This window comes from Amphiprion ocellaris, chromosome 11 (genome assembly GCF_022539595.1).
Source record: "Amphiprion ocellaris isolate individual 3 ecotype Okinawa chromosome 11, ASM2253959v1, whole genome shotgun sequence".
Lineage (NCBI taxonomy): Eukaryota > Metazoa > Chordata > Actinopteri > Pomacentridae > Amphiprion > Amphiprion ocellaris.
In genome coordinates, this window is record NC_072776.1 from 5,197,702 (window position 1) to 5,269,790 (window position 72,089).

The 72,089-nt window shown below is 39.9% G+C and overlaps 2 protein-coding genes across 2 annotated transcripts; one reads left to right on the forward strand and one right to left on the reverse strand.

Annotated features, from left to right (window-relative positions):
- The first annotated feature begins 616 nt into the window (after positions 1-616).
- Positions 617-23,375, forward strand: ints6 (integrator complex subunit 6). Its single transcript, XM_023265458.3, has 18 exons — positions 617-1,063; positions 1,148-1,225; positions 2,447-2,596; positions 9,292-9,381; positions 10,859-11,042; positions 13,342-13,467; positions 13,749-13,900; positions 14,618-14,770; positions 15,503-15,635; positions 16,628-16,722; positions 16,799-16,909; positions 17,514-17,723; positions 17,811-17,937; positions 18,031-18,173; positions 18,265-18,451; positions 19,726-20,070; positions 21,115-21,208; positions 21,835-23,375. The coding sequence occupies exons 1-18, from the start codon at positions 953-955 to the stop codon at positions 21,926-21,928; spliced, it is 2,583 nt and encodes an 860-aa protein (XP_023121226.2). The 5' UTR covers positions 617-952; the 3' UTR covers positions 21,929-23,375.
- A 77-nt stretch (positions 23,376-23,452) lies between these two features.
- serpine3 (serpin peptidase inhibitor, clade E (nexin, plasminogen activator inhibitor type 1), member 3) lies at positions 23,453-32,448 on the reverse strand. The gene is made up of 9 exons (XM_023265463.3): positions 31,997-32,448; positions 31,236-31,646; positions 29,942-30,169; positions 28,952-29,194; positions 25,950-26,148; positions 25,751-25,851; positions 25,576-25,662; positions 24,841-24,924; positions 23,453-23,655 (listed from the first exon to the last, which is right to left on the reverse strand). The coding sequence occupies exons 2-9, from the start codon at positions 31,498-31,500 to the stop codon at positions 23,603-23,605; spliced, it is 1,260 nt and encodes a 419-aa protein (XP_023121231.2). The 5' UTR covers positions 31,501-31,646; positions 31,997-32,448; the 3' UTR covers positions 23,453-23,602.
- Between the last annotated feature and the right edge of the window lie 39,641 nt (positions 32,449-72,089).

The window sequence follows — 72,089 nt, forward strand, 5'->3', positions numbered from 1 at the left end:
AGGGTGTATGTGAGTGCGTGTGCGCGCATGTCAATCCCTTGCAGCCACTATGGAGCTAAACCTGTTTTCCTTCACATGGTTTCGCAGAAAGCCTGTCTTTATTTGGTCATCACATGAAAAGCTCCGTGCCAGAGCAGCTCCTGTGTACCTGGGTGCATTCCTGGGTTCATAACTCACTGCTTGTTTTTATTTTCGTGCATGTGATATTGTCTATGCTCTCTCTATAGTCTTCAGGGCTTGTCTTTTACAGTAGCCCACGCCCGTGCATAGGATGAAGTTGATTATGTAATCAGCTCTCAGGGCAGTTACACACACTCGGGGCCAATTCCTGAATGATCTCACTTGAAATAAACGCCTCGACGCTCCTAAAACACGGCGCATCGCCACATATGATGTGTTCTTTAACACTATTCGACGTACAGAATAATTTCTTGCATTCCTTCCTCTCGGGCGAGCGGGCATGCGCAGGAGACGCTCAGCTTTGGCCTTATTTGGATATGGTAATGAGCGATTTGGAATGGCCAAACAGGGGCGAGGGTTTGGGCATGTGACCGTGAAAGAGCGCTTGGGGGGCGGGTTCAGGCGCGCAGCTTAGTATAAAAGCGCCGGACAGACAGAGCGCAGTCAGTGTAGGAGAAGCAGGGACACTGTGAGGGGAACTTTGGTACGATGAAACTTAGGAATATTTACTAAATAGTGTAAAAATTAACAAAATCCCTCGTGAATCCATAAACTGCCCCTAGGGTTTGAGGATTTTAGTCTAGTTCGCCCGGAAAGGGCTTCTACACTCACTATTCTGACACTTTTTTGAAAGAATGTGTGAGACAGACAGTTAGCAGCTAGCTAGCTAGCTGAGGGGGGAGAGAGGCGGCAGGAGAACAAAAGACTTTTTTTGCGTTTTGGTCGGTTGTACTGACACCAAGTCCATGCAGAACGTGTCATTACCATCACAATGCCCGTTTTACTTTTTCTGATAGACACGTCCGCTTCCATGAACCAGCGCACCCATCTGGGCACTACCTATCTGGACGTAGCTAAAGGCGCTGTAGAGACCTTTATGAAGGTACTGTAACCCGGACCCGGTCTGCTGGGTGAACCCGGACCCAGAGCCTCTCCAAATAATAATGATTCTCTGCTATCTCCACAGCTCAGAGGGAGAGACCCGGCCAGCCGAGGGGACCGGTACATGTTGGTAAATTATGAAGACGTTCCGTTCGGGATCAAGGTAGAGTTTGTTTTGTCCGGATTTACAGATTGACTGTCCTCCTCCGCCGCTGCCACCGGGCTGTGATCTACATCAGATCATTAGAGAGGAGAGGAGAAAAAAATACATCAGATCAGTACATGTAGAGGAGAAAAAACCTTCAGGAGGAGCTTCATACCCCTTTTAAAACATGGCCGACATTTTGTTTCAGTGTGAGCAGCAAGGAACTCTGGGAGTTATTTATCCAGCGAGGAGGTATCTGGAGGGGGGAGAGGAGAGGAGAGGAGGAGGTGGAGAGGAGGTGATATCTGGGGGTAGGAGGAGAGGAGGAGGTGGGGGACAGACTAGACTACTAGATAGATAGATAGATAGATAGATAGATAGATAGATAGATAGATAGATAGATAGATAGATAGATAGATAGATAGATAGATAGATAGATAGATAGATAGATAGATAGATAGATAGATAGATTATTCATCCTGAAGGAAATTCAAATATTCAGCAGCTTACATACAACATAAATAACAAAAAGACAAAACAGGCAGATTAGTAATCAGATTAACATTAAAGTTTAATACATACTCTGAAAAACTTGCTGTACAATACTATAAAAAACAAATTTTAAAATCTATAGCGTACTAAATGTAATTAAAATTCAATATACAGTATTTGCACATTTCAAGGCACCGTGATTTAAAGTGACTTTGACAGATAGGAGGACAACAGTTGTATTAAACTACCTAAGATGCATTGACATTTTACACTCACATTAGTTCTACTGTGATTATAACAGACCAAATTACCACTTTGGCTCACTTTGTTTCTGGTCCCTGAAGCCGGTTTCTGTAGCTGGAGAACCAGATCCAGGTCTGATCTGTCACATTATCCATGTGTTCAGTTTATCAGAATCAGCTTTCATGGACAACTGCGTGTCACCCAAGGAATATGGAAATAGAATAATACAAATAAAGAAACTATAGAAAGAAGAACAGGGAAAAAACAGTAGTAATAAAAATAAATACAATACAATATATACAGATATCTACAAACTAGAAAGGAATATATAAGCACAGTAGTAGAAAATGATTATTGCTTTTTAAATATTTTTTATTTATAGAGAGGAAACGACCTGTTTGGAAACTATCAGCTCAGATAAAAACACTTATTGATTCATTATTTTTTGTTCATGTTCTTAACCACATGTTTCTTTTTTATTTCCTTATTTTTTTACTCCACAAGGCCGGATGGAAGGAGAGCCACGCCACCTTCATGACAGAGCTGAGGAACCTCCAGGCCACAGGACTCACCACTATCGGCCAGTCCCTGAGGACCGCTTTTGATTTACTCAATCTGAATAGATTAGTGACTGGGATAGACAACTATGGACAGGTATGTAGCGCTGGAGAAGGACAGATAGTCAGGTTCATGATGAAGGTGCGCTATGCCCTCCTCCCCTCCTCCTACCAGAGATCTCCCCCTTCACCTCACCCTGCTCCCCTTCCCCCTATCCCCAGTCTGACAAGCATCAACCACCTGCATACTGTGAACCCACACATCCTCAGTCATACGACACAAACATGAGTGGAAAAAGAACAGGAACAGCTTAGTTTATTTACAGCTCGGTAACCGTTGTCCATTTCACCACTGATCCGGTCTCTTAAGCTGCTTTCATGCTAATATTTTTTAATTCTACACAGATAAAAACTGCAAGTTAGCTTCTAAACAAAACTCCAACAGTGTATGATGGATTTGCAATATGAGGTTTTATTAGATAAATCAATGCAGGCTAATATAACAGGTCTGCATTAAATTAAATATTTAATAGGGATTGTAATGTTTAAATTGTTGAAACTTTTCATGAAGCTTTTCATGACAATATTTTTGATTCTATACAACTAAAAGCTGCAGGTTAGCTTTTAAACAGAACTCCAAGAGTGTATGACGTATTAACAATATGAGGTTTTATTAGATAAACTAGTGCAATCTGACACAACAGGTCTGCATTAAATTAAATATTTAATAAGAATTATAAGGTTTAGATTGTTGAAACTTTCATGCTAATATTTTCAGTTCTATATAGACAAAAGCTGCAAGTTAGCTTCTGCACAAAACAACAGTGCATTATGTATTTACAAGACGAGAACAGCTGTTTTATAAGATAAACTAGTCCAGTCTGATCCAACAGGTCTGCATTAAATTAAAATTTTTTTATAGCGGTTATAATGTTTTGTTGAAACTTTTCATGCTCATATTTTTTATTCTACACAGATAAAAGCTGTAAGATAGCTTCCAAACAAAACTCCAAAAGTGCACGATGTATTTAAAATGTCCGTTTTTATTGTATAAATCTGCCTTTAACTAGTGCAACAGGTCTGCACTAAATCCATATTTTTAATAAGGGTTGTAATGTTAAGTTTTATTGAAACTTTAAATGCTAATTTTTATATATATATATATATATATATATATATATATATATATATATATATATATATATATATATATATATATATTATATACATATAATGGCTCCAAAATTAGCTTCTACACCAAACTACCAGTGCATGATGCCCTTCCAGTGTGAGGTTTTATTAGATAAACCTGAAATGACTGCAGTCTAATACAATAATTCCGCATTAAATCCCCATTTTTTATGATGTTTGTAATGTTTAATTTCATCTAAACAGTTTCAGAGTGATGTCGTTGCAGCTTAACAGTCAGTTTAGAGGCGCTGCTGGATTTTATTGCATTATCCTGAGAGGTAATTCTAATATTAGATCACCGTCGTTGACATAAATAGGTTGGACAAAACATTCAGAACACCTTTTAGTACACGCACAGCTTTTAAAATGGCTCTAAATGCTTCCTTAATATAATTTATACCTAATTTTAATGAAGGCAACATTTATTTTAAGGCAGATTATTTAACTTTTTTAGTTTTAACCAGACAGACTGAATAAATTGGCACTTTGTGTGGTGTATAGGCAGGCGGAGGGCTTTTACATGTAGATTTAGGTTTACATTCTGTGTCTTTATGAACATTTTTTATTTTTTTGCATTTTACCTAAACATCTGTCGTTTTACTGCTTCAGAGATTTAAACGGTGGAGTTGATGATTGCTTTATTCTTTTCAAGTCGGCAACAAGCAGAGTGATTCGTCTCACAAGAGCGTTCTTAAATTATTAAAACCTTCTGTTCACAAGATCGTGAATGTTGCAATATTCAAGGAAAAGGGAGAAATGCAAGGAGATTAGAAGAGATCTTGGTTTTATCGTGCAGCTCTGTCCCAATATGTGAATTTGAAGCGAGTCTCTGGGCCCGATTCACAGCTGTAAGATCATTGCAAACAAATATTCAGTGAAGACCACAAAGTCTGGAGCTAATACGTTGTCGTGGTGCCGCCTGATGACTTCACCTATTTAAGTCTGTTTTCAGTCACCGGGAGTGAAGCCATATGAGAGGAGGGATAATAAATAGAAGGATTGTTTACAGCGTTAGAATGCTGCTGTTATGTCCTGGCTAATAACTGATCAAAGTCTTGATTTAAAGTTAGCAGAAAAAGAGGAAAACAGAAAGCAGCTTACAGGAAATGCATCACCTCAGATTATAAGACTTTATTAGTCTGTATTCAGGCAGCAGGACAGGTTTTAATGTTTTAATGTCCAGGCTGTACTTGGTCTGCGGTTGTTTCAGGATCTTGATGGCTGTTTTCCAGCGTGGTGGTAAGTGGGGAGGATGGAGCAGTAATGAATGTTGAAGCAGCATTTCCTGGTTAATAACTGGAGGATCCTACCAGCTGGGGTAATGCATACATACAGCATACATAATGCATGTCAGACGCTCTGGGAGTTTAGATGTCAAACAGCAGCGACGCCGTCAGAGCGGCTCATCGGGAAACAAACAGCGGAGATCAAGGTTACTGTGTCCCTCACTGCTGACCTCTAATGACAGGTTGATCTGACAATAATTATAATTTAATGACCACTTCTCTCTGCTCTGACCTTTCACAACTAGAACAGGTCAGTTTCTGAACAGATGGCGCACTCCCATTGCAATTACTGGTAACCATTCCCTTTCATAAAAGAAGTGCTACAGCAGCCATTTATAGAGGGCTTTTAAAATCTACTACCTTTCAAAATGTGCTTTTAGTCTTTAAAACTTATTTAAAATATAAGAAAATGTGCATCAGGCTCCTATAGCACAACATAGCTGCTCTAAATAGCCTGTTTAGTTTAATTGGAACCCAAAAATACTCAATTTCCAGCCATGAAACTGAAAAAAATAACATTTCAGAGGCTGGTAGCTTTAATTGTTGGCATTTTTTCTTGATGAATCAATCAATACTTTGAGTTTCTTAACTAAACAGTTGATTGTGAGCTGTTTTCTACTGTTGTCTTCAGTTTAATTTCTTTTTCCTTTCATTAAAGATTAACCTTAAATTAGTTTCAAGAGTAAAATAGGTGCACTTCCACGTAAAAGCTATTTAAATAGCAGAGTCAGATGGAAATCCCGTGTTGCCTTTTATCAGTACCAATAACTGTTTGATTTGAACCAGATTTAGGGTGCAGATAATGGCGATAAACCTCATTTCCTCTGCATATGTCTGTATATTTTAACACAGACAAGATGAATGGCTTTTCTTTGAGCAGCCAGGTTTCATCAAACCTTCTGTCGTGTTTTTTCAGTCTCTCTTCAGCTGCAGATCAGATCCGAACCTAAACATCATGGTGGCTCATGTGTTTCGCCGGCTTCGTATTCAGAAACCTCGCTGTCATAACTCCGCGCCGCTCGCTTTTCTTTCCAGTTTAACTCACAGGAAGAGTCCACTTTGATTTGTCGTCCCGAGTGCTGAAGGTGTGCGACGTTCAGTGGGGTAGAGAGGCAGTAGTGAGCCTGTGGAGGAGTTAATGTTGCCCTGGAGGGCTTCTGTCAACAGGAACAGAGAGCCCTCCAGGTTGCCAGGCATCTGAGGCGACTCTCCCTGAGTGATGGAGGTGGAGGGGGGTAATCCTGACACTGATCACAGTTTCATTAAGAGAGCAAAGACAGCAGGAGTAAGGGAGGACAGGAAAGAAACATGATCTGACTGGTGATGTTTGAGTTCACGGTGATGAATCTCCATCATCATGGATGGATCTGACTGCATAGAAATAACTATTATATGTTTATCTTCATTAACCAGCTCATCTTCTAGTCTTCAGCATGTCACAAAATAGAGACGGACTTTCCTAAAGCACCCAGAGATGTGATTAGACGGCTTGCTGAGTCCATTAAATGACTCCGAATCTAAAGTTATTCGGTTTAGTGTCCCATTAGGAAGAGATGGGAGGCAGGGAACCACGTCTGAGAAGCTGGAACCAGAAACTGGCTTTGGTTAAAATGTGGTTGATTATAAGAATATTCTGGTTTCCTAGACTGTTACCTGTAGCCAGCTGTTCTGTATTAATGACCAAAAATCTAATTATATGAGCAAAACATAAATTGATGTGACACAGATCAATTATCTCATAGTTTGTCCATGAAGTGACCTTAAATCTAAAGGTATTTAATTTACTGTCTCATAGGAAAGACATAAAAATCACATTTTAGAAGATCTGACCTGCAAAAAAAAAAAAAAAAATTATACCTGATTATTGATCAGAATCTTTATCAGTTATACTGGTAGCTTCCTGTTCTGTATCATAAAGACCAAAAATCTAATTTTCTAAAATTCTTTTTTTTTTTTTAAAGCTTTGTCATCATCAGAACAAACTGCAGAGCAACAGTAGAAGCTAATAGGGCTGATGTGACACAGACAAATTAATCGCTCACATTTTGTTAAATCTAAAGTTATTCAGTTTACTGTATGAAAAGGAAGAAAGGAGAGGCACATCTGGGAAGTCTGAACCAGTCCAAGTTTTTGCTCAGAGTGATTAAATGTGATTATTAGAGTATTTAGCTGCTTGTTTTATGTCATCCATCTCTTATAATGACCCAAAATGTAATTATTAATAGAGACTTAGAGGGAAATTCTGTTATTACAGCAGCTTTATATTCAACAAGGGGGAAAGCAATAAGACAACAGAGAATATTAGGGTCAGGTATAAAGTGAAGGTAACATAAAATAAAGTAAGAATATAGAAAATCTATAATAATATAATAGCTGTGATTGGCTTTTTTTAAGGGAGCTGATATGACAACAATAAAATCATTACTTAGGTTGTTTGTCTGTCAGATGTTCAGTCTGCTGTTGTTCAAATCGTTTCATGATAAAATGTGATTACTGATCATGAGAATACTTGCCGATCGTGCTGCTAGCTTCCTGTCTTGTATCATCCATCTCTTGTGATGCCTAAAATCTAATTATTATCATCTGCTTTTGGCTTTTTATAGCTCCATCATGACCAGAACATAATGCCACAGAAACGGTAAAGGGAGCCGATGTGACAACAATAAAACTATAACTTACTTTGTTTTTGTCTGTAAAATGGCTGTAAAGTTATTTAATTTAATGTCTCATAAGGAAAAGATAAGAAGCATTTAAGGAGCTGGAGGCAGAATCTGCTTAATGTGATTATTGATTAGGAGAATAGTTGGCCTGCAGTTTTGCTTCATCCTTCTCTTGTGATGACCCAGAATCTAATTTTAATCGCCGTGTTTGGCTTCTTTTAGGTGTAATTATGACCATAACGACACAGCAACAGTAGAAGCTAAGGGAGATGGAATTATCACTCCAGTTATCTTGATCACCATTTCATTAGCATGCTGAGCAAGGGCCCAGAATCATAAAGGGATTTTGGGAAAGGAGTAAAAAAGGCCAGGTTGTCATGGATACCTTCAGCAGTATCCTGCTCTGTTTATTCTGGACTGTTTGTGTAACTTGACAGATCCATTATTCAGCAGAAAGCCTCCAGGTAGAGCTCTGTTAGTAACCAGAACAGAACTACAGGTAGACCCCTGTTAGTAACCTGAACAGGACTACAGGTAGAACCCTGTTAGTAACCAGAACAGGACTACAGGTAGAGCTTCGTTAGTAACCAGAACAGGACTACAGGTAGAGCTTCGTTAAGAACCAGAACAGAACTACAAGTAGAGCTTCGTTAAGAACCTGAACAGGACTACAGGTAGAGCTTCATTAGTAACCAGAACAGGACTACAGGTAGAGCTTCGTTAAGCACCTGAACAGGACTACAGGTAGAGCTCCGTTAAGCACCTGAACAGGACTACAGGTAGAGCTTCATTAAGCACCTGAACAGGACTACAGGTAGAGCTTCGTTAAGCACCTGAACAGGACTACAGGTAGAGCTTCATTAGTAACCAGAACAGGACTACAGGTAGAGCTTCGTTAAGCACCTGAACAGGACTACAGGTAGAGCTCCGTTAAGCACCTGAACAGGACTACAGGTAGAGCTTCGTTAGTAACCAGAACAGGACTACAGGTAGAGCTTCGTTAAGCACCTGAACAGGACGGTCTTTAGGAAGTCTCTGCAGTCGGCTCCGGCCTGCTGACTGTTTGGTGACAGGACTGTCGAGTTGCGTTGAGGGTTTTACGTTCACCCGGTTATTCGGTGGAGATCCCACACAGGCTGAAGTGATAAATGCAGCTCCAGTTTGGTTTTATCAGCTGATGTCATGAAATATTATGGGGTGTAGCAGAAAAGGGGTCTCCTGTAGCTCCTGAGGTAACATTCTCTGCAGAGTGGAGGATAGAGTGGACATCTACTGCAGAGTTATAGATGCTAAAGACCTTTACTGCTTCTATTTATTATCCGCCTGAGTTTCTGCTTCTCACACCCACTCCCTGAAATAGGCCCCCTGTAGGTTCTCTGTTAATGATGCATTGTCTGCTTCTATTTATGCCCAGTACCATAAATAATCACCTGCTAAACACCAGGATTCATTTCACCCTGTCACTGTTTTAACTTGAAGTTAACTGATGCTATTTGTTCACTTTTAATTTTGGATAGCTTCATTTTTCTGTCTGTGTAAAGCGTCCCTTCATTGAGTCACCAGAAAGGAGCTTAAATTAATGTGACACGTTACTTCCATCGTTTTGTTTTAAATCTAATCATGAATGTGTCTTTCTTTTGTGCCTCTCTCTGCAGGGAAGGAATCCTTTTTTCCTTGAGCCAGCCATCATCATCGCAATCACCGACGGCAACAAGCTGACCAGCGGGGGAGGAGTCCAAGACGAGGTCAGCCCACACTTCCTCAAAGACGACCAATCAGGAGGACTTCCTGCTTGGTTGGACGACAGTTCAAAATGTTCACGATAACACAAGCACACATTACTTTATGAAACCCTTTCTGAAGAGTTTGAACTCTCTCTGCTGTGAAGGCTGTTTAGTAGTGAAGATTAGAATCATCCCATAATGAAAAAGGTAAAGCAGTCCTGTCCATTTCCAGGCTCACATTTAACCCACATTAAACTACCACTAACTTATAAATCATTGTCTTAGAAGGTGGAAACAAATGCTATTTTTGTCATTATTTTTTTTTGTAATTTTACTCAGTTGTTCCGTAAACTACCAGAAAATCCTCATGAAAACTCCTCACAACTCCCCAAAGCCTGAGCAGATGAATTAATGCATTTAAATGTAAACAACAGCAGAAACATCACAAAAATCTAAAAATCCCAGTGAATAATCACTCTTGAGAGGCTGCAAACAGTGAATTTTTAGCAATAAAAATGCAAAACATTCACTGGTTCTTTTTCTAATGAATTGCTTTGCCTATTTTAACCTAATTTATTAATAATCTTAATTATTAATTAAACCCATAGTCTTTAAAATGTTAGATAATCTTATAAAAGGTCCCTTAAGTTCTCAGGATGAAGTCTGGAAGCAGCTGGTTTTTTTAGATTGACTGAAGATAGCAAGTTTAACTGTGATATACATTCAAGAAATTCAGCAGCTATCACATTTGAGAAGGCAGACCCAGTAAAAATAGTATATTTCTTATTGATAAATGTTGTTTTCAACCTTTTTGTTTTCATATGTAAAGAATAATTTTACTGAGATCATTTTAGCTCTAATGATGCCGGTAATCATGAGAAGATTCCTCAGTAACTTTCATCTCGAACTGGTCATTTCTGTCTCTAACTCTATAATATAATATTCTACATGGCCCCTTTTTAAATAAACTGATTAATAATAATAAGTTGTTATCTCTAAATCTGGGGGATTTTTTAAAATAAAACTTTAAAGCGAAACTTTTCAGGAATTATTGGAATTTTCTTCCTGAAGGTTTTGCAAATTTTCAGAAAATTCAGGAATTTTTTTGCTGAACTTTTGGATTTTTTTCAGACAAGGAAACAATATTTTTTGGTGCCGGTAAATGAGGACAACAGGAGGGTTAAGAATCATCTGGAGAGAAAACTGATGACAGAATGGAGTCCTCAGACGCTGAACTTACATCTGCAGGTTGTGTAATGTTTAAAACACAACCCGGTCTCACAGCTTAGATCATTTTTATCATAATAAAAGCATTTTTTCTGCACTTTAAACTGGGAAACATGCAGGAAATTGGTGTGAAAACCAAATGTGATCCCTGTTCTGATAAATGAAGGTTCAGTCTTTTGTAGTCCAGAACAACCAGTAATGCTACAGAGAAGCTCTCTGGGTTTAAACAGGGAAGGAAACATCTCATCCTCTGGTATTTCTATCTGTGCAGCTCCATCTGCCTCTGACCACCCCTCTGCCGGGCAGCGAGCTGACCAAGGAGCCCTTCCGTTGGGACCAGCGTCTGTTCGCTCTGGTGCTGAGAATCCCCGGAAACACCTCGGTGGAGCCTGAACCCCTCGGTGGCGTCCCGCCCGACGACTCCCCCATCACCCCCATGTGTGAGGTCACTGGAGGTAGGGTTTGGTTCACGTGTGATGTGTGTTTCACGTAAGGATCAACGTTTCTCTGCCGGTTTAGCGTCTTCTGCGGCTTTAGAGGAGCTTTAGTTTGAGCTCTGAGAAAGCATCTGGAGATCAGCTCTGGACTTTAACAGAATGTAAAAGAAAGAGCTGCTTCATGAACTGTGGACATGGAGTCTGAAAGATGAGGGAGGTTTCTGTGAATGATGCTGCTGAGGTGCATTATGGGAACTGTAGGCTCCAGTCTGACAGACAGCCTCCCCCTCAGTCCCACCACATCTCTTCTCCAGACTTTATGAAAGCATTTCTTCCAAGTTCACTGCTTGAAGTCATGCTTTATTTTAGTTTGCTGCGTATAAAACAGTGATGATAAATGTGTTTTGTTTATTATTGTATCATACATGCAGATATTCCCAGCTCACATTGGATTACAGAGCACAACAAATAGCATTTAGCATGCTGCAGAGTATTTTAAACAGCCCTAAAGTTAATAAAACCTCCTCAGTTTCTCATTCATCATGTAAAATTATAACCTGAAGGAGATAAAAATTAAGTTTTTAATTTTCCTTCTTATCCAACATTTCAGACAGTTTGTTTGAACTTAAACTGTTATTTCATCAGCTGTACACCCAGATCTTGAAGTTACTCGTTATTGTTGTCAAATTACCATTATTGTTTTAGTGGTTAGCAGATGAATGTGATTATAGCGTTAGTTTGGAAAGTCATCCTAGTTCCTCCACCCTAAAAGCTGCAGCAGTGCCTGGAACATGCTGGGACAAGCAAGGAGTATTTATAACTCCACATCAGAATAGATGTTTGTTAAATGATTCTGGACCATGAATCATCTCAGGACAGAGGAAGGGAAGAGGAATGAGTTTGCTGTTTGGGGGTTTTCTTTCTCTATTCTTGGGTTGGGACACTGATAGAGACGGCTGGTTTTCAGCCTGGAGCTCTGGTCTCAGCAGCGTCTTCCTCAGCGTTGTGTTTACTTGTTTCCAGTACAAACACAGTGAGCTCCTGTATGAGCCGCTGAGCAGCGCTGCTGGAGTTGTCCCAGGAGGGCAAGAAGGCTTTATTCAGGTGGACTTAGGTAGTAATTGTTAATTTAAGGTTAGAAAGACCAGATTTTCCCTCCTGGTCTGGGATTGGGACTACTATTGTCTTGCTTTAAGGACTGTCAGGACACTTTCTGGACAGAGATGTAGATCTGTAGTCCCCCCTGATGTAGCATAAGCCTAACCCTGCCAGGTTAAAGGAAGCAGCAGACTGTTCTCCTCCTGTCTCCTGGATGTGGAGGAACACACTAGAACGATGCTGATGGCAGGTTAAGATTAACTCAGAGAGCAGTCGGTGGAGCTGAATGCAGAACAGGACACAGCTCCATTGTCAGACGGTCTACAGAACATTACTGCTGATGGCAGACGGCCTTTTGAAATGATCGGTGAATGGGTGCATGAGAGGACACTGGAGGTGAAGTTGGAGGCAGTAAATGGACAGAAGGCTGAATCAGACCCATCAGTAAGAATAAATGTGTCTAAAATGATCTTTACACAATGAGCTGAAGCAGATTCAGAGTTTTTAGAGGCACATTTCCATCCAGCATAAAGGACTGAAGCTGCTCCATATATAGGAGAACAACTTTAACCTTTTAAAGGGACTCATTGAAATACTTTGAAATTCAGAGTTTTAACCCTAGAGTGTTATTGGAGGACAGAAGACTTTTACTTTTGTGACATTTTTCTAAATTTTTAATTTTCATGTTGAAATTCAAGGTCAGTGAAGTTACTATATATGGTTCCTGCCTGTTAATGGTAAAAAAAAAAAAACCCAAAACATTCATATAAATGTATTTATCATTACTTAGCACAACTACTCAACCAAAAAATGTGTGAGTTTGGTTGACTAATCCTGGTTAGTTTGGATGTTTAGACCGTAAATATGGAAGAAGACCGAGTCACAAGTCCGTCTTTTTCCAACTTCAGAGAAAAGAGAAAGTTTGATCTGTTCCAGGCCTCTGCCTAAAGTTAAAGACAGAGGAACATCTACAGCCAGATGTTCTGCTCAGTTTTTGAGATGTTTCTGCAGTTTTAATTGATGTAAACACCTGGCAGAAGGCATGAGTGTGTTTCTGTGACCCAAAAGCCAGTTAATGCTGCTTTAAAACGGCTTCAAACACATTGAATAGGATCCAGGTTCAACAAATGTGTAGATTTCCAGTTCAGTGATACTGAGTTGAGTTTATTGGTGTTTTTTTGTGGGTTTAAAGTTGTATTTCTGTGTCTGTCTGTTGCAGGACGTTCCTACAGCGTGTTTTCTCAGCGGATGTTGAATCAGTGTCTGGAGTCTCTGGTTCAGAAGATCCAGAGTGGAGTGGTGATAAACTTTGAGAAGACGGGGCCGGATCCTCCTCCACTGGAGGGTAAGAAGCACCTCAGATTATCCTAAACTTGTTCATGACCTTATCTCCTAAAAGACCTTCTGACATCTGCAGTCTGTTAGATTAGTAGTGGAGCCGTTTGTTTTAATAATCCTCTCTCAGCTTTTCTTTGCTGTAGTTCATAAATAGCTGCTGGATGCTGTTAACCCTAACCTCACTTCATGCTGCTGACACATTTATCAGAACCGTTTAGTTTGGTGTTCTAGCTCATAAACGCCCTCTGGTTGTTGTTTCTCCTGTGAAATCATCTTCTTCCTGCTCAGATGCTCCAGCTGAAGCGTTGAAGTCCGGTCTGCAGCCGTGGCACTGCTGTCACAAGCTGATTTATGTCCGACCCAACCCTAAAACCGGCGTCCCCATCGGCCACTGGCCCATCCCCGAGGCCTTCTGGCCCGACCAGAACTCCCCGACTCTGGTGAGACGCTTTACTTGCTTCATCAGCACATAAAAGAGAACATTTCTGGTTTTATTATTAAGTTTGTCTGGTTTTCTGCGTCACATAAGGCCTCTGTGTAATTTCTGGCGTTCGTATTTTGGACATTTAGTTGATAGTTTAGAGTTTACTCAGAGCAACAGCAGAATAATCCTAAAATTCTGCAAAATTTTACAACTTTATTTCAATTTATTCACAAATTACAGAGGCAGGACTTATTTGTGACTGTATAATGGAGCACCTTCTTAGCTTTGCTTCTTTAAACTAAAAGAACTTCCTGTGAAATGAGGGTTAAATAAATATAACACGGATGTTCCAATAAACATACAAACATGATAGAGATTTAATAAGGAAATAGACTGGGGCATAAAAGCTGCTTGTTTACGCAGACACTCAACAGAAAAAGTTCCTATAATAATAATAATAAATGTAGTAAAAAGGATGTAGTAAAAGACTATTTAAAAATATTTACAAAGTCCAAACTCTTGTCCTGTGCCAAAACAAACTCCTGTGAAAATAAATGAGTAGAAAAGTGAATTCTAAACTTAAATAAATGCTAACTATGTCTGGAAACACAAAATGAAGTCTGTCCTTATTACAGTCAAGCAGTTTTGCTGTCAGATATTGAATATTTAGTTTTACATTTCTGCAGTTAAATTATTAATATAATTAATGTATTTACTGTTCCTGTCCCCCCAGCCTCCCCGCTCAGCCCACCCCCACGTACGCTTCTCCTGTCTGGATGCTGAGCCTATGGTCATAGACAAGGTGCCCTTCGATAAGTACGAGCTGGAGCCTTCGCCGCTAACGCAGTACATCCTGGAGAGGAAATCCCCACACACCTGCTGGCAGGTACACCCTCATCACACAGGAAAGCCTTGTTGTATCTGAGAACGCATTCAATGAGGCATCACAATAAAATTCATCATGATGTGTTAATTCCACCACAGGAGATATGTGATGTTACCTAAAATTAGTGAATTAGCCCACATGTATCGGCTGATATCAGAATCGGAAATGGAGAGTTGGACAATATCAGACATCTCTACTCATTTTCATGGAAGAAACCTCTAAATATTTGACTTTGATACACAGACTAGTTTTTAGGGGTTTAATAAATGGAAAGAGAGGGAGATTAACTCTTAAAATATAAGTTACGATTACTAACAAAAGGCATGTTAAGATGATAGAAGGATAAACGTTCCCTTCAGAGCAACAGAGATTCAACCTTTAGATTTAGGTCAGACTGTCTCTCCTCTAACCAGCCTCAGGTTCAGTTTTACTGTCCTGCTACTGGAAGAAAAACCTCAGTAATTTCTTTGTTGTTCATCCATCCTGTGAGGCTGTAGAATCTTATACTGACCTGTGTGTGTCTATATAGGAAATTACAGTAAATAAAAAGATGGAAATGATGATAGACTTGGTTCTGTGTAGCTGTATCGACTGCGGGTTTGGGCTTCTTTTACCCTCTGGTGGTAAAAACAGTTCTGACCCAGTGAACCTTCAGATTGACAAACAGAAGCTGATGGAGGCAGTTTCATTTCAGGTTAACCTCTCAGTTATCTCATCTTCTCCGTCTTCCAGGTGTTTGTGTGCAACAGTGCCAAGTACAGCGACCTGGGGCAACCCTTCGGCTACCTGAAGGCCAGCACCGCTCTGAACTGTGTCAACCTGTTTGTAATGCCCTACAACTACCCCGTTCTGCTGCCCCTTCTGGGTAAGACGTCTGGATCTATCCTCCATCATGTTTACTGTCGCTGTGCTGCTGTTAGATCACTTCCTAAACAAACGTGGAGTTAAAAGTCTGCAGATGAGAGATTACCATCTTCAGCTCAGTCATTTAGTCTATTAAAATATTATTTTGGACTTTTTATTTATTCCACATATAAAACAGATGAAGATGTACAGAAATCACCACAGTTTTAAACCAGTCAGTCCATATCCGGATACCTTCAGTCAAAAATACAGATAATTCCTCCTTTCAGTCAAAAAACAGAAACCAACAACTATCCTGAATCCTGACTTTTCTCTAATATTCACTGACACAGATCAGTAAGCAAAAAACAGCACATGGAAATAAAATAAATACATTTAAAACAAATAAAAGAGGTATTTAGAGCTCTGGTATCATCGGTTTCCATCTTCTCTCAGATGTTTCTAGTTTCAGTTGTAGTTTTGCTGTAGTTTTCTCAACAATGAAACCTTTTTTACTGTCTGTCCATTCATGATGTTGGGGGATGATTTTGATCTTTTTCTTTGCTAATAAAAGCAGCAACAGGTAGCTACTATCTGTCTATCAGATCGTCAGGTGATATCCCAGGTATCTACAGGGTTGGGTCAGGAAGGAGATCAACTCAACCCAGAGTTCTTTTTATTTCTGTTTTCACTCCTCTAAAAGTCTGTGATCTTCGTTCAATCCCATAATATCTGAGTGAAGTCACCGTGCCACAGTTCCTCCAACAGATCTGATGTTTTCCTGTATTCTGGGATGACAGACGGGGTGTTAAAGAAACGCAGCTTCACCTTCCAGTCCAGCTCCCTCCATGTTGGACTGTTGGTTAATTTATGATCTGAGTCTGTTAAAGTTTGAAGCAGGCTGAGAACAAAATGTGGAATTTCTCTGCTGAGTAACATGAATATCCAGGAGGTTTTATGTTGTAGATGAACGTCTCATCTCCAGTCTGTACTCACTGGTTTTTCCTCTTGCAGACGACTTGATCAAAGTGCACAAGTTCAAGCCCACCATCAAATGGCGTCAGTCCTTTGAGAACTACCTGAAGACCATGCCTCCGTATTACATCGGGGTCAGTAGACGGCAGCGCTCTTCAGCACGCAGAGGGCACAAATGTTCTGTTCTTATGCCTGTTTTTATGCCCACAGTCCCTGAGGAAGGCCCTGAGGATCATGGGAGCACCAAACCTGCTGGCTGACAACATGGAGTACGGTCTGAGCTACAGCGTGGTTTCCTACCTGAAGAAGCTCAGCCAGCAGGTCGGTCCAGGTTTATTCCTGATCACATGTTTCTGGATTGTCTAGATTGCTAATTTGATTCTTTTTTTTGTTTGTTTTATTAAATCAGTTCAATTAAGAAATGGAACTTTAGTCTCTACGGCAGATTTATCTTATCTGTATACATGGAAAAGAGTTGTTTTGGAGTATACATGTAAAGAATCTAGTGTTGTGTTTCCACCTATGCAGCATTTATAAATCTATCTGTCTGTCTGTCTGTCTATGTAAATGCTTAATAATTAGTTTATGATCCAACATATTGTTGTCACAGACTATAAAGACTGTTAATCTTTAATTAATGTTAGCTTGTGAGTAATTAGAACTTGTTCTATAGACATATTCTATATTATTACATGCTCTGTTTATTCCCACTGGAGATGTTGATACATTAATAAATGCTCAGATTAGATTATTTTTCCAGCTACATTATAGTGTGTTATAAAGCTGTGGTTCAGTTCTGTACATTGCTCATAAATGGTAAAGTGTTTCAACTATTTTCTTCTGCATTAAGAACAACAGTGATTGTAGCTCAAGGTCATTTGCTATAATTCTAGTGTTAGCATTTAATCTGCTCCTTTTCTTCCAGTCTAAAATTGAGTACGACCGCCTCATTGCTTTGATCGGTAAGAAACCTCCATCGGAAGCCGGCATCAAGGTGCGCTGGCGGGGCGGAGGGATATCTCTGGCTCAGCGGAGGGATTTCATCCAGCAGCTGCAGAGTCTGACTGGAGATGTTCCGACTCTGGAGCTCAACCCCAAAGAGTTCCAGGGCTTCCACCTGGCTCTGCTCAACAAGGTACATCATTTCATTTCTACCAGTCACACATTAACATTTAATTTCCATATCTACTGTATTAACTCCTCTGTCGTCTGTCCTCCTCAGGGCTTGAAGCCTCAGAGCTTCAGGAATCCCTACGACATCCCTCGCAGCCACCTGCTGGACCAGCTCAGCAGAATGAGGAGGAACCTGCTGAACACCAGCGTCTGTACGCTGCGAGGACAGGACTCAGGTAGACCACTGCTCTACCTAAAAACACCCAAACATCATGTCCTGGTGACAATATTGATTATCTCCACATGTTGGTGGTTTATCTCCTGCACAGACCAGTTCCACAGCGTGCCGATCGCCCAGATGGGAAACTACCAGGACTTCCTGAAAGCTGCTCCTCAGCCTCTCCGAGACGCCGATCCTGAACAGCCCAAACGGTTGCACACCTTCGGAAACCCGTTCAAACTGGACAAGAAGGTGAATCCTTCTCACCCTGGTCCACTTCTTAACACATGAAGAATATGGGTTGAGAACATCTAAGTTGACCTTCTCCCTGCCTCTCCTTCAGGGCATGATGATCGACGAGGCCGATGAGTTCGTCACCGGCCCCCAGAACAAAGGCAAGAGACCCGGAGACAGCAGCAGCATGCCAGGTGGAGGTCCCAAGAGACGGCGCTGCATGTCTCCTCTGCTGCGTCTGGGTCGAGCCTACACGCCTCCAGTCAGCCCTCCAGCCAGCCCCAGAACCTCCTCAGGTGAGATCTGACACACGACACGACAACACAGATACGACTACTAACCTTTATACTGGTCTGTTGTTGGTTAGAAACAGTTTAGCTGCTCAGTTTTGCCCTCAGAAAGAAGGTTCAGGTCTGTAAGAACTCAAACCACCAGATTGAAGAATAGCTTTTTCCCCAGAAACTGATACGAGATGGAGCTGAACCTGAACCTTGCACTGCTACACTTTAATCACTCTGCTACACATATATATATATATTCTGACTTTTAATGTATTTTTACTATTTTTTTTTTTTTAAAGCACTGTATGTTGTACTGTCCACGTCTTTTAATGTTGACTTTGAAGCTGGTATTACCAACAACAATTTCCTTATGACTGGTGAGAACTAATTGCATAATGACAATAAGGATTCTTAATCTTGATCTTTCAGTCTTATTTTCTGATATTTTAGCTTCATTTCTTGGAACGTTTCTACTTTACATCATACATGATGTGAAGACACTTGACTTTAAAACTGTTTTGTTTTACATTTCAGCTGCTCCAACTCAACTTTCTTTCTCAAACTTGACAAATCTTCTCCAGAATCACTTGCCACTGGTTGAATCTTACTCCCTGGTCTAGAACAACACTCTTCAGTCCCTGTTTTTGGTCCTCTTTGGTCGCTGTTTTAATCCTCCCGTTGTCCTCATTTATGGCCACCAAAAAATATTGTTTCCTTGTCTGAAAAAAATTGAAAAATTCAGCAAAAAATTCCCCAAATTACTGTAAATTTGCAAAACCTTCACAAAGAAAATTCCAATTTTTCCAAAGTTTCTCTTAAAAGTTTTATTTAAAAAAAAAAATAAATAAATAAATTTGGCAAGAAAATTCTTGTAACTATTTTAAAAAAAATGAGTAAAAATCTTCCAAAAAATCCTAAAAATATCTAAAGTGATTCCATATATGTCAGTAAAACTTCTAATATTTTCTTTAAGAACATTCACATAAAAATCAACCAAAATCCAGCGAAATTTATTGGATTTTTGTTGATTTTTTTTTTTTTTTTTTTTTGTGAATGTTCTTAAACATTTTTTAACATTTCTTTTTTCTACCAAAAAATGTTTGAAAATTTCCCAAAAATGTTGAAAATGTGGACATCAGAAGTTTCACTATGAAAATTTTTTTTTCCACATTTTCAAACTTTAAAACGGGTCGATTTTGACCCGCAGGACGACACGAGGGTTAAACTGTTTTCTGTTGTTCTGAGTTCTATTTTTTGATCATTGTGGTTCTTTTTGAATCTCTCTCCAGATATGGACCTGAGCGACGGAGCTCCAGATCCGGACCTGATCATCAACCACCTGAATCAGAACCACTACGGCTCAGATGGGAGCTCCGACTCGGACGGGGAACATCCGTCCTCCGACCTCCAGGAGAACCACACCGATCACCGGGACGAGGAGGAGAACGGGCGACCCCAGGCCGGTGAGCCTCCGCTGGGCGGCGACGGAGGAGCGGAGATGGTTCTGATGGAGGAGCAGCCGACCCGCTACCTGTCGCCTGCAGCCCTGAAGAAGCACATCCACACGGAGACGACGAAGGTCAACAACGAGCTGAGGGCGCTGATCAACAAGGAGATCAGAAAACCTGGCAGACGTACGTATCCAACAGAAAATAACAGGAACAGCTTATAGAGGGTTCAGTGATGGTTCCCAGGTTTGATCCTGTTGATACCAAAGCAAACATTTCACCAGATTTACTCTCATAGTTCTTTACAGCAGCACCTGAAACACAAAGAAACCTCTACGGTTCTGTTTACTGCATTGCTGTTGAGTTAAATGTCGTCCCATTACAAGCTGCCACACAGTGTTTTATGTGTTTCCAGAAAACAGGACAGAAACCAGCTTCTCTTCCCTCATTGTGTTTTCCTCCTGTTTTGTCAGCAGAAACCACAGAAGTGTAGTCTTTAACATCCACCTCTGTTTGACCAGAAACTAAGAGGTTCCTCTCAGAAACAGCAAACTGAGGATTTAAGTTGGACCAGATCAGTGATTTGTTCAGAATAATCAGCTCTGATGCTTCACTTTTTATAAAAAACTATATTTTTACATCTTTATATAGAACAGCTGATGTTATCTAGTAGAAGTTTCGGGATGTAGGTGGAAAATGTTCACTAATAATTACAATAAACTCATCAAAATTAATCCTCCACCTCTTCACCAGGTATCATAAAGGTGGGTGTGGGAGTTTCGGTGTAAACAAATAAACAAACAGAATGAAAACATCAACAACTAAGCATCTGAGGCTGATTATAAAACCAACATCAGGATAATGGATGAATTAATAACAGCTGGGGAATGGAATGATTATTAAACAAAAGTTCCAACTTCTCAAATGAGAGGATTTTCTTTTTATTTATTAATTAATTAATTTATTTATTTATTTATTTATTTATTTATTTAGTCATTTCACTGCAAGATTTCAGGACGTCATCTTGGACTTTGGAAGCTTTTACTGTGAAATTTCTCGACTTTTTAACTCAGATTTAAAGATGAATCAGCCAGTACAATAGAAATAATCATTAAAATGACTCGGCTTGATCTCTATATTTCTTTTTCCTTGTTAGTTTTTGGTATTCCACCACATATAGAGAGAATTAAACCAGAAGCTCTACTATAATGATAAATCTTTCTGTTTCAGACTATGAGAAGATCTTCCTCCTCCTGAAGCAGATCCAGGGAACTCTGGACACCCGGCTCATCTTCCTCCAGAACATCATCAAAGAGGCGGCCAGGTAGAACATTAAACCCTAACCTCCCTAACCTCTGATGTGTTCCTCCTGCTCTCTGATAGACTCTAAATAGAACCACATGGAGCTGTGGTTCAGAAACTAATCATGTTTCACCTCCAGATCCTGAGTTGTTCACAGGCTTTACCAGGTTTCTTGGAGTAAACTGTAATTCTGCCTGTTTGTAAACTGTTTCAGCCAGGGAAATTCCCTGGATTTTGGTTGATTTTTATGTGAATGTTCTTAGAGAAAATATTAGAAGTTTTACTGATATATATGGAATCACTTTAGATATTTTGAGGATTTTTTGGAAGATTTTTACTCATTTTTTGAAAATATTTACAAGAATTTTCTTGCCAAATTTGGGGGATTTTTTCAAATAAAACTTTTAAGGGAAACTTTTAAGGAATTATTGGAATTTTCTTCCTGAAGGCTTTGCAAATTTTCAGAAATTTGGGAAATTTTTTTGCTGATTTTTTGGGGGGGATTTTTTCAGACAAGGAAACAATATTATTTGGTTCCCGTAAATGAGGACAACAGGAGGGTTAAATAAGCTCACCTGGTCATGAGAACAGGTACAATCTGCCGTTTTTGCTTCAGAATGTGACGTTTGTTGTTTCTCCTCCGCAAAGGTTCAAGAAGCGAGTTCTCATCGAGCAGCTGGAGAACTTCCTGGAGGAGATCCACAACAGATCCATCAGCATGAACCACGTGGACACGCTCTGAGACCAAACCGAACGTACCGATGATAAACCCTCTACACCCCGTCCCTGCAGAGACGAGACCAGGCAGCATCCGACTCTCCAACCGTCGCCTCTTCAGTGGACGCTCTGTTGTTTTCCACATAGGAAGGACTGAAGGACGTTCTGACCCCGGATGATGTCCAGAAGCAGGAAGCATTTACTGCTGCAGATGACGTGTCCCTATGCAAGGAGAGGTCAGATGTTTGTTCACAGCTGCTGGTTCTTCTCCTCTTTTCAGATATTCTTGTTTTTAACTAACAAACCAGAGTTCTGCTCTCCAGACAGAAAGTAAACCAGGACTGATGGCAGCGTATGTCTGGATGTGATGTTGTATCGGTGACTGTGAGAAGGGGTCGGCTGTGAGAGGTTTTGTGTTTTTGGACAACTCAGGGTCAAACAGGATCCAGCAGAGATGCTCATGATTTCTCCCCTCATGCCTTTAATTCAGTCACTTTCCTTCTTGTTGGGTCTTACTCTTTGTTTTGGCGTTTTAAGGAGGCAGAGAGTCTCGTTTCTGTTCAACTTACACTCCACTAACGGAGCACTCCTCTGCTCTTTATCAGCTCTAATGAGGCTCCAGGATCGAATCTGTCGACTGATAATTCATTCGAACTGAGTAGAAACTTCAGCGTACGACAAAGAAATGATTTGTTCCCTCCTGGGGATAAATGGCGCCACCGTCTGGAGACTGTAGACTTAAAAGTTTGTCTCCAGCAGGTTTTCAGAGATGAAGTAAAATAATAAATGATGAGACATCATTGGTCACTAATGTTGGAATCCAGGGACTAAAAGCTCAGGAACTGACTCCATCAGAATCAGCAATAAGACTGGAGCACTCCCCTCCCTGACTTCATCTTTATTTCAGCCTGAAGCAGCTGATATGCAACAAACTGCTAGAGCGTTGATGAGCCGAGGTCTGGATGTCGGCTGGTCGCTGCCAAATAACTTTAAACTCCCTAAACTCTCTCCCTCTCCGCCGTGAATCGCAAACCAACCCCTGGTCACTGAACAGGAAATGCACTTGTGTAAATTTGAGAATCTTTATTTAATGTAATTTAAAAGAAAAAGTACATTTTTGTGCCTAATTTTCCTCCTTTTTGGGGGGCTTCAGGCTCGTTCTGTGTTCTCAGATGTACACAAATAAACCCGAATGAGGGTCTGAGAGGTCAGGAGTTGGTTTGTGATTCGAGGCAGCCCTCTTCCGTTCCCTACTCGGACAGGGACCAAAATCTGCCATACTGTCTTTGTTTGTGAAGAGGCCGCTACCAAAAGAGTATTTTGAATACACTGTAAAGATGTAAATAACCCTAGAGTACTATTTAAAGAGAATGTTCAGTGGAAAATGGCCTTTTTGTAAGTATTTCCATGAATCAAATTTCTATTTTACACTGTGAAGGGCCGTGTAAATAAAGTGTTCTTTAAACATCTGACTCTTGGTGTTTCTGTTAATGATAATAAATAATAACAACAGAGACGGACGGAAGAAAGGATCAAAACACTCAACATGTAAAAACGTATTAAAATTTTATTTACAGATATGTACAAAAATAATGTCCCTCTTCCTGAAGTGTCCGTGGACCCTCCTTTGGTCCAATAAATACCAGTGGGTGAAATGGTGTAGGAGTGTGAATGTGTGTGTTCTGTGTTGTTCGAGCCTTTAGGGCGTCTGCTCTGCTGGATTCATCACTCGGCCCATAAACAAGATGGATCCTGGAATTTGGAGCACAGAAAAAAAGCAATTTAAAAACTGGCAGGCATTTATCTTTATTTTAAACACGTGAATTTGTTCTGATGGTATAAGTCAGAGTTAGGGTTGGTTCAGTGCAGCCTGTTGGCTCATCGGTCTGTTGTTATGCTACCACTAGGGGGGGCAAATCAGAAATATTCAAATCCTGCACACTCGACTTTAAATTACAGATACAGACACTGAACAGAGATCAGATTCCAGACAGCTGTTGTTTCAGCACATTTCTTTTTTTAAAGTTCTTTTTTGGCTTTATTAGACAGGCTAAGTAGGGAGAATAATGGGTGAAGACCTGCAGTAAGGGGCGCTGAGCTGGAATAGAAGCCAGGCCGCTCTATCAGGGACTGTTTATGGGTCACCTGTTCAACCAGCTGATCTATCTGGATGCCTTCAGCACATTTGTTTATGTTGTAAAAATCATGAAATGAACATTTTTTGTCCAGCCTGGCATACTGACCAGAACTAAAGACGTGTTCGTCCATCTCTGGCACTCAGTTCCTCTTTCATAAACATTTCACACATATGCATATATATAGACAGATGACAAATTAAAGGAAAAAAGCCAACTCCTGACCCCAACAGTGAGGGGATCTGGTGTCTCTCTTCTGCTGGCTGGTTTGGGTCCATTTAGGCTGATTAGTCACTCCTAATCAATACAAAGTTGTTCTGAGCGATCACCTTAAATCTAAACATTTCTATTCTAAAGAGAGAGGTGTCTCCAGGATGATCTAGGACCAGGCGCTCCATCTCCATCATCAGAACACCAGATGAAGGAACATCCTTTAGAGGACAGAAGCTCCATCCCTCCAGAGACTTTAAAGAATCCATGCTCAGATGTACTGAGGCTGTTCTGGAAGACGCTTCATGCTGGCTTTTCCTTTAATTTGTCTCTCAGCTCTGCTATAGTAGGTTCTGAAAAAGGCTCAGCCATTTCTTACGCTACTAATAGATATTTAGGAAATATTTCTCAGACTATTTTCAGCTCAAACCTTTCTGCTCCACTGAGTATTTCTATGGTGTCTGATCAGTGCAAGTCATTCAAAGATCTATTTATTTTCATACTAAATCTAAAATGTCAAACAGCATACCCTGACTAGGGTGCTTTTCTAGACTAAAACATTGAAAACATCTGTATGATGTGAAGTAAATACCTGTGTGAACCTGTCGCAGTAGAAATAAGAACGGTCGATCTGCTTTGAAAACTGGAGCTCGGGATCTTTTGAGGAGGACCATTGCTGCAGGGATAGAAAATCATGTTTTAGAAACCTTAGACAGTCGGGTTTGTTCTGTTCTATTAACCCTTGTGTCGTCCTGCAGGTCAAAATTGACCCGTTTTAAAGTTTGAAAATGTGGAAAAAAAAAATTTCACAGTGAAACTTCTGATGTCCACATTTTCAACATTTTAAGGGAAATTTTTGAACATTTTTTGGTTGAAAAAAAGAAATGTTAAAAATGTTTCTTAAGAACATTCACAAAAAAATCAACAAAAATCCAGCAAATTTCACTGGATTTTGTTTGATTTTTTTGGTGAATGTTCTTAAAGACAATATTAGAAGTTTTACTGATATATATGTAATCACTTCAGATATTTTTAGGATTTTTTTGGAAGATTTTTACTCATTTTCTGAAAAATATTTACAAGAATTTTCTTGCCAAATTTGGGTTTTTAAAAAAAAAAAAAAAAAAAAAACTTTAAAGGGAAACTTCTAAGGAATTATTGGAATTTTCTTCCTGAAGGTTTTGCAAATTTTCAGAAATTTGGGGAATTTTTTTGCTGAATTTTTGGATTTTTTTCAGACAAGGAAACAATATTTTTGGTGCCCATAAATGTGAACAACAGGAGGGTTAATATCTATTTGTTATATTAATATCTATCATATTATCACCAGTAGCAGCAGCTGCTTTGGTCCCGTCCTCCGTGACTTCTATCCTGACTTCATGGAAGGCATCAGACACATAGAGACCCTCCTCCACTGCAGAAGGAACAAACTGTCAGATACTTGAAGAACCTGGGATTAAACCTGAAGGACATCCTGGATGTTTATGAACTGATGGACTGACCTGAGATCCCGGTGAAGTCGGCTGCTGTGGGGTTGAAGGCGTCGCTGATGCCCATAGCGGGGAGCACCGACCTCAGGTTGAACTTGTTCTGCATTCTGAATCTGGAAACACCAGAAGAAGATCCATGTTTATGAACCAAGTCTCATGAAGAGTCTGCAAGTCCTGAACCAGTCTCTAATCCTGAAGCATTATTCTCTACCTTGGGAGGAAGATGTCCATCCTGGTTCTGCGCAGGCCGGTGTCCCAGGACGCTAGGTGGCGCTGTGTGAGCTGAGCCTCCAGGGAGGACAGCGGCATCTTCCTCTCGCTGGGTAGAACCACCTGCAGGCTCAGGAAGCGGCCCAGGAACGGCAGCTCCAGAACCGTGTAGCGCTGATCCGATCCCGTCCTGAACTGACCTGAGGGGAGATCAACGAGGTCAGGACTTCTTCTGATTCAGTCATCAGTAGAGTTTAGCTCAGGTCTACTTCCACCTGATTTCACTTTAAACGTCACAGAACCATGTCCAACAGATTAAAAGAAAGACAACACCAGAGTAGAAACAGAAACGACTCACATCATTTGTAAATGCCAAACATATTTAACTAAACATTTTATTAAATATCTAGAAAGTGAAATTTTGTCTCTTGTCACTGTGATAATAAACAATTATTGGATGGTAAAAGAAAATGTATTTAAATGTTCTGAATGGAACAAGGTTGTAATTGAATACAGGCAGGACTGGAAAATAAAGAGATTACAGAGATAACAGTGAGTTTCTAATAAATGTGGAGCTGCATGTCTGATAGAAGAACTGGTTGATGAGAAACAGATGGTAGAAGCTCCACTGGGATCAGCTGCAGAGAGGGATTAATGTCATTTAGTTCAGAAAATGACAAAGAAACTGTCAAACATCACCTTGATGATGATCAGAACTGTCACCAACAAATTTTATTCAGCAACCATCCAACAAGTTTAAATAACTGAAGTTCCAAATGTTCATAGAAATACTGCTCTTTTAAATTCGCTGGATATATATAATACACACACACACACACACACACACACACACACACACATATATATGTGTGTGTGTGTATATATACACTATATTGCCAAAAGTATCGGCTCCCCCATCCAAATAATCAGAATCAGGTGTTCCAATCACTTCCATGGCCACAGGTGTATAAAATCAAGCACCTATGCATGCAGACTGCTTTTACAAACATTTGTGAAAGAATGGTTCGCTCTCAGGAACTCAGTGAATTCCAGCGTGGAACTGTGATAGGATGCCACCTGTGCAACAAATCCAGTCGTGACATTTCCTGGCTCCTAAATATTCCACAGTCAACTGTCAGCTGTATTATAAGAAAGTGGAAGTGTGTGGGAACGACAGCAACTCTGCCACCAAGTGGTAGGACACGTAAACTGACGGAGCGGGGTCAGTGGATGCTGAGGCTCATAGTGCCAAGAGGTGGCCAACTTTCTGCAGAGTCAGTCGCTACAGACCTTCAAACTTCATGTGGCCTTCAGATTAGCTCCAGAACAGTGCTTCAGCAGAGAGCTTCATGGAATGGGTTTCCATGGCCCAGCAGCTGCATCCAAGCCATACATCACCAAGTGCAATGCAAAGCGTGGGATGCAGTGGTGTAAAGCAGCCTCCACTGGACTCTAGAGCAGTGGAGACGTCTTCTCTGGAGTGACCAATCACGCTTCTCCATCTGGCAATCTGATGGACGAGTCTGGGTTTGGCGGTTGCCAGGAGAACCATACTTGTCGGACTGCATTGTGCCAAGTGTAAAGTTTGGTGGAGGGGGGATTATGGTGTGGGCTTGTTTTTCAGGAGCTGGGCTTGGACCCTTAGTTCCAGTGAAAGGAACTCTGAATGCTTCAGCAAACCAAGACATTTTGGACAATTCCATGCTCCCAACTTTGTGGGAACAGTTTGGAGCTGGTCCCTTCCTCTTCCAACAAGACTGTGCACCAGTGCACAAAGCAAGGTCCATAAAGACATGGATGACAGAGTCTGGTGTGGATGAACTTGACTGGCCTGCACAGAGTCCTGACCTCAACCCCATAGAACACCTTTGGGATGAATTAGAGCGGAAACTGAGAGCCAGACCTTCTGGTCCAACATCAGTGTGTGACCTCACAAATGTGCTTCTGGAAGAATGGTCAAAAATTCCCATAAACACACTCCTAAACCTTGTGGACAGCCTTCCCAGAAGAGTTGAAGCTGTTCTAGCTGCAAAGGATGGACTGACGTCATATTGAACCCTATGGATTAGGAATGGGATGTCACTTACGTTCATATGCCAGTCAAGGCAGGTGAGTGAATACATTTGGCAATATAGTGTGTGTATATATATATATATATATATATATATATATATATATATATATATATATATATATATATATATATATATATATAATATATATATATATATATATATATATATATATATACATACACACATATATACACACACACACGGCATATTTTTGTGTGTTTCAAGATTCAAAACTACATACATATGACATATTTTCAGCTACAAATCTTAAGCTGTTAAATGCTCTGCACTGTTCAGTCATTAACTCAATCTGTCTGAGACTTTTAGATGAACTAATAAATCTCAGTGGGTTCTGTTGAAAACAGCTCCTGCTGGATAAGAGAGCTGAGACCTGTTCAGTGGTGAAGCTATAAACCTCCACAGAGCTCAAGGCGACCCCTAACAGGGTCTCTATAACCAAACCACTAATTCACTGCAGGAGAAAGATCTGGCTGCAGCTCACTGTTATCCTGCTGTAGGTTAAAGAAAAGGGTTTCTGTAAAACAAACATAATAGCCTGTTTAAAGCCAAGGATGAAGGAAAAGCAGCCTAGACAGTAATGTTTGCATGCAGGGAGGAGAGCTCTGTCAATAAAAGGCCTTCACCACCTGAAGGACCAGGAGGGTCGGCCTTATTGCACAATCTAAACTTTCACCAAAACCTGTCATTCTCAGCGTGCACGTTGTTAAGCTTCCAGTCGCTAAGAGCAAACACAGTGAGAGCAGAAGGGGAGGATGCTGCATGAAATGTGCAGCAGAAGAGACTTCAGATGAGTGAAACTAATCACAGAATTACACCCAGTCATATAATACACTGGTCTAACTAAACCGAACAGTTCCTTCTAAGTACATCCTAGGAGCTCATCCAGCGGATGATTCTGGTCTCTTACCAAAGCTGACCTCTGCAGCCTGGTACATCATGGGCACCTTGATGGGAGTCCCATCAGACAGGATGAAGGGCAGGTTCTGGGTGTTGGTGAACAGAAACTGCTTCTGCCAGACGCCCCTGAAGGCCACTGTGTTGACCAGCGCCACCTGCAGGCGGTGTCCCCACCACAGGGCCTCGGCCTGGGCCTCTCCTGATCCAGAGAGCTCTCCACTGCTGCTTCCTGACTGGAGGGGCCACGACTCATCTGGGGGGAACCAGGGAACGGCAGGGGTTAATGGAGAGGCCATGAGGCTGTTATTGACTCATGTGGTCTGATGCCATGAACAGGAAGAAGCATTTATAAAAACACTGCAGGACCAGAACTTCTCTTTAGAAACAACAGGAACTCATAGCATGACATGTAGTCCTGAATATATGCTAAAATAAGTACTCAACCTTCTTCCACAGGGTGGCAACATGATACACATAAAAAATAAGGACATTCTTTACATGGAATTATTTTTAGTTTTCCTGTTAGTACTACCTGTAGTATAAAAATACTGTGAAGTAAAAACACTCTTTAATGGAACTGGTACCAGTCTGTAGACTCACTGAACAGGGAGTTACATTTAGTGTCATGTATAGGGTGAAGATATGAAACTAGGGATGTTAGAGCGCAACTATTACCTCTCTATAAAGTTTTTAGAGCTGACATGTTAGGAAACAATTTCCTAGTTCCACATTCATCATCATCATCATCATCTCACTGGAGTCTAATTTCAGCTCTATGGGTCTCTGCATTCATTTCACCAGACGTTCTTATACTTCATCTGTTTACTGTCTGATGCTGGACAGTAAAATAGGCTGATTTGAGTTGCACAGAAACACAGAGCCAGACAGTAAATGTGCATAAAACCAAAACAAGCAGCTAAAAGAAGCTTAAAACTGGCTTAATTTCAATAAAGAGCTGACTATTAGATGTGTGAGTGCTGTATAGAGACGTCTGGACTACCGTGGCCGTGTCCTCCTCGCTCTGCTTGGCTGTGGGACAGGTTGGGCTGGCTGAAGTTGGCTCGGACTACGCTGGTGTTGGCCCAGGCTGCTGCATGCTGGGTGAACTGGGGCAGCAGCTGGACACCGCTCTGGATGAACAGCGTGCATGTCTGCTGCAGCCACATGCCCTGGCTGCTGTTGCTCACGTCACCCTGGGAGTGCAGCAGGAAGTCCTGGACCTGGGCGTCTGCAGAAAGAAGCACCCAGAGGACAGATCAGAGCTGGAGGGACATTTATCTGAAGGACAGGTTTCAGATCAGACCTGTAGGGATGTTTATCTGAAGGACAGGTTTCTTCTTTCTGGATATGAACACCTTTATGCACAACAATGGTTTTCCCTCCATAGATCTGTAGGAAACTGAACTATTGGAAAATGCTTGACCTTGCTTAACCCTCCTGTTGTCTTCATTTATGGGCACCAAAAATATCGTTTCCCTGTCTGAAAAAAATGCAAAAATTCAGCAAAAAAAATCCCCAAATTTCTGAAAATTTGCAAAACCTTCAGGAAGAAAATTCCAGTTTCAAGTTTTCCTTAAAACTTTTATTTTAAAAAAAGTAAAAAAAAATAAAATTGCAAGAAAATTCTTGTAAATATTTTCAAAAAATGAGCAAACAGCTTCCAAAAAAATCCTAAAAATATCTAAAGTGATTGCTTATATATCAGTAAAACTTCTATTTGCTTTAAGAACATTCACAAAAAATCAACCAAAATCCAGGGAAAACCCCTGGAGTTCAAACTAAAACTGGCACACACTCGCTGCTTCCAGATTCTCCAGTGTAGGAATTTTCACATTTCTGCTGTTCCACCACCATATATTAAACAGCTCTGAGTTTTAAACTGTTCTGGTCACAGAAACCTCTAACAACAAGACGCTGACAACATGAGACATGATTCGGATGTTTCAGAAGTCAAACTTTTGAAAGCCAGAGAGTAGAAGTAGAATCTCCTGTCATCAGCTTCCGTCCCCTGACAGGTGAGACCGTGTCCTGCAGGTAAAGCAAACAGCAGCTCATTCTCATTTAGTTTGTAATTAAACACACAACCTGTTGACCCACAGGCCGAGCTGCAGCAGCGGTTAATGAGATTAGAGTTGGTGTGGAGGCAGGTATTATGGCTCCAGACACCGCTGGGCTCTGCAGGGCCAACACCATCGCTCCACACCACCTGGTACCAACAGCCCTGAGGGCCACCGCAGCCTCTCCAGGGGCCACTAATGCTACCTGAATATGATCAGAAACATGAGCTAACCTACCGTTCACGCTGTATCCCAGAGTCCCCTCCAGCTGAGTCAGCGTGTTGCCCCGGGCCCCGAGCTGCAGCAGCGCCAGGGACAAGGAGACGCTGGTCGGGGACACGATCAGATTGGAGGTGTTCTCCGTCTGGGTGAGCTTCTGGTAGAGGCTGACAGCCAGCCGGGTGTGCAGCTCCCTCATGCTGTCCTGAAGGCTGCCGTTTCCGTGGCAACCCTCCGCCAACCACAAGCAAACCAAGAGCGACGCCACCAACAGACGACACATGTCCTCAGAGCTGCAGGAGAGGAGGAGTCCACAGGGAGGAGAGGAGGTTCAGGAGAGGAGAAGTCCACAGTGAGGAGAGGAGAAGTCCACAGTGAGGAGAGGAGGAGTCCAAAGGGAGCAACAGGAGAAGCAAAAAACACCAAATCCTGCAAAGAAAGTAAAAAAGAACCTGAGGTCAGTGAGGTCATCTAAAGACTCTCAGTGATTTATTTAATATAATTTACATTATAAAGGACATGTGTGACCTCTAGTATTCTCTTTGCAGATAAGATTTTACGTTTTGAAAATACATTTGCTTAACTGAAAGTAGCTGCAACATTAAAATGACTCTCACATGTAAATGCATGATTAACAAAAATCCAGTCCGATTACTAATTACTATTCAAACCTGTCGTTATGATATTTTTACATCCTTTAGTACCATTTTAATGCACATACTGGCTGATGAATCTACATCGTATCCTGACGCCAGTAAAAGTGCAGTTGTGTGTCCTACCTGTGAACAGGTGAGGTAGAATCCGTTTAACTCCAGCTGGATCATCCAGCCTCTGCAGGGGAAGCTGTGTCCTGTCTGTCCCTGACTCTCAGTCAATGATCCCGGCTTCTCGGTGAGTCCTCCGGTCAGTCTCCGGTCGACTCTGGTTCAGTCCTCCGGTCGTCTCTGGTTCAGTCCTCCGGTTCAGTCCTTCGGTCGTCTCTGGTCTAGTCCACCGGTCCGCCGTCTCTCTCGGAAGCAGCCTTCAGTCATAAGACCCGTTTAAAGGGGAACACTCCGCTCCGTGTTGGCGGTCTCCGTCGGCGACGTCCGTACCACTCGTCCGGGATTCCTGCCTCCCCGGGGCTATAAGGAGCCAGGCGGAGGGAGGCATGTCACCGACCAGCAAATCCCAAACCGGGCAGAGGGGAGAAAACACCCACACACACGCGCACAGCACAGAAGGGCAGGCATGCGCACATTTCCCCGTAAAACAACTTTAGCTTAAAAAAAAAAAAAAAAAAAAACGGAATTGAAGAATTAGCCACCTAAATTAATGCCAATATCATTATTTAAGAAGTCAAGATTACTGTAACAGCCAACTTGAATCTTTTGACTTACATATAGTTCAACGCTTTGGGAAATAAAAGTCGCTTTTGTAGTTATTTATATGGAAAGAAACACGATATTTGCTGCTAAATATTGAGCTAACGTTAGCAGCCCTTTAGCTTAGCTTAGCATAAAGAATGGAAACACGCAAACAGCTAGCCTAGCTGTCCAAATGTGCTAACATCCACCTACCAGCAACTCTTAAACTCACTAATTAACACGTTAGGCTTTTTAATTCCAACAAAAACTCCTAAAAACAACAAGAAGTAGCTCTATGGCACGGTAACTTCCGGGAGTCTCTTCATTATGTTGCCAAGCAACCCGCGCCAACAAAATAATGTACTGTAAATATGACCTGTTGTTTTATTCAGCTTTTTCTTCTTTTTTTGTACAAATTAACCAACCTACCAAGACATATACATTAAACAAATATGTTTTGCATGTAAAGAGTCAGGTTAACTAGCCCTTCTTGCTTTCAATCATTCAGGTTGTAGTTTTAAAGTGAAAAGCCACTGATTCGTCCTATATTTAATTTTTTAAAAACGATATCTTTAATATATCTTAACATGGGACACCCGGCCAATCTCACAATCCTTCAGATTTATGTTTGGACCACCGGTTTTAATTTTTCAGCTTTGCTTCTGTTGTACCCATCATTATTACAGTGGATGTATGACTACAATACCCATGAGCCTCGACCGCCTAGAGGCGAAAAAGGCCGGAAATGAGAAAAGATTATTTGCTTTGTTGCTTTAAAAAAAAAAACAACTTTATTTTATTTTATTTTATTTTATTTTATTTGAAGACATACATAAGTAAATAACATATGGAAAAATACAAGGATAAACAAAAAATATTAAAAATAAATAGACAAACATAAGCTAATACCAAGCTGGAATTACAGTTATGAACAAATAGGTGTTTGCAGAATTTACTCATAATTTATCTACAATGTAAAAGTGAACTGATTTAAATTGCAGATAGTATTTCCTAGTTTTCTCAAAACTGTTATGTTTACCATCCACCAGCTATTGGCAATCCAGTGACTGGATGATGCTTGTTGAGATGCAGCTTGGTGATCTTTTGTGTTGATGAGTTACCTAGGGTTAGGTTTAGTTTGGTGCTGATCCAAACCATAGAACTCCTAACATTATCTGTGAGAAAAATTAATGGTAGTTTAAATTCTGAAAGCAGAAGGCACCCACAATAAATCCTCTGACTTAAGCTGTGGTAATGCAAAATAGCAATAATAATAATAATAATAATAATAATAATAATAATAATAATAATAATAATAATAATAATAATAATAATAATAATAATAATAATAATTCCTCATAAGCCACCAGTAATAAAGCGATGCCTGTAGCTATTATACATTTTAAACCCATGAATGTTTCATGTTTCTAATTTCTATTTTTATATGCATGACATTTCCCAGTGTAAAAGCCCAGAAACTAGAAAATTTGTGTTGCATTTAGTCTTTTATCCGGTTCCTTTACTGCATCCATAATAGAGCCATGACCGTGGTAGTATCTCAATGTCTCATCTACCTCTTCCCCTAAAAGCTGATCCATATATTTCCCCATAGGTTAGCCCTCTTTCTTTCAGTAAAGATGATTTTCATAAGTCAGACATTCGTAACTATGATTTATTTTGTCATAATTGTGCTGAAGCTGGCACATTAGTAGCTCTACAACTTAAATGATCACTGATGCGCGCCTGTCTGATTTCCAATTGAGTTTCAGAAATATCTGATTTAAAGCCAAATGAGCTGGATTAGCAACTTCCCCAGAGCTCCAGGCCTTTCAGACCAATGCCAGTTGGTTTATTGTAAGTTGATTTATTAAATCGTTTTGGCAGTATGCACTTTAAAAGCATAAAGTGATCTCTAATGAACGTGGCTTTAAGTCAGGCCTTGCATTATAACCCCTCAGGTCCACCTGTTTTATAGATTTTTCCCTGACTTAAAATGCAGAAGGCGCATATTTCTAAAGAAATTCCCACAACACAGGGATTAGTGAGGACCTGCAAACACTTTTTCTTTTTGTTTTTGCCCCAGTGCACCAAGGGAATTAACACAGCCACAGAAACAGCTGTTTTGTTTTGTTTTTTTACTATTTATATATCTGTGTTTTTCAACTTAGTGCATTTTCTTTGGACTCTGCCTTGAAATAAAGCAGGATGACTAAAGTGTCCTTTAAAGATATACTGAAGAACTGCAGTAATACTTTTTTTAAGGTCACAGAGGGAGAGAGACACGAAGACATCCACTCTGTTATACAAGTCCTTCGGCCTTTTGTTGTGATGATCAAAAGACATCTCTGTGTCACACTGCTGCGTCAGAGTTTCTAATTGGCATCACTGTGAGGAATGTGGACTCACTCATCATGGACGTGTCCAACATCTGATGAATAACTCAGGAAACACTGCACCAGCTGTGCTGGATACATTAATGAAAAAGGCATTTAGACACATGGAAAAGATAGGTTAGCTCCTCTGAGACATACAACAGGGAACAATTCTGCATATTTTCATGAGCAAAACCCAACCAGTAAATGACTATATGTGCTCAACAAGCTTTTATGTAAGAATATTGTATGCTTATTGAGATTTGTTAGTATAGAAATAATTGTCTATCCATGCATCTCTGTGAAGCAGCACTATAGCTCAATGCTCTATGATGATAATACACAAATGTGTTATTTTAGCAGCTATAAACTTAAGCTTGTTCACCGTCTTGGTATAGTGTGTTTTAATTCACACCAAACAAAATACAGGTGAGGTTCAAATATGATGTTTTTGAATGTTTCGAAACCAAAGTAGTACAAATTCAATGTTTGATCCTCAAATATCCATCAAATATCACTGAAAACCATCCAGCACTTCCTTATTTTACATGCAAAACTACAAATATCATCTTCATGGTGGCGTAAATGGAAAAATGTGGATATTCTACATGTCTAAAGCAGTTAGTGTGGCTAAAAACAGAACAGAGAGGAAACGATAAGTGTCACATAACCTTCAGTGAAAGACTTGATTCGTTGAATATCAATATATTTTAGAGCAATTCCACAGATAAAGCTTTACTGAGTGTCCCGCTAAAGCCGTCTTATCAGAGAGGAAGAGAGTGAATTAAATAACTTTCAGGGGAAAATCCTGACATCATTGCATGGAGGGGCTCTTTAGTAGACATCTACTAACACTTCCCTCGAAATTACCCTGTATAAAATATATATGCTGATCAATAAAGACAAAAAGCATGAAGAATTTCAACAGTATGCCCTTTATTTCACCTAAAATCAATCTGCTGTGGAATGATCTCCCCCTCGACCGTCCCTCCTAATTGGGGACATGACAGTCAGCAAAATAAATTGTGGGTATTTTTCCCATGAAGGAGAGCATGATTGGTAGCCATCAGGTATTTGGGTGCTTTGTCTTTCGGGGATTCCAGCCATTACTGGACTTGACTAATTAGTGAAGCCGTGGCTTGGCTTCATTAAACAGAGTCGCCACATTCTTTAAAACCCAACGCTCCGACTCCCAAGGCAGGAATTTGGAATTTTAAGGACTTTGTTGGAGGAGATGAGTTGTCACGGTAACTGACCAAAGACAATTGTCTGAAAAGACGCCGTCATAAACAGCAGCTTTCATCCTCGGCGGCGACGGGGGCCTTTAAAGGAACATTATGTTAGAGGTTCGCATTTGTGAAGTAGAAATAATGATTTGTGCTCTCGGTCTCTGATCCCTGGACTCACTGCTGCTGCTCTGAGAGGTCAGGATGGAGGTCGACTTCCTCATTCAGGAGGCCTCAGCCTGACAGGAGCCGCATACGAAACATAATCATTATTCACTTATCTGTTTAGGTAAGTTATTATCTAAGTTATTCAGCACTGAGCCAGTCTTCTTCCACTTCTTTAAAGTCTGGCCAAGCTGAAGTAGTTCCTGTTCTTCACTTCAGAGGTCCAAGTTAAGTCTCAAGTCTTTCTACGTAATCAGAAAATCAATGTGAAAGTGTCACAAAGTGCTAACCATTAAAGTGACATCTGAGCATGTTCCTGTCAAAGCTGTGCAGTTACAGCTGAGACTTCGCAATGAAAAGACCCATTAAGTAGCTACACAATACTGTCTGCCACCAGTCCTGTACATTTTTAGCCACATTAGTAGATTCTACTGCTGGATTCACTGCCAGGAAATCTGACAGGAATTATAGATGTAGACTGGAAACTCCAAAAAAATATGAATATGAGCTATAATCTTATTAAATCACCGAATCTATTGAGAAAAACACTTAGATTCTATTATATTTAGATTTTTCAACTGAAGCCTAAACTTTGTGTTTTCCTTTGTATAAATTCAGACATTTACACGATTTATTGATGCAGAAAAGGAACAAACTGGTGCATTAAAGTGCACTAGAATGCAGAAAAGAAGTGCTTGATGGTCAAAGTTTTCCAGTGGAGAACCATGAGAATCCCTGTTTAATGTGCAGCCCTGATGTTCAAATGGTCCTAAAAGATGATTCCTGGTCACTTTGTCTGGAATCAGTAACTTTCTGACTTTTTCTCTTGTGCTATCAGAATGTCAAAATGTTTTAATTACCTGGGGAAATATCTGAAGCTGATGAAATTAGTTTTAACTAATGGTTCTAAGAGCGTCTGATTTTTCCTTATGTGGAGCTAAACTGATCTCATAAACAGGACAGGATGTGAGCATTGACTGTTGCTGCCATTCAGTTTCTGGTAAGTTATGGGTATAAGAATATGTCACATTTCCACTTTAAAATGTCTGAAAACAACCAGAAAGAGCTACATGTTGTGTTGCCTTTTATAATTATAGAATCCCAAAGACTTCCAACAATATTCAAACCATAAACTCACCCATTAGTTTATGGACAGCCTTGGTTGGTTTTATTGGAACTATTCCAGTGATGGTGGATCTGCTTGAGAATTTGAGGACTTTTCAATGCAGTAGTAACTGGTAATCAGAATCTCAGTAAGCTAAAAACCAAACCTTTCTTTTAACCCTCTGTGGTACCAGCATCAGGGTAGATCACCCTGAAGAACATTTTCTCTTTTCTTTTAACCCTTGTGTCGTCCTACAGGTCAAAATTGACCCGTTTTTAAGTTTGAAAATGTGGGAAAAAATATATTTTCACAGTGAAACATCTGATGTCCACATTTTCAATATTTTTGGGAAATCTTTGAACATTTTTTGATGGAAAAAAAAGAAATGTTAAAAATGTTTCTTCAGAACATATTAGAAGTTTTACTGATATATATGTAATCACTTCAGATATTTTTAGGATTTTTTGGAAGATGTTAACTCATTTTTTGAAATTATTTACAAGAATTTTCTTGTCAAATTTGGGGCATTTAAAAAAAACTTTTAAGGGAAACTTTTAAGGAATTATTGGAATTCTCTTCCTGAAAGTTTTGCAAATTTTCAGAAATTTGGGGAATTTTTTTTGCTGAATTTTGGGTTTATTTTCAGACAAGGAAACAATATTTTTTGGGGCCCGTAAATGAGGACAACAGGAGGGTAAAAGACTGAAGAACTCAATGTTCTTCAAATAAAGGCTACAGCTAATAAATAGTTTCTTTCGAAATGAACTGATTATTCGTTTGTTTTTCAAAAAAGTTAAAAAGTTCTAATGTTCTAGAGCCAACAGGCCTTTGAATCACTTGTTTTTTTTCTACACCAAATATATTAAATATATGATAAGAAAACTGAAAGTCCTCACAGTTGAGACATGAGCAACAGCAAGTTTACTTTAATTAATGGACAAAAAGATAATAAGAGGTGTTTTAAAAGTTTAATTTGATCATCACCAATACATTTTTCAACACTAGATTACCTCTAACATTCTGAGACAAAATGCAATAATAGATAACAGAATAATCCACACAAACCACACTGGTTCCTTACCAGTTTTAGGATATTTTTGTAAGAAATTAGTAAAGTTGTCATTACAAAAGTAAATCTGTTTTTTTCTTTATGAGAGTTTTCTACCTGATTGAACTCATTTTTCACTACAAGATCCCCAGACTAGAAGAGATGTTTGGCATGTCTTTGTGGTGTCAAACAAAATAAATCTATCAAATTCCTCAGGCAATTTACATCAACGATGCATAAACAGTCAACATGATGAACTCAGAACTACAGGTGCTGTCATCCAATCAGTTCCCTGAAGTAATAAAAGACCACCCCGTAGTGTAGGAAACGTGTTTGTTTTATATAATAACTAACTGGAGGTGGAATGTTCTGCAGATATCGCTGCTCTGACCCGTTTGCTTCTCTTTTACTGCTTTCATGTATTATATATGTGAGATTGATTTTTATGTGGAAGCGTTTGTGCTGCTGTCTGGACCAGGAAGAAGAGATCTGATTTCTCAGTTGGACTTTCACAGCTAAATTTAGCATTTTTATTATTAAAACAGTGATGATAAAAACTACTTCTGTTACTACGGCTATGTCCACAACTACTACTAATACAAATGATAAAAACAATGCTGATATAGTTGTTTTGCAGCTATTTTGCTTGATTTATGACCCTGACTCTGTCTAGTATAATCTCTTTCTGGTCATTTTGTATTCTTTTAACCTTTTTGAATCCCTTTGTGGTCATTTTATGTCTCTTTCTGATCATTTTGTGTCTCTTAATACATGTTTTGCACCAGTTTGTAGTCGTTTTTCAGCTCTCTGTGGTTCTTTAGTGTCTCTTTATGGTCATTTTCCATCTTTTTATGGTCATTTTGTATGCCTTTGTTGTCTTTTTGTGTCTCCTAGTGGTCGTTTAAGGTTTCTTAACAGATGTTTTGCATCAGTTTGTGTTCAGTTTGTGATCATTTTGTATCTCTCAGATGTTTTGTGTCAGTTTGTCATAGTTTTGCTTGTCTTTCTAGTCCTTTTGTGTCTCTTTGTTGTCCTTTTGTGTGTCTCTGGTCATTTTGTGTCTTAAAAGATGTTTTGCATCAGTTTGTAGCCATTTTGCATCTATTTGTGGTCCTTTTGGATGTGTTTGTGGTCATTTCGTGAACTTCAATAGATGTTTTGCCCTAGTTTGTAGTAATCTTTTTTATCTCTTTGTGGCTTTTTGCACCTCTTCGTGGTCATTTTGTGACTATTAATAGATGTTTTTGCATTTGTTTGTCGTCATTTTTCATCTTTTTTTGGTCATGTTGTGACTATTAATAGGTGTTTTGCATAATTTTAGAGTTATTTTGCATCTACTTGTGGCCATTTTGTGATTTTTTCATAGATATTTTGCAGGTGAAGCAGATTTCTAAGGTGCTGCTGTTGGTTAAAAAACTGCAGCTGAACTTCAGAATATAAGTCACTCTGGAGAAGCGACTGTCTGACTCCCGTCTAAAGCTATCTCTCATTTTGTGCACATATTAAATACTGAACAGGACATGCACTGTGTGAAATCTGCTCCCTGTGGACCCTGGGACTGCTCCTGGTAGGCCTCTTCACTAATCCATCCATGAAATGTCCAATGATACCGACGTGCACGTGACTGTCAGGCCCTGTTTTCAGGAGCTTATCGTCATTCTGTGAAAGTTTTTCCTTCCTTAACCAGATATGCTAACTGATGAGTGTCTGTGTGACTCTGCGATGCCTCCGCCTTCCTCCACATGGCGGTAACTTAATCCCTGGCTAGCGGAGACTGTCCCCATGCTCGCCGTTTAGACCCTCACCCCACTCCATCACCTCTGACCCTGCAGGGGAAAGACGGAGGTCATGGTGCAGAGGAAAATAGAAAAGTAGCACAAAAAAAAACAGAAGAAGAAGGACTACAGCATCAACAGCGAGACATAGAACAACAGAAAAAGAAGGACTATGACATCAGGAAAGCAAGAAGATTCCCAGAAGAACAAAAACAACAGAAGATGAAGGACTATAGCATCAACAACAAGGGTTGGAACAACAGAAAAAGACAGACGATGACAACAGGAAACTAAGAAGATGCCCAGAAGAACAAAAAACAACATCCAGAGAACCTGTCAGGATCCAGTAGCAGCAGCCTGCAGCCAGACAGTTAATAAATGATGCATGGATGCAGTTTGCTGTGACTGACCGACTCATTCTGCTTCACCTCCAGTGCCCTACTTCCCTTCAGGCTCCAAGGGAGGATTAGAGGGGATGCCGGGCCAGGCTGCAACAACGCCGGTGTCGCCAGAGCGATCTGCCAGGTACGCCACGGCGGATTAGAGCCACTAGTGCTGGCACTGGGAGGGGGGCGACGTGAGGGGACGCGTCCACGTAGCCATCACCTCACGGGGACACGAACACGGCTCCGGAGAACCCTGGGAAACATGTTGTTCTGGGCACGAGGAGGTGAAGGGGAATGGGAAAACACCGCATGATACGTAGGAAACACGAGTTTACTAACCTGACTCCTGCAGCATGTTTATTGAAGCATCCACGTCAGATATTATTATTATTATTGTTATTATTGTTATTATTATTATTATTATTATTATTATTATTATTATTATTATTACTATTATTATTATTATTATTATATACTGTGTTGGTTCTGATGGGGAATCAGTTCATCTGTGGTGTCGCTTTGTGAGAATCAGGTTCCTGAACTGGACAGAACTTATTCTATCTCTTTCTGCTGCTCTTTAGCACCATCTGCTGCCATTCTGCACTGAACTGTAGAGTATAAATCTCTGTGAACAGAAAACTGAACTACAGACATTCATATAATGTCACAAGAACATTAGCTGACTTAGTTCCTCCAGAGTATTTGACATTTTAACAATAAAAGTACAGCAGAAACTGTAATTTACAAGCATTTTTCAGGTCCCCAATAAGGTCCCATATATAAACTGCGGATAATTTGCATAAAGAGCTGCAAAATGTTGCAGTAAATGACAAAATTTAAAGTGAATCGTATTTTATGTTGTTGCTGCTCACAGAACTAACTCATATTAAGACACTTTAGATCATGAAACAGCAGAACACTGAAGAAATCATTAAAAAGACAGATTTTTAATTGATGGTTCAATAAAAAAGCTGAAAAGTCCTAATTACAGTTGTGCTCATAAGTTTACATACCCTGGCAGAATTTATGATTTCTTGGCCATTTTTCAGAGAATATGAATGATAACAAAAACCTTTCTTTCACTCATGGTTAGTGTTGTGCTATAGTTTTTTTTTTTTTTTTTTTTTAATCAAACAACTGTGTTTATTCTTTTTAAATTATAATGACAATAGAAAGTACCCAAATGTTCCTGATCAAAAGTTTACATACCCTGGAGGTTTGGCCTGATAACAGGCACACAAGTTGACACAAACGGGTTTGAATGGCTACTAAAGGTAACCATCCTCACCTGTGATCTATTTGCTTGTAATCAGTGTGTGTGTATAAAAGGTCAGTGAGTTTCTGGGCTCTTGACAGGCCCTTCATCTTTCATCCAGTGCTGCACTGATGTTTCTGGCTTCTAAATCATGGGGAAAGCAAAAGAATTGTCAAAGGATCTGCGGGAAAAGGTAATTGAACTGTATAAAACAGGAAAGGGATATAAAAAGATATCCAAGGATCTGAAAATGCCTATCAGCAGTGTTCAGACATTAATTAAGAAGTGGAAACTGAGGGAACTTCTGTTGAAACCAAACCACGGTCAGGTAGACCAACAAAAATTTCAGCCACAGCTGCCAGAAAAATTGCTCGGGATGCAAAGAAAAACCCACAAATAACTTCAGCTGAAATACAGGAGTCTCTGAAAAAAAACTGGTGTGGCTGTTTCAAGATGCACAATAAGGAGGCACTTGAACAGAAATGGGCTCCATGGTCGAGTCGCCAGAAGAAAGCCGTTACTACGCAAATGCCATAAAGCATCCCGCTTACAATATGCCAAACAGCACAGAGACAAGCCTCAAACTTCTGGAACAAAGTCATTTGGAGTGATGAGACCAAAATTGAACTTTTTGGCCACAACCATAAACGCTGCATTTGGAGAGGAGTAAAAAAGCCCTATAATGAGAAGTACACAATCCCTACTGTGAAACACGGAGGTGGATCGCTGATGTTTTGGGGATGTGTGAGCTACAGAGGCACAGGAAACAAGATGAATGCAGCATGTTACCAGAAAATACTGGAGGAAAACTTGCACTCATCAGCCTGGAAGCTGCGCATGGGACATACTTGGATGTTCCAACATGACAACGATCCAAAGCACAAGGCCAAGTCTACCTGTCAGTGGCTACAACAGAATAAAGTGAAGGTTCTGGAGTGGCCATCTCAGTCTCCTGACCTCAATATCATTGAGCCACTCTGGGGAGATCTCAAAGATGCAGTTCATGCAAGGCAGCCCAAGAATTTACAGGCGCTGGAGGCTTTTTGCCAAGAAGAATGGGCAGCTTTACCATCTGACAAAATAAAGACCCTCATCTACAACTACCACAAAAGACTTCAAGCTGTCATTAATGTTAAAGGGGGGAATGCACGGTATTAAGAACTGGGGTATGTAAACTTTTGATCAGGGTCATTTGAGTAGTTTCTGTTGCCAATATGATTTAAAAAGAGTAAATACAGTTGTTTGATAATAAATGGCTTCCCCCAACCACTTACCATGCGTGAAAGAAAAGTTTTTGTGTTATCATTCATATTCTCTGAAAAATGACCAAGAAATCATAAATTCTGCCAGGGTATGTAAACTTATGAGCACAACTGTATGTCTCTTATTATCATGAGTTTATGTTTTATTTATCAGGTTAATTAAAGGTCTGCAGATCAGTAAAGACTGTTGATTACAGAGTTTAAATGACACCGTGATTATCTGGACGTAGGTTTGCTGATTAAAGCTAATTAATGACTGTAATTGAGGACACTTTATCAGATCTACAATCAACTTTCAAGCACCTCTTTATTCTGCTGTCTTTATTTTTGACCCACTTTTTGTGATTTCATTTTTTTCTTGTGCTGTTTCTGGACAATCTGCCCACTCTGTTGTTTGTATGCTCCACAATATTTATTAGATTTTCACGTTTTCTTTCATTGAAATTCCTCTCATAGCCGTATCAGATGAGCAGAGCAGCATTTTTTTTTTTTTTTAAAGTTATGTTTTTGGCCTTTTTGTGGGCTTTATTAGATGGGCGCAGTGAGAGAGAGAGAGACAGGAAACAGGGGAGAAGAGTCGGGGGAAGACATGCAGCAAAGGGCCGCGAGCGGGAATCGAACCCGGGCCAGCTGCATCGGGGACCAGCCCCTGTACATGGGTCACCCACTCAACGCGTTGAGCTATATGGGCACACTCAGAGCAGCATTTTAATAGATTAGATGGATTGTTGTTGCCCTTTAGGATGAGAAAACACTCTGTCTGTTCATGTGATTTACACATCAGACAGTGTTCATGGAATTTATATTAATACTCAGCATCATTTTTCTTCAGCAGGTTTGGTCTCATTTCGATTCCAACTCTGACAACTGGAACTGAGAGACGCTGCATGTTTCAACCATTTAGCTATTTTAGCCACTGCTTTTTGATTTGTTAGAGCTTTTTGTGGGGCATTTTTGCTGTAATTGAACATGAAAAGCAGAGGAATGACAGGCAGTGAGGGTTTACTGGGAGTCAAACAGAGGAATTACTAGTCGGGAGGGTAAGTGACTTTTGACTTCAAGTCATGATGCAAAGGTCCCCTTTGGCATGGAAGTACCTCAGGGCCATAGAAATACATTTATCCTAAGACACAAGTGAGATCACATTTTGGCCATACTTTGGAGGCCCACATCTTTGTTTCTGTTATAGCTAGAATCATAAACTTGATGTCAAAGTGGACATTTTTGGGGTCAAGGAATCCAATAAAATAAGTTCCAAGACTAAAACAAGAAAACATTCTCCTTACCATGACAATTGAAGGTAAAATATGCAATTTATTTAAAGGAAAAAAAACACATGCCAAAAACACAGTTGATTCACAACTCAGTAATAATTTAATAAATAACAACTTAAAGTGTTGAATATGTCTATTATGGATGCAGAGAAACTGAGCAGTGAGACAAGTTCATAACTACAGTCATGGAAAAAATGATTAGACCAACCTTGTGTTCTTCAATTTCTTGTTCATTTCAGTGCCTGATACCTCATAGGAGATGCTGATTGGTCGGCAGTGACAGACCCAGGAGGAAGCGCAGGAACAAGTCCAGGTGTCCGTTTGGACTCTGTAAGGCCTCGTCCACAGCTCTCTGGTAAAAAAACAACTGAATAATTTTAGAACGGTTCAGTCCAATGGGATGTTGTTTGTTGTTCTTCCAGCAGGTTGATTCCAGAGTTGATGAAGGTCTGATGGACATGAAGAGCAGCCAGAAACTCCTGAACACTCAGATGGACTAAGCAGAACACCTTGTCCTGGTACAGTCCTCTCTCCTCTTTAAAGATCTGTGTGAACACTCCTGAATACACTGAGGCTGCTCTCATATCGATGCCACACTCTGTCAGGTTGGACTCATAGAAGATCAGGTTTCCTCTCTGCAGCTGATTAAAAGCCAGTTTTCCCAGAGATTCAATCATTCTCCTGCTGTCTGGACTCCAGTGTGGATCTGTCTCAGCTCCTCCATCATACTTGACCTTCTTGACTTTGGTAGTGGATGAACATCTCAGCCAGGGTTCTGGGCAGATCTCCTCCCTCTCTGGATCTCAGCAGCTCCTCCAGAACTGTAGCAGAGATCCAGCAGAACACTGGGATGTGGCACATGATGTGGAGGCTTCGTGACCTCTTCATGTGGGAGATGATGCTGCTGGCCTGCTCCTCATCTCTGAATCTCTTCCTGAAGTACTCCTCTTTCTGTGGGTCGCTGAACCCTCTGATCTCCATCACCATGTCCACACAGTCAGGAGGGATCTGATTGGCTGCTGCAGGTCGTGTGGTTATCCAGAGGCGAGCAGAAGGAAGCAGATTCCCCCTGATCAGGTTTGTCAGCAGCACATCCACTGAGGTGGACTCTAACATCAGTCAGGATCTCATTGTTGTGGAAGTCCAGAGGAAGGCGACACTCATCCAGACCTTCAAAGATCAACACAACCTGGAAGTGTTCAAAGCTGCAGATTCCTGCTGCTTTGGTTTCACTAAAGAAGTGATGAACAAGTTCCACTAAGCTGAACTTTCTCTCTTTCAGCACATTCAGCTCTCTGAAAGTCAATGGAAACATGAAGTGGATGTCCTGGTTGCTTTTGTCTTCAGCCCAGTCCAGAGTCAACTTCTGTGTTAACACTGTTTTCCCGATGCCAGCCACTCCCTGTGTCATCACTGTTCTGATTGGTCCATCTCGTCCAGGTGAGCCTTTAAAGATGTCTTCTGGTCTGATGCTTGTTTCTGCTCTGTCTGCTTTCCTGGATGCTGCTTCAATCTGTCTGACCTCATGTTCATCATTGACCTCTGCAGTCCCTTCCTCTGTGATGCACAGCTCTGTGTAGATCTCATTCAGGAGGGTCGGCTCTGAAAATGGAACCAGTCATCTCCACATTTAAACCACCTCGCTGTGACGTGGACATTCACAACAGACAGAAACACTTTGGATTTCAGAGCAGGTCGCACAACACGTTGTACAAATTGGTTCTGTTCTAGAATAAGTGACTCTTTCTGTCAGTTCCAGCTTACATCTGATCAGCAGATGGATGGACGTCTTAAAAGTTCATTAATTCATCCTTCGACTGGTCGCTCTTGAAGGACAGACAGCTGGGTTCAGGACAGACAGCTGGGTTCCGGACAGTCTGGTCTCTGCTGCTGGATCCTCTAACAAAACCACAACAGAAAAAAAAAGATGAAAAACATCTTCAAGCTGTTAATAAACCCAACAAAAACTTTGAGTCTGAAATGTCTTTCTGTCAGTTTTACTGTCTCACCTTCCACCTGCAGATCGTCTGAAATGAAGGGGATGCTCCTTTGACCAGTCACTCTTCATGGACACACAGCTGGATCCAGGTAGGTCCAGGTCCAGGTCCAAGCCCAGATCCAGGTCCAAGCCCAGGTCCAAGTCCAACAGAGTGTGTGTTTTGCTGCTCAGGGATTCAACACACAGAGCTGTGAATGTGAATAATGACAGCAGTGATGTGATGCGGAGCTCTGACAGTTAGAGATGCTCATCTCACCTCTGAGCTTTGCTCTGGTTCTCCTGTTCCCCACACAGAGATCTTCCCTCCTCTCTGTCCTCACACTGATGCATAGCAGACAAACACAACAACCTGCTGGGAGAGTCACACATTAGTTCTCCTCCTTCCTCTCAGTCACATGATAAACACACTCAGCTCTGATTGGAGGAAACCTGTCCAGCTTTGGGACAGCTGCTTCACCTCAACACTCCATCTAAAAACTGAAAAGCTCTTCAACATCTGACATGTTTCTCTTTGTCCAGGTCCACTATATCCAGTCAGAGGCTGCAGTGGCAGCTGCTCCAATCATCCAGAGTCAATCATGTTACCTTGATGCTGCTGAATCCACATCAGCTCCAGAGACGTTCTACCTTCATCTGTGGAGGAAACAGCCAGAGCAGAGCTGAAACATGATAACTTCGCCCCACAGGAACAGTAAAGTCTGATCTGACCTTTAATGTTCACACGTTGCTGTGATTCTTCCTCATGTTCACATCAACCACATCTACATCCTTTATAAAAGCTGCTTTCTGTTCACATCAGCCTCTGAAACACAACGACTGTGGAGAGTGTGAAGAAGAAATGCCAGAAATGAGAAATGAATGACTGTGGATGTAGAAACTGGTCAGTCTGAACTTCTGATAGAAATGTTTCATTGACAGGTAGAAACGGTGAGTCAGACAGATCCTTCAGGCTCAGCAGGAGTCAGAGAGACAGTCAGAGTCTGTTGAAGGAAAAACCTGCTGATGTTCACACAGTCTGTTACCATTCTGCTGCCTGTCTGTCCTCAGTTCTACTGCTGATACCAAATGAGAAATGAAACAAGGAATCTGCACAATCTCAGATCAGACATTAGATGGGGTTTCTTTGGTCGTTTTTTTTTTTTTTATCTTGAAACTAGAAAAAAGTTGGTTTAAACTTGAAACAAAACACAAAAGAACAAAGACCACACGCAGTTAAGTTTGTGTCGTCATGTCAGTCAGAAACGAGGAAACAGGAAATGATGCCGTATTTACTAGTTACTGCCACTTTGGATTGAATCCACTAATAAACTATCAGACGTCTGATCAGCTGAACTGGTTGGATTTAGTTCAGACACAAACACCAACATTATTCTTTCTGCTGCTGGTTGTCAGGTTTGTCTAATCCTTCAGCTTCACACATGAATAAAGTTACAGACATCTGAAACAAGAGTTCATCGTGTAGGGAGGAGTTTTACTGCTTTTATCTCCTTTTCTTCTACATTTTGACTTTACTGCACTTGGCATGAATATATGTGATGTTCTCTGCAGCCCTGCCTCAGTCAAAAGCTCACTGTTTGCTCTGTAAAATTCACATCTTTAACAAACTCTCCTCATAGCTGCTGTTATGCTGACATCTGCTGGACAAACACAACAACTACACTGTACATAAAGAGAAGCAGTTGGCTTCAGAAACAGGATTTTAAATGATTTACTGAGTCAACCTGCTGCACATTCATTACAAAGACATGTTTGTTACTGGATTTGTTTCACTGTTGAATCTGGTCGAAAAGCATTTAGGTTCATATTAAGGCTCCTTAACCCTCGTGTCGTCCTGCGGGTCAAAATTGACCCGTTTTAAAGTTTGAAAATGTGGAGAAAAAAAGTATTTTCACAGTGAAACTTCTGATGTCCACATTTACAACATTTTTGGGAAATCTCTGAACATTTTTTGGTGGAAAAAAAGAAATGTTAAAAATGTTTTGTTAAGAACATTCACATAAAAATCAACCAAAATCCAGCGAATTTTGCTGGATTTTGGTTGATTTTTATGTGAATGTTCTTAAAGAAAATATTAGAGGTTTTACTGATATATATGTAGTCACTTTAGATATTTTTCAGATTTTTTTGGAAGATTTTTACTCATTTTTTGAAAATATTTACAAGAATTTTCTTGCCAAATTTGGGGGATTTTTTTTTTTTTTTTAAATAAAACTTTTAAGGGAAATTTTTAAAGAATTATTGTAATTTTCTTCCTGAAGGTTTTGCATATTTTCAGAAATTTGGTCAATTTCTTTTGCTGAATTTTTTTTATTTTTTTCAGACAAGGAAACAATATTTTTTGGTGCCCATAAATGAGGACAACACGAGGGTTAATGAAACTGACTGAAAGAGAACACAGAAATTAGCCACCTTGGAACAACATTTAGCTAAAAGGCAGCACATATGTGGTATCATTACACAAGTATTTGACACATGTTTATAATAAAATCAGCATTTTTGTGTGCTTTTCTTTGATATGATGTTATTTTATCATCCTCCCTGCACCGTCAGGTTAAAGTGATCCTTTAAACAGCTCAGCAGGAAAGATGCAGCTGAACAGTTGTGCAGGGATTCACCATGAAGCCAACATGAGAAGGAAGAGAATCCAAACAGTCTTCATCTACCCCTTTAAAGTCTCATGTCCCGCACTGGTGGCTCTGTCTCCACACTACCTAAAGGTGCTGGTCATATAATTAGAATATCATGAAAAAGTTTATTTATTCCAGTAATGCCATTCAAAAAGTTAAACTTGTATATTATATTCATTCATTACACAGAGACTGATATATTTCAAATGTTTATTTCTCTTAATTTTGATGATTATACCTGAATACTAATGAAAATCCCAAATTCAGTATCTCAGAAAATTAGAATATTGTGGAAGGGTTCAATATTGAAGACATCTGGTGCCACACTGTAATCAGCTAATTAACTCAAAACACCTGCAAAGGCCTTTAAATGGTCTCTCAGTCTAGTTCTGTAGGCTACACAATCATGGGGAAGACTGCTGACCTGACAGTCGTCCAAAAGACGACCATTGACACCTTGCACAAGGAGGGCAAGAGACAAAAGGTCATTGCTAAATAGGCTGGCTGTTCACAGAGCTCTGTGTCCAAGCATATCAATAGAGAGGCGAAGGGAAGGAAAAGATGTGGTAGAAAAAAGTGGACAAGCAACAGGGATAACCGCACCCTGGAGAGGATTGTGAAACAAAACCCATTCAATAATTGGGGGGAGATTCACAAAGAGTGGACTGCAGCTGGAGTTAGTGCTTCAAGAACCACCACACACAGACGTATGCAAGACATGGCTTTCAGCTGTCGCATTCCTGGTGTCAAGCCACTCTTGAACAAGAGACAGTGTCAGAAGCATCTCGCCTGGACTAAAGACAAAAAGGACTGGACTGCTGCTGAGTGGTCCACAGTTATGTTCTCTGATGAAAGTAAATTTTGCATGTCCTTTGGAAATCAAGGTCCCATAGTCTGGAGGAAGAGAGGAGAGGCACAGAATCCACATTGTTTGAGGTGGAGTGTAACGTTTCCACAGTCAGTGATGGTTTGGGCTGTCATGTCATCTGCTGGTGTTGGTCCACTGTGTTTTCTTAGGTTCAAGGTCAATGCAGCCATCTACCAGGAAGTTTTAGAGTACTTCATGCTTCCTGCTGCTGACCAACTTTATGGAGATGCAGATTTCATTTTCCAACAGGGCTTGGCACCTGCACACAGTGCCAAAGCTACCAGTACCTGGTTTAAGGACTATGGTATCCCTGTTTTTAATTGGCCAGCAAACTTGCCTGACCTTAACCCCACAGAAAATCTATGGTGTACTGTGAAGAGGAAGATGCGATACGCCAGACCCAACAATGTAGAAGAGCTGAAGGCCACTATCAGAGCAACTTGGGCTCTCATGACACCTGAGCAGTGCCACAGACTGATCGAGTCCATGCCATGCTGCATTGCTGCAGTAATTCAGGCAAAAGGAGCCCCAGCTAAGTACTGAGTGCTGTACATGCTCATACTTTTCATGTTCATACTTTTCAGTTGGCCAACATTTCTAGAAATCCTTTTTTGTATCGGTCTTAAGTAATATCCAAGTCGGACTAATAAACTGTAGCGTGCGTCAACATATTAACATCTATCTGAGAATGTGCACAACTCTGAGAGTAAACTGAACACACATCATGTACTTCTGGATGCAACGTGTTCTGTACATATGCTACGTTCCAAATCCCTTCCTTCTTTTTTTTACTTCCAGTCTGAACTCCAACTGCCCTCATAAAGTCCTGATTGTTTCATGCAGCACGGATACAACTAATAATCACTTCAACTTTCACCGTCTGTGGAGTGAAACGGGCTGTCATCTGTTTGCTCTCTAAGCTTGTTGATACTCGTGTAATGTTGGTGACGTAACTGTGCAGAGGATTGTGGCTCAGAATGGGCGGAAAAGCATGTTGGCTGCACACTTCAGAATCCCTCCACATGTAGTAGAAATCCTGGTTTTAGTAAACTACATTTAACATGCTGTGTATCAGGACAGGCTAAATCTGTTTCTGGTGTCATACATATATGGAAATATTGGAATGCAGTCATAGTTTCAACATTTTCTTCAAACTCACTAAAAGTTTAAAGGACAAAAAATGAAAACTGCCTTAACAAGGAAGACAGAAACAGTAAAGTAAAAGTTTTTCACACCCACACCATGGTACACAGATACATGCAGACTGTGCAGTAGATCAGAGAGACACTTACATCCACCTCAACATCTCCTTTGAGGAGAAACTCCATCAGCACCTCTGGGAAGTCCTTCAAGGCTGTTGGAAAACCATCCAGGAGACCTCATGAAGCTGATGGAGAGAATGCCAAGAGTGTGCAAAGCTGTCATCAAAGCACAAAGGGGGCTACTTTAAAGAATCTAAAATATAAAACATAATCTGGTTTAACATTTTTTCAGTACACTACATAATTCCATATGTGTTCTTTCACTGTTTTGTTGTCTCCAGTATTCATTTACAAAGTGGACAGTAATTAAAATCAATAAAAACCACTGAATGAGAATGTGTGTCCTAACTGTTGACTGATATCCAGCAATTGTGTCTGCTTGCACTTGACAAAGGCTGCTAAAATTAACCATAACAGTTAAAAATGAGGAAACCGAAAATCCTAGTGCACTTGGATTTAATATGCTGCCACAGGCTAAGCTAGCAAAACTCTGTCCAACTTTGCTACTGCAGTGTGAGCCGCTGTGGAGCTCAGAAAACACTTTCTGTTCCACATGTCCCGCTGGTTTAAAGTCTTACCTGTTGGCCAACCAACAAAATATACAGAACAGGGCTAGCTAAATGGCTAACAAAATATAAAGAATAAGGCTAGCTAACCGGCTAACAAAATATACAGAACAGAGCTAGCTAACCGGCTAACAAACTATACAGAACAGGGCTAGCTAACCGACTAACAAACTATACAGAACAGGGCTAGCTAACCGGCTAACAAAATATACAGAACAGAGATAGCTAACCGGCTAACAAAATATACAGAAAAGGGCTAGCTAACCGGCTAACAAACTATACAGAACAGGGCTACGTAACTAGGCAACACAATTTACCAAACGGCGCTAGCTAGCTAATCCGAGCAGTGGAGCCAAGGTGGTGACGTCATCGATCACGCTCCCTGCTCTGGACCAATCAGCAGCTGCAGCTCCGCCGCTCTCTATATAACCTCGGTGTTTCTGTTCAGCCGGCAGATGCAGCTTTGTCGTTGCCATGTCAGGACACGTCATGACGCATCAGGACACGGCGTTGGCGGGAGAGGACACGGCGTTGGCGGGAGAGGACACGTCCGCGGAGAAGTTGCTGCTGGCAGTGTTTTTGGCGTTACATATGGTAAGGGGATAAATTCTTTTAACCAGTAGCGTTGTGTTGTTGTACATTAAGTTAGCGACATGTCAAGAGTTGTGTTTTGTCATGTTTGAGCGCTTTTGGACTGCAGTTGGTCCAGACTAAGAGGCTAGTTGAGCTAGCGGGCTAATTTAGCTAGCGGGCTAAAGTAGCACTGGTGTTCAACGGCTAATTTAGCTAGCGAATTAACTTGGCTTCTGAATACTTGTGTTAATTACTGCTGCAGTTGTCTATCATTATTAGCATGAGCTTCTCAGCTTGTATCTCTCAAAAAAGTTATTTCACTTTAAAGTTAACTGAAACCCATTCAGCTGCTCCAAAGTTCAACATCCACTGGTTTGAATTAAACTGTTCTTCACTTAATATTGCACAATATTGCACATTACCTCTGATTTTTCATAATTTGATTACATCCCCTCTCTCTTCAACTGCTGAAGTTTAGTACAGTGTGTTAAGTGAGATTAATCGTGTATAAACCAACAACCGGCCATTGTTTATTATTTACTGTATTTGTAGTATAACACAAGATTGTACTGTACACATTTTTTAAAACTTGCAGTTGATAAAACAGCTTTCAACATTTTCATGTGTGTGCGTTTTGGGTTGTCTTTGGTTGTTTTATTTATCATTCCTAACAGTATTTGCTATGTATAGTATATTCTTTTAACAAGCCTTGTTTTAGTGTATTAATCACTAGGCATGTTGGTCCTATCATTTTTGGGTCTATTTCCTGTGTCTCTGTTGTGTCTCTGTTGTGTGTGTGTTGTGTGTGTGTTGTGTGTCTGCTATGTGCCTGTGTCTCTAATGTGTGTGTGTGTGTGTGTGTGTGTGTGTGTGTGTGTGGTGTCTGGTGTCTGTTGTGTCTCTGTTATATGTGTGTTGTGTCTCTGCTATGTCTCTATTGTGTCTCTATCATGTGTGTTGTGTTCACCTCTTTGTGTAGCCAGTTGAGCAGGTACTGTTGTGTCTCTTGTGTGTGTGTGTGTTGTGTTTCTGTCGTGTCTCTGTGTGTCCGTTGTGTGTCCGTTGTCCCTATTGTATCTATTGTGGGTGTGTCTGTTGTGTCTGTATCGTGTGTGTGTGGGTGTGTGTGTGTGTGTGTGTGTGTGTGTGTGTGTGTGTGTGTGTGTGTGTGTGTTGACCTCCTTGTGTAGTCGGCTGAACAGGTACTGTTGTGTCACCACCTTGAACCAGTTGGTTTGAATTAAACTGCTCTTCACTTAATATTGCACAATATTGCACAACATTACCTCTGATTTTTCATAATTTCATTACATCCCCTCTCTCTTCAACTGCTGAAGTTTAGTACAGTATGTTAAGTGAGATTAATAGTGTATAAACTAACAACTGGCCATTGCGTATTATTTATTATTTACTGTATTTGTAGTACAACACAAGATGGCACATCCTACTTGTAGATCGATAACTGCACAAGCCATAAAATCCACAAAAAGAGCCTACAATAAATCATCTCAAATAAAACAAATGTTAAAATCCTGCATTTATAAAGAAGAACAATATTTAACTGCACACATTTTTTAAATTTGCAGTTGATAAAACAGCTGTTTTATTTATCATTCCTAACAGTGTTTGCTATGTATAGTATATTCCTTTAACAAGCCTTATTTTAGTGTATTAATCACTAGGCATGTTGGTCCTATCATTTCTGGGTCTATTTCCTGTGTCTCTGTTGTGTCTCTGTTGTATCTCTGGTGTGTGTGTGTGTGTGTGTGTGTGTGTGTGTGTGTGTGTGTGTGTGTGTGTGTGTGTGTGTGTGTGTGTGTGTCTGCTATGTGCCTGTGTCGCTAATGTGTGTGTGTGTGTGGTGTCTGTTGTGTCTCTGTTATGTGTGTTGTGTCTCTGCTATGTTTCTGTTGTTTCTCTGATGTGTGTCTGTTGTGTCTCAGTCGTGTGTGTTGTGTTCACCTCTTTGTGTAGCCAGTTGAGCAGGTACTGTTGTGTCTCTTGTGTGGGTTTGTGTGTGTGTGTGTGTGTGTGTGTCGTGTCTCCATTGTGTGTGTGTGGTGTTTCTGTTGTGTTTCTATTGTGTGTGTGTTGTGTCTCTGTTGTGTGTGTGGTGTGTCTGTTGTGTCTCTATTGTGTGTGTTGTGTCTGTTGTGTCTCTGCTATGTTTCTATTGTGTCTCTGGTGTGTGTCTGTATTGTATGTGTGTTGTGTTCACCTCTTTGTGTAGCCAGTTGAGCAGGTACTGTTGTGTCTCTTTTGTGTGTCTTTGTTTTGTGTGTGTGTCTGTGTGTGTCTGTGTGTGTGTTGTGTTGACGTCCTTGTGTAGTTGGCTGAACAGGTACTGTTGTGTCACCACCTTGAACCAGCTGGTTTGAATTAAACTGCTCTTCACTTAATATTGCACATTACCTCTGATTTTTCATAATTTCGTTACATCCCCTCTCTCTTCAACTGCTGAAGTTTAGTACAGTGTGTTAAGTGAGAGTAATAGTGTGTAACCCAACAACTGGCCATTGTTTATTATTTATTTACTGTATTTCTAGTACAACACAAGATGCAGCTCCAGCCAAAGTGTTCCAGTCAAAGTGTTCCAGCCAAGTTGAAAGCTGTGCAGGGAGAGGATCTAGCTACAGCTATTTGATCACAGGTGTCCGCTCGCTCGCTCGCTCGCTCGGCCGACACCTGTGAGCAAATAGCTTTAGCTGGATCCTCTCCCTGCACAAAAAAAGAGCTAATTTTTTGCATTGTGTATTGTACCGCAAATAATGTATACAAGCTCATTTTTTTTGCATGTTTGGTACCGCAGCTAATGTATACGAGCTCATTTTTTGGATCTATTGTACCGCAGCTAATGTGTAAGAGCTCATTTTTTGTATCTATTGTACCACAGCTAATTCATACGAGCTCATTTTGTGCATGTATTGTACCGCAGCTAATGTAAAAGAGCTCATTTTTTGTATCTATTGTACTGCAGATAATGTATACGAGCTCATTTTGTGCACGTATATTACCGCAGCTAATGTAAAAGAGCTCTTTTTTTTGCATCTATTGTACCGCAGCTGACGTATACGAGCTCCTTTTGTGCATCTATTGTACTGCAGCTAATGTAAAAGAGCTCCTTTTTTGGATTTATTGTACCGCAGCTAATGTGTAAGAGCTCATTTTTTGTATCTATTGTACCACAGCTAATGTATACGAGCTCATTTTGTGCATGTATTGTACCACAGCTAACGTAAAAGAGCTCATTTTTTGCATTGTGTATTGTCCCGCAGCTAATGTATAAGAGCTCATTTTTTTGTATCTATTGTACTGCAGCTAATGTATACGAACTCATTTTTTGTATCTATTGTACCGCAGCTAATGTATACGAGCTCATTTTGTGCATGTATTGTACCGCAGCTAATGTAAAAGAGCTCATTTTTGCATTGTGTATTGAACCGCAGCTAATGTATAAGAGCTCATTTTTTTGTATCTCTTGTACCGCAGCTAATGTATACGAGCTCATTTTGTGCATGTATTGTACCGCAGCTAATGTATACGAGCTCATTTTTTGGATCTATTGTACCGCAGCTAATGTGTAAGAGCTCATTTTTTGTATCTATTGTACCACAGCTAATTCATACGAGCTCATTTTGTGCATGTATTGTACCGCAGCTAATGTAAAAGAGCTCATTTTTTGTATCTATTGTACTGCAGATAATGTATACGAGCTCATTTTGTGCACGTATATTACCGCAGCTAATGTAAAAGAGCTCTTTTTTTTGCATCTATTGTACCGCAGCTGACGTATACGAGCTCCTTTTGTGCATCTATTGTACTGCAGCTAATGTAAAAGAGCTCCTTTTTTGGATTTATTGTACCGCAGCTAATGTGTAAGAGCTCATTTTTTGTATCTATTGTACCACAGCTAATGTATACGAGCTCATTTTGTGCATGTATTGTACCACAGCTAACGTAAAAGAGCTCATTTTTTGCATTGTGTATTGTCCCGCAGCTAATGTATAAGAGCTCATTTTTTTGTATCTATTGTACTGCAGCTAATGTATACGAACTCATTTTTTGTATCTATTGTACCGCAGCTAATGTATACGAGCTCATTTTGTGCATGTATTGTACCGCAGCTAATGTAAAAGAGCTCATTTTTGCATTGTGTATTGAACCGCAGCTAATGTATAAGAGCTCATTTTTTTGTATCTCTTGTACCGCAGCTAATGTATACGAGCTCATTTTGTGCATGTATTGTACCGCAGCTAATGTAAAAGAGCTCATTTTGTGCATCTATTGTACCGCAGCTAATGTATACGAGCTCATTTTGTGCACATGTTGTACCGCAGCTAATGTATACGAGCTCATTTTGTGCATATGTTGTACTGCAGCTAATGTATACGAGCTCATTTTGTGCATGTATTGTACCGCAGCTAATGTAAAAGAGCTCATTTTTTGCATTGTGTATTGAACCGCAACTAATATATAAGAGCTCATTTTTTTTGTATAGATATTACCGCAGCTAATTTATTAGATCTAGTGTGTTACAGCTAATGTGTTATAGCTAATGTACTACTAATGTGCAGTTGTTACAGCCGAGGTGTTCCAGCACAAGTGTTCCAGCCAAAGTGTTCCAGCCAAAGTGTTTCAACCAAATGTAAGCTAATTTAAAAGAGCTCATTTTTTGCATCTATTGTACCGCAGCTAATGTATACGAGCTCATTTTTTGTATCTATTGTACCGCAGCTAATGTATACGAGCTCATTTTGTGCATGTGTTGTACCGCAGCTAATGTAAAAGACCTCATTTTTTGCATTGTGCATTGAACCGCAGCTAATGTATAAGAGCTCATTTTTTTGTATCTATTGTACTGCAGCTAATGTATACGAGCTCATTTTGTGCATGTATTGTACCGCAGCTAATGTAAAAGAGGTCATATTTTCCATTGTGTATTGTACCGCAGCTAATGTAAAAGAGCTCATTTTGTGCATGTATTGTCCCGCAGCTAATTTAAGAGTTCATTTTTTGCATCTATTGTACTGCAGCTAATGTATACGAGCTCATTTTGTGCATGTATTGTACCGCAGCTAATGTAAAAGAGCTCATTTTTGCATTGTGTATTGAACCGCAGCTAATGTATACGAGCTCAATTTTTGTATCTATTGTACCACAGCTAATGTATACGAGCTCATTTTGTGCATGTATTGTACCGCAGCTAATGTATACGAGCTCATTTTTTGTATCTATTGTACCTCAGGTAATGTATACGAGCTCATTTTGTGCATATATTGTACCGCAGCTAATGTATACGGGCTCATTTTGTCCATCTATTCTACCGCAGCTAATGTATACGAGCTCATTTAGTGCATCTATTGTACCGCAGCTAACGTAAAAGAGCTCATTTTTTTGTATCTATTGTACCGCAGCTAACGTGTAAGAGCTCATTTTTTGTATCTATTGTACCGCAGCTAATGTAAAAGAGCTCATTTTTTGCATTGTGTATTGAACCGCAGCTAATGTATGAGACCCAATTTTTTTGTATCTATTGTACCGCAACTAATGTATACGAGCTCATTTTTTTGTATCTATTGTACCGCAGCTAATGTGTATGAGCTCATTTTGTGCATGTATTGTACCGCAGCTAATGTATACGAGCTCATTTTTTGTATCTATTGTACCGCAGCTAATGTATACAAGCTCATTTTGTGCATGTATTGTACCGCAGCTAATGTAAGAGATCATTTTTTGTATCTATTGTGCCGCAGCTAATGTATACGAGCTCATTTTGTGCACCTATTGTACCGCAGCTAATGTATACGAGCTCATTTTGTGCATATGTTGTACCGCAGCTAATGTATACGAGCTCATTTTGTGCATATGTTGTACTGCAGCTAATGTATACGAGCTCATTTTGTGCATATGTTGTACTGCAGCTAATGTATACGAGCTCATTTTGTGCACATGTTGTACCGCAGCTAATGTATACGAGCTCATTTTGTGCATATGTTGTACTGCAGCTAATGTATACGAGCTCATTTTGTGCATGTGTTGTACCGCAGCTAATGTAAAAGAGCTCATTTTTTGCATTGTGTATTGAACCGCAGCTAATGGTAAAGACCTCATTTTTTGCATTGTGCATTGAACCGCAGCTAATGTATAAGAACTCATTTCTTTGTATCTATTGTACCGCAGCTAATGTATACGAGCTCATTTTTTGTATCTATTGTACCGCAGCTAATGTATACGAGCTCATTTTGTGCATGTATTGTACCGCAGCTAATGTAAAAGAGGTCATATTTTCCATTGTGTATTGAACCGCAGCTAATGTATAAGAGCTCATTTCTTTGTATCTATTGTACCGCAGCTAATGTATACGAGGTCATTTTTTGTATCTATTGTACCGCAGCTAATGTATACGAGCTCATTTTGTGCATGTATTGTACCGCAGCTAATGTAAAAGAGGTCATATTTTCCATTGTGTATTGAACCGCAGCTAATGTATAAGAGCTCATTTTTTTGTATCTATTGTACTGCAGCTAATGTATACGAGCTCATTTTGTGCATGTATTGTACCGCAGCTAATGTAAAAAAGCTCATTTTTTGCATTGTGTATTGAACCGCAGCTAATGTATAAGAGCTCATTTTTTTTGTATAGATTGTACCGCAGCTAATGTATACGGGCTCATTTTTTGTATCTATTGTACCTCAGCTAATGTATACGAGCTCATTTTGTGCACATGTTGTACCGCAGCTAATGTATACGAGCTCATTTTGTGCATGTTGTACCACAGCTAACATATACGAGCTCATTTTGTGCATGTATTGTACCGCAGCTAATGTAAAAGAGCTCATTTTTTGCATTGTGTATTGAACCGCAGCTAATATATGAGCTCATTTTTTTTGTATAGATTGTACCGCAGCTAATTTATTAGATCTAGTGTGTTACAGCTAATGTGTTATAGCTAATGTACTACTAATGTGCAGTTGTTACAGCCGAGGTGTTCCAGCACAAGTGTTCCAGCCAAAGTGTTCCAGCCAAAGTGTTTCAACCAAATGTAAGCTAATTTAAAAGAGCTCATTTTTTGCATCTATTGTACCGCAGCTAATGTATACGAGCTCATTTTTTGTATCTATTGTACCGCAGCTAATGTATACGAGCTCATTTTGTGCATGTGTTGTACCGCAGCTAATGTAAAAGACCTCATTTTTTGCATTGTGCATTGAACCGCAGCTAATGTATACGAGCTCATTTTGTGCATGTATTGTACCGCAGCTAATGTAAAAGAGATCATTTTTTGTATCTATTGTGCCGCAGCTAATGTATACGAGCTCATTTTGTGCACCTATTGTACCGCAGCTAATGTATACGAGCTCATTTTGTGCACCTATTGTACCGCAGCTAATGTATACGAGCTCATTTTTTGCACATGTTGTACCGCAGCTAATGTATACGAGCTCATTTTGTGCATATGTTGTACCGCAGCTAATGTATACGAGCTCATTTTGTGCACATGTTGTACCGCAGCTAATGTATACGAGCTCATTTTGTGCATATGTTGTACTGCAGCTAATGTATACGAGCTCATTTTGTGCATGTGTTGTACCGCAGCTAATGTAAAAGAGCTCATTTTTTGCATTGTGTATTGAACCGCAGCTAATGTATAAGACCAAATTTTTTTGTATCTATGGTACCGCAGCTAATGTATACGAGCTCATTTTTTGTATCTATTGTACCGCAGCTGATGTATACGAGCTCATTTTGTGCATGTATTGTACCGCAGCTAATGTAAAAGAGCTCATTTTGTGCATCTATTGTACCGCAGCTAATGTATACGAGCTCATTTTGTGCACATGTTGTACCGCAGCTAATGTATACGAGCTCATTTTGTGCATATGTTGTACTGCAGCTAATGTATACGAGCTCATTTTGTGCATGTATTGTACCGCAGCTAATGTAAAAGAGCTCATTTTTTGCATTGTGTATTGAACCGCAGCTAATGTAAAAGACCTCATTTTTTGCATTGTGCATTGAACCGCAGCTAATGTATAAGAGCTCATTTTTTTGTATCTATCTTACTGCAGCTAATGTATAAGAGCTCATTTTTTTGTATCTATCTTACTGCAGCTAATGTATACGAGCTCATTTTGTGCATGTATTGTACCGCAGCTAATGTAAAAGAGGTCATATTTTCCATTGTGTATTGAACCGCAGCTAATGTATAAGAACTCATTTCTTTGTATCTATTGTACCGCAGCTAATGTATACGAGCTCAATTTTTGTATCTATTGTACCGCAGCTAATGTATACGAGCTCATTTTGTGCATGTATTGTACCGCAGCTAATGTAAAAGAGGTCATATTTTCCATTGTGTATTGAACCGCAGCTAATGTATAAGAGGTCATTTTTTTGTATCTATTGTACTGCAGCTAATGTATACGAGCTCATTTTGTGCATGTATTGTACCGCAGCTAATGTAAAAAAGCTCATTTTTTGCATTGTGTATTGAACCGCAGCTAATGTATAAGAGCTCATTTTTTTTGTATAGATTGTACCGCAGCTAATGTATACGGGCTCATTTTTTGTATCTATTGTACCTCAGCTAATGTATACGAGCTCATTTTGTGCACATGTTGTACCGCAGCTAATGTATACGAGCTCATTTTGTGCATATGTTGTACCACAGCTAACATATACGAGCTCATTTTGTGCATGTATTGTACCGCAGCTAATGTAAAAGAGCTCATTTTTTGCATTGTGTATTGAACCGCAACTAATATATAAGAGCTCATTTTTTTTGTATAGATTGTACCGCAGCTAATTTATTAGATCTAGTGTGTTACAGCTAATGTGTTATAGCTAATGTACTACTAATGTGCAGTTGTTACAGCCGAGGTGTTCCAGCACAAGTGTTCCAGCCAAAGTGTTCCAGCCAAAGTGTTTCAACCAAATGTAAGCTAATTTAAAAGAGCTCATTTTTTGCATCTATTGTACCGCAGCTAATGTATACGAGCTCATTTTTTGTATCTATTTTACCGCAGCTAATGTATACGAGCTCATTTTGTGCATGTGTTGTACCGCAGCTAATGTAAAAGACCTCATTTTTTGCATTGTGCATTGAACCGCAGCTAATGTATACGAGCTCATTTTGTTCATGTATTGTACCGCAGCTAATGTAAAAGAGATCATTTTTTGTATCTATTGTGCCGCAGCTAATGTATACGAGCTCATTTTGTGCACCTATTGTACCGCAGCTAATGTATACGAGCTCATTTTGTGCACCTATTGTACCGCAGCTAATGTATACGAGCTCATTTTTTGCACATGTTGTACCGCAGCTAATGTATACGAGCTCATTTTGTGCATATGTTGTACTGCAGCTAATGTATACGAGCTCATTTTGTGCACATGTTGTACCGCAGCTAATGTATACGAGCTCATTTTGTGCATATGTTGTACTGCAGCTAATGTATACGAGCTCATTTTGTGCACATGTTGTACCGCAGCTAATGTATACGAGCTCATTTTGTGCATATGTTGTACTGCAGCTAATGTATACGAGCTCATTTTGTGCATGTGTTGTACCGCAGCTAATGTAAAAGAGCTCATTTTTTGCATTGTGTATTGAACCGCAGCTAATGGTAAAGACCTCATTTTTTGCATTGTGCATTGAACCGCAGCTAATGTATAAGAACTCATTTCTTTGTATCTATTGTACCGCAGCTAATGTATACGAGCTCATTTTTTGTATCTATTGTACCGCAGCTAATGTATACGAGCTCATTTTGTGCATGTATTGTACCGCAGCTAATGTAAAAGAGATCATTTTTTGTATCTATTGTGCCGCAGCTAATGTATACGAGCTCATTTTGTGCACCTATTGTACCGCAGCTAATGTATACGAGCTCATTTTGTGCACCTATTGTACCGCAGCTAATGTATACGAGCTCATTTTGTGCATATGTTGTACTGCAGCTAATGTATACGAGCTCATTTTGTGCACATGTTGTACCGCAGCTAATGTATACGAGCTCATTTTGTGCATATGTTGTACTGCAGCTAATGTATACGAGCTCATTTTGTGCATGTGTTGTACCGCAGCTAATGTAAAAGAGCTCATTTTTTGCATTGTGTATTGAACCGCAGCTAATGTATAAGACCAAATTTTTTTGTATCTATTGTACCGCAGCTAATGTATACGAGCTCATTCTTTGTATCTATTGTACCGCAGCTAATGTATACGAGCTCATTTTGTGCATGTATTGTACCGCAGCTAATGTAAAAGAGCTGATTTTTTGTATCTATTGTGCCGCAGCTAATGTATACGAGCTCATTTTGTGCACCTATTGTACCGCAGCTAATGTATACGAGCTCATTTTGTGCACCTATTGTACCGCAGCTAATGTATACGAGCTCATTTTGTGCACATGTACCGCAGCTAATGTATACGAGCTCATTTTGTGCATATGTTGTACCGCAGCTAATGTATACGAGCTCATTTTGTGAACATGTTGTACCGCAGCTAATGTATACGAGCTCATTTTGTGCATGTATTGTACCGCAGCTAATGTAAAAGAGCCAATTTTTTGCATTGTGCATTGAACCGCAGCTAGTGTATAAGAGCTCATTTTTTTTGTATAGATTGTACCGCAGCTAACGTATACGAGCTCATTTTTTGTATCTATTGTACCGCAGCTAATGTATTAGATCTAGTGTGTTACAGCTAATGTGTTATAGCTAATGTACTACTAACGTGCAGTTGTTCCAGCCCAAGTGTTCCAGCCCAAGTGTTCCAGCCCAAGTGTTCCAGCCAAAGTGTTCCAGCCAAAGTGTTCCAGCCAAATGTAAGCTAATGTAAAAGAGCTCATTTTTTGCATCTATTGTACCGCAGCTAATGTATACGAGCTCATTTTTTGTATCTATTGTACCGCAGCTAATGTATACGAGCTCATTTTTTGTATCTATTGTACCGCAGCTAATGTATACGAGCTCATTTTGTGCATGTATTGTACCGCAGCAAATGTATACGAGCTCATTTTGTGCATGTATTGTACCGCAGCTAATGTAAAAGAGCTCATATTTTACATTGTGTATTGAACCGCAGCTAATGTATGAGCTTATTTTTTTGTATCTATTGTACCGCAGCTAATGTATAAGAGCTCATTTTTTGTATCTATTGTACCGCAGTTAATGTATACGAGCTCATTTTGTGCATGTATTGAACCGCAGCTAATGTATAAGAGTTCATTTTTTTTGTATCTATTGTACCGCAGCTAATGTATACGAGCTCATTTTTTGTATCTATTGTACCTCAGCTAACGTATACGAGCTCATTTTGTGCATGTATTATACCGCAGCTAATGTCAAAGAGCTCATTTTTTGCACTGTGTATTGAACCGCAGCTAATGTATAAGACCAAATTTTTTGTATCTATTGTACCGCAGCTAATGTATACGAGCTCATTTTTTGTATCTATTGTACCGCCGCTAATGTATACGAGCTCATTTTTTGTATCTATTGTACCGCAGCTAATGTATACGAGCTCATTTTGTGCATGTATTGTTCCGCAGCTAATGTAAAAGATCATTTTTTGTATCTATTGTGCCGCAGCTAATGTATACGAGCTCATTTTTTGCACCTATTGTACCGCAGCTAATGTATACGAGCTCATTTTGTGCACCTATTGTACCGCAGCTAATGTATACGAGCTCATTTTGTGCACATGTTGTACCGCAGCTAATGTATACGAGCTCATTTTGTGCATATGTTGTACTGCAGCTAATGTATACGAGCTCATTTTGTGCACATGTTGTACCGCAGCTAATGTACACGAGCTCATTTTGTGCATATGTTGTACTGCAGCTAATGTATACGAGCTCATTTTGTGCATGTGTTGTACCGCAGCTAATGTAAAAGAGCTCATTTTTTGCATTGTGTATTGAACCGCAGCTAATGTATAAGAGCTCATTTTTTTGTATCTATTGTACTGCAGCTAATGTATACGAGCTCATTTTGTGCATGTATTGTACCGCAGCTAATGTAAAAGAGGTCATATTTTCCATTGTGTATTGAACCGCAGCTAATGTATAAGAGCTCATTTCTTTGTATCTATTGTACCGCAGCTAATGTATACGAGCTCATTTTGTGCATGACTTGTACCGCAGCTAATGTATACGAGCTCATTTTGTGCATGTATTGTACTGCAGCTAATGTATACGAGCTCATTTTTTGTATCTATTGTACCTCAGCTAATGTATATGAGCTCATTTTGTGCATATATTGTACCGCAGCTAATGTATACGAGCTCATTTTGTGCATGTATTGTACCGCAGCTAATGTATACGAGCTCATTTTTTGTATCTATTGTACCGCAGCTAATGTATACGAGCTCATTTTGTGCATGTATTGTACCGCAGCTAATGTAAAAGAGATCATTTTTTGTATCTATTGTGCCGCAACTAATGTATACGAGCTCATATTGTGCACCTATTGTACCGCAGCTAATGTATACGAGCTCATTTTGTGCACCTATTGTACCGCAGCTAATGTATACGAGCTCATTTTGTGCACGTTGTACCGCAGCTAATGTATACGAGCTCATTTTGTGCACATGTTGTACCGCAGCTAATGTATACGAGCTCATTTTGTGCATATGTTGTACTGCAGCTAATGTATACGAGCTCATTTTGTGCATGTGTTGTACCGCAGCTAATGTAAAAGAGCTCATTTTTTGCATTGTGTATTGAACCGCAGCTAATGTAAAAGACCTCATTTTTTGCATTGTGCATTGAACCGCAGCTAATGTATAAGAGCTCATTTTTTTGTATCTATCGTACTGCAGCTAATGTATACGAGCTCATTTTGTGCATGTATTGTACCGCAGCTAATGTAAAAGAGGTCATATTTTCCATTGTGTATTGAACCGCAGCTAATGTATAAGAGCTCATTTTTTTGTATCTATTGTACTGCAGCTAATGTATACGAGCTCATTTTGTGCATGTATTGTACCGCAGCTAATGTAAAAAAGCTCATTTTTTGCATTGTGTATTGAACCGCAGCTAATGTATAAGAGCTCATTTTTTTTGTATAGATTGTACCGCAGCTAATGTATACGGGCTCATTTTTTGTATCTATTGTACCTCAGCTAATGTATACGAGCTCATTTTGTGCACATGTTGTACCGCAGCTAATGTATACGAGCTCATTTTGTGCATGTTGTACCACAGCTAACATATACGAGCTCATTTTGTGCATGTATTGTACCGCAGCTAATGTAAAAGAGCTCATTTTTTGCATTGTGTATTGAACCGCAACTAATATATAAGAGCTCATTTTTTTTGTATAGATATTACCGCAGCCAATTTATTAGATCTAGTGTGTTACAGCTAATGTGTTATAGCTAATGTACTACTAATGTGCAGTTGTTACAGCCGAGGTGTTCCAGTACAAGTGTTCCAGCCAAAGTGTTCCAGCCAAAGTGTTTCAACCAAATGTAAGCTAATTTAAAAGAGCTCATTTTTTGCATCTATTGTACCGCAGCTAATGTATACGAGCTCATTTTGTGCATGTATTGTACCGCAGCTAATGTAAAAGAGCTCATTTTGTGCATGTATTGTCCCGCAGCTAATTTAAGAGTTCATTTTTTGCATCTATTGTACTGCAGCTAATGTATACGAGCTCATTTTGTGCATGTATTGTACCGCAGCTAATGTAAAAGAGCTCATTTTTGCATTGTGTATTGAACCGCAGCTAATGTATGAGAGCTCATTTTTTTGCATCTGTTGTACCGCAGCTAATGTATACGAGCTCAATTTTTGTATCTATTGTACCGCAGCTAATGTAAAAGAGGTCATATTTTCCATTGTGTATTGAACCGCAGCTAATGTATAAGAGCTCATTTCTTTGTATCTATTGTACCGCAGCTAATGTATACGAGCTCATTTTGTGCATGACTTGTACCGCAGCTAATGTATACGAGCTCATTTTGTGCATGTATTGTACTGCAGCTAATGTATACGAGCTCATTTTTTGTATCTATTGTACCTCAGCTAATGTATATGAGCTCATTTTGTGCATATATTGTACCGCAGCTAATGTATACGAGCTCATTTTGTGCATGTATTGTACCGCAGCTAATGTATACGAGCTCATTTTTTGTATCTATTGTACCGCAGCTAATGTATACGAGCTCATTTTGTGCATGTATTGTACCGCAGCTAATGTAAAAGAGATCATTTTTTGTATCTATTGTGCCGCAACTAATGTATACGAGCTCATATTGTGCACCTATTGTACCGCAGCTAATGTATACGAGCTCATTTTGTGCACCTATTGTACCGCAGCTAATGTATACGAGCTCATTTTGTGCACGTTGTACCGCAGCTAATGTATACGAGCTCATTTTGTGCACATGTTGTACCGCAGCTAATGTATACGAGCTCATTTTGTGCATATGTTGTACTGCAGCTAATGTATACGAGCTCATTTTGTGCATGTGTTGTACCGCAGCTAATGTAAAAGAGCTCATTTTTTGCATTGTGTATTGAACCGCAGCTAATGTAAAAGACCTCATTTTTTGCATTGTGCATTGAACCGCAGCTAATGTATAAGAGCTCATTTTTTTGTATCTATCGTACTGCAGCTAATGTATACGAGCTCATTTTGTGCATGTATTGTACCGCAGCTAATGTAAAAGAGGTCATATTTTCCATTGTGTATTGAACCGCAGCTAATGTATAAGAGCTCATTTTTTTGTATCTATTGTACTGCAGCTAATGTATACGAGCTCATTTTGTGCATGTATTGTACCGCAGCTAATGTAAAAAAGCTCATTTTTTGCATTGTGTATTGAACCGCAGCTAATGTATAAGAGCTCATTTTTTTTGTATAGATTGTACCGCAGCTAATGTATACGGGCTCATTTTTTGTATCTATTGTACCTCAGCTAATGTATACGAGCTCATTTTGTGCACATGTTGTACCGCAGCTAATGTATACGAGCTCATTTTGTGCATGTTGTACCACAGCTAACATATACGAGCTCATTTTGTGCATGTATTGTACCGCAGCTAATGTAAAAGAGCTCATTTTTTGCATTGTGTATTGAACCGCAACTAATATATAAGAGCTCATTTTTTTTGTATAGATATTACCGCAGCTAATTTATTAGATCTAGTGTGTTACAGCTAATGTGTTATAGCTAATGTACTACTAATGTGCAGTTGTTACAGCCGAGGTGTTCCAGTACAAGTGTTCCAGCCAAAGTGTTCCAGCCAAAGTGTTTCAACCAAATGTAAGCTAATTTAAAAGAGCTCATTTTTTGCATCTATTGTACCGCAGCTAATGTATACGAGCTCATTTTGTGCATGTATTGTACCGCAGCTAATGTAAAAGAGCTCATTTTGTGCATGTATTGTCCCGCAGCTAATTTAAGAGTTCATTTTTTGCATCTATTGTACTGCAGCTAATGTATACGAGCTCATTTTGTGCATGTATTGTACCGCAGCTAATGTAAAAGAGCTCATTTTTGCATTGTGTATTGAACCGCAGCTAATGTATGAGAGCTCATTTTTTTGCATCTGTTGTACCGCAGCTAATGTATACGAGCTCAATTTTTGTATCTATTGTACCGCAGCTAATGTATACGAGCTCATTTTGTGCATGTATTGTACCGCAGCTAATGTATACGAGCTCATTTTTTGTATCTATTGTACCTCAGGTAATGTATACGAGCTCATTTTGTGCATATATTGTACCGCAGCTAATGTATACGGGCTCATTTTGTCCATCTATTCTACCGCAGCTAATGTATACGAGCTCATTTAGTGCATCTATTGTACCGCAGCTAACGTAAAAGAGCTCATTTTTTTGGATCTATTGTACCGCAGCTAACGTGTAAGAGCTCATTTTTTGTATCTATTGTACCGCAGCTAATGTAAAAGAGCTCATTTTTTGCATTGTGTATTGAACCGCAGCTAATGTATGAGACCCAATTTTTTTGTATCTATTGTACCGCAACTAATGTATACGAGCTCATTTTTTTGTATCTATTGTACCGCAGCTAATGTATACGAGCTCATTTTGTGCATGTATTGTACCGCAGCTAATGTAAAAGAGATCATTTTTTGTATCTATTGTGCCGCAGCTAATGTATACGAGCTCATTTTGTGCACCTGTTGTACCGCAGCTAATGTATACGAGCTCATTTTGTGCACCTATTGTACCGCAGCTAATGTATACGAGCTCATTTTTTGTATCTATTGTACCGCAGCTAATGTATACGAGCTCATTTTGTGCATGTATTGTACCGCAGCTAATGTAAAAGAGATCATTTTTTGTATCTATTGTGCCGCAGCTAATGTATACGAGCTCATTTTTTGTATCTATTGTACCGCAGCTAATGTATACGAGCTCATTTTGTGCATATGTTGTACTGCAGCAGATGTATACGAGCTCATTTTGTGCATATGTTGTACCGCAGCTAATGTATACGAGCTCATTTTGTGCATATGTTGTACCGCAGCTAATGTATACGAGCTCATTTTGTGCATGTATTGTACCGCAGCTAAAGTATACGAGATCATTTTGTGCATGTATTTTACCGCAACTAATGTAAAAGAGCTCATTTTGTGCATGTATTTTACCGCAGCTAATGTCTAAGAGCTAATGTTTTCCTTCTTTTGTACCGCAGCTAATGTCTTAGGGCTAATGTTTTGCATCTGTTGTACCGCAGCTAATGTTTAAGAGCTTGTTTTTTGTATCTATTGTATCGCAGCTAGTGTATTAGATCTAGTGTGTTACAGCTAAAGTGTTATAGCTAATGTACTACTAATGTGCAGTTGTTCCAGCCGAGGTGTTCCAGCCCAAGTGTTCCAGCCAAAGTGTTCCAGCTAAATGTAAGCTAATGTAAAAGGGCTCATTTTTTGCATCTATTGTACCGCAGCTAATGTATACGAGCTCATTTTGTGCATGTGTTGTACCGCAGCTAATGTAAAAGAGCTCATTTTTTGCATTGTGTAATGAACCGCAGCTAATGTAAAAGACCTCATTTTTTGCATTGTGCATTGAACCGCAGCTAATGTATAAGAGCTCATTTTTTTGTATCTATTGTACTGCAGCTAATGTATACGAGCTCATTTTGTGCATGTATTGTACTGCAGCTACTGTTAAAGAGGTCATATTTTCCATTGTGTATTGTACCGCAGCTAATGTAAAAGAGCTCATTTTGTGCATGTATTGTCCCGCAGCTAATTTAAGAGTTCATTTTTTGCATCTATTGTACTGCAGCTAATGTATACGAGCTCATTTTGTGCATGTATTGTACCGCAGCTAATGTAAAAGAGCTAATTTTGTGCATCTATTGTGCCGCACCTAATGTATATGAGCTCATTTTGTACATGTATTGTACCGCAGCAAACGTAAAAGAGCTCATTTTTTGTATCTCTTGTACTGCAGCTAATGTATACGAGCTCATTTTGTGCATGTATTGTACCGCAGCTAATGTAAAAGAGCTCATTTTTGCATTGTGTACTGAACCGCAGCTAATGTATGAGAGCTCATTTTTTTGCATCTGTTGTACCGCAGCTAATGTATACGAGCTCATTTTGTGCATGTATTGTATCGCAGCTAATGTATACGAGCTCATTTTTTGTATTTATTGTACCGTAGCTAATGTATACGAGCTCATTCTGTCCATGTATTGTACTGCAGCTAATGTAAAAGAGCTCATTTTGTGCATCTATTGTACCGCAGCTTATGTATACGAGCTCATTTTTTGTATCTATTGTACCGCAGCTAATGTATACGAGCTCATTTTGTGCATGTATTGTCCCGCAGCTAATTTTAAAGAGCTCATTTTGTGCATCTATTGTGCCTCACCTAATGTATATGAGCTCATTTTGTACATGTATTGTACCGCAGCAAACGTAAAAGAGCTCATTTTTTGTATCTCTTGTACTGCAGCTAATGTATACGAGCTCATTTTGTGCATGTATTGTACCGCAGCTAATGTAAAAGAGCTCATTTTTGCATTGTGCATTGAACCGCAGCTAATGCATAAGAGCTCATTTTTTTCATGTTTGAAACCATAGGTAATGTATAAGAGCTCATTTCTTGCATCTATTGTACCGCAGCAAATGTAAAAGAGCTAATTTTTTGCATGTATTGTACCACAGCTAATGTATACAAGCTCATTTTGTGCATGTATTGTCCCGCAGCTAATTTAAAAGAGCTCATTTTGTGCATCTATTTTACTGCAGCTAATGTATATGAGCTCATTTTGTACATGTACCGCAGCAGATGTAAAATAGCTCATTTTTTGCATGTATTGTACCGCAGCTAATGTATACGAGCTCATTTTTTGTATCGATTGTACCGCAGCTAATGTATAAGCGCTCATTATTTGTATCTATTGTACCACAGCTAATGTATACGAGCTCATTTTGTGTATGTATTGTACCGCAGCTAATGTAAAAGAGCTCATTTTGTGCATGTATTGTACCGCAGCTAATGTAAAAGAGCTCATTTTTTGCATCTATTGTACTGCAGCTAATACTTAAGAGCTTGATTTTTGCATCTATTGTACCGCAGCTAATGTCTAAGAGCTAATGTTTTGCATCTGTTGTACCGTAGCTAATGTATTAGATCTAGTGTGTTACAGCTAATGTGTTATATCTGATGTACTACTAATGTGCAGTTGTTCCAGCCCAAGTGTTCCAGCCCAAGTGTTCCAGCCCAAGTGTTCCAGCCCAAGTGTTCCAGCCCAAGTGTTCCAGCCAAAGTGTTCCAGCCAAAGTGTTCCAGCCAAAGTGTTCCAGCCAAAGTGTTCCAGCCAAAGTGTTCCAGCCAAAGTGTTCCAGCCAAGTTGAAATCTGTGCAGGGTGAGGATCTAGCTAAAGCTATTTGATCACAGGTGTCCCGTTCGCTTGATCCGCCACCCTTCGCCCGCTCGCTCCGCCGCCCTTCGCCGCTCGCTCCGCCGCCCTTCGCCCGCTCGTTCCGCCGCCCTTCGCCCACTCGCTCCGCCACCCGCTCGCTCGGCCGACACCTGTGAGCAATTAGCTTTAGCTGGATCCTCTCCCTGCACAAAAAAAAGAGCTCATTTTTTGCATTGTGTATTGTTCCGCAGCTAATGTATACGAGCTCATCTTTTGTATCTATTGTACCGCAGCTAATGTATACGAGCTCATTTTGTGCATGTATTGTACCGCAGCTAATGTAAAAGAGCTCATTTTTTGTATCTATTGTGCCGCAGCTAATGTATACGTGCTCATTTTGTGCATGTATTGTACCGCAGCTAATGTAAAAGAGCTCATATTTTGCATTGTGTATTGAACCGCAGCTAATGTATAAGAGCTCAATTTTTGTATCTATTGTACCGCAGCTAATGTATACGAGCTCATTTTGTGCATGTATTGTACCGCAGCTAATGTATACGAGCTCATTTTTTGTATCTATTGTACCTCAGCTAATGTATACGAGCTCGTTTTGTGCGTATATTGTACCGCAGCTAATGTATACGGGCTCATTTTGTCCATCTATTGTACCGCAGCTAACGTATACGAGCTCATTTAGTGCATCTATTGTACCGCAGCTAACGTAAAAGAGCTCATTTTTTTGGATCTATTGTACCGCAGCTAACGTATACGAGCTCATTTTGTGCATGTATTGTACCGCAGCTAATGTATAAGAGCTCATTTTTTTGTATAGATTGTACCGCAGCTAACGTATACGAGCTCATTTTTTGTATCTATTGTACCGCAGCTAATGTATTAGATCT

Excerpts from the sequence above, each read along its gene's own strand:
- ints6 (XM_023265458.3), top strand. The coding sequence starts at position 953 with ATGCCCGTTTTACTTTTTCTGATAGACACGTCCGCTTCCATGAACCAG. Across the intron at positions 11,043-13,341 it reads CATGTGTGAGGTCACTGGAG|GACGTTCCTACAGCGTGTTT; the intron begins GTAGGGTTTGGT and ends TGTCTGTTGCAG. Across the intron at positions 15,636-16,627 it reads CGTTCTGCTGCCCCTTCTGG|ACGACTTGATCAAAGTGCAC; the intron begins GTAAGACGTCTG and ends TTCCTCTTGCAG.
- serpine3 (XM_023265463.3), bottom strand. The coding sequence starts at position 31,500 with ATGTGTCGTCTGTTGGTGGCGTCGCTCTTGGTTTGCTTGTGGTTGGCG. Across the intron at positions 26,149-28,951 it reads GGCTGCAGAGGTCAGCTTTG|GTCAGTTCAGGACGGGATCG; the intron begins GTAAGAGACCAG and ends ATCTCCCCTCAG. Across the intron at positions 24,925-25,575 it reads CAAAGCAGCTGCTGCTACTG|CAATGGTCCTCCTCAAAAGA; the intron begins GTGATAATATGA and ends CTATCCCTGCAG.